Source organism: Triticum dicoccoides, chromosome 3A, assembly GCF_002162155.2.
Source record: "Triticum dicoccoides isolate Atlit2015 ecotype Zavitan chromosome 3A, WEW_v2.0, whole genome shotgun sequence".
Taxonomy (NCBI): domain Eukaryota; kingdom Viridiplantae; phylum Streptophyta; class Magnoliopsida; order Poales; family Poaceae; genus Triticum; species Triticum dicoccoides.
In genome coordinates, this window is record NC_041384.1 from 679,646,249 (window position 1) to 679,700,177 (window position 53,929).

The 53,929-nt window shown below is 45.3% G+C and overlaps 3 protein-coding genes, 1 long non-coding RNA gene and 1 pseudogene across 5 annotated transcripts; 3 read left to right on the plus strand and 2 right to left on the minus strand.

Moving 5' to 3' along the window:
* Positions 1 to 9,126: 9,126 nt before the first annotated feature.
* Positions 9,127 to 10,239, minus strand: LOC119272795. Its single transcript, XM_037554182.1, has 2 exons — positions 9,969 to 10,239; positions 9,127 to 9,468 (listed from the first exon to the last, which is right to left on the minus strand). Exons 1-2 carry the CDS (start codon positions 10,172 to 10,174, stop codon positions 9,276 to 9,278), a joined length of 399 nt encoding a protein of 132 aa, XP_037410079.1. The 5' UTR covers positions 10,175 to 10,239; the 3' UTR covers positions 9,127 to 9,275.
* A 5,767-nt stretch (positions 10,240 to 16,006) lies between these two features.
* LOC119270141 lies at positions 16,007 to 41,080 on the minus strand. Of its 2 annotated transcripts, XR_005133950.1 has the most exons (7): positions 40,524 to 41,080; positions 39,054 to 39,162; positions 38,865 to 38,963; positions 38,548 to 38,612; positions 37,952 to 38,013; positions 24,045 to 24,119; positions 16,007 to 16,205 (listed from the first exon to the last, which is right to left on the minus strand). It is a non-coding gene; the product is annotated as an uncharacterized LOC119270141 (long non-coding RNA). The 2 variants fall into 2 exon arrangements; XR_005133951.1 differs by lacking the exons at positions 16,007 to 16,205; positions 24,045 to 24,119 and adding an exon at positions 24,714 to 24,794.
* A 201-nt stretch (positions 41,081 to 41,281) lies between these two features.
* Positions 41,282 to 43,455, plus strand: LOC119270140 (50S ribosomal protein L27, chloroplastic-like). The gene is made up of 3 exons (XM_037552110.1): positions 41,282 to 41,618; positions 42,974 to 43,075; positions 43,157 to 43,455. Exons 1-3 carry the CDS (start codon positions 41,340 to 41,342, stop codon positions 43,331 to 43,333), a joined length of 558 nt encoding a protein of 185 aa, XP_037408007.1. The 5' UTR covers positions 41,282 to 41,339; the 3' UTR covers positions 43,334 to 43,455.
* A 4,024-nt stretch (positions 43,456 to 47,479) lies between these two features.
* LOC119270142 lies at positions 47,480 to 48,462 on the plus strand. Its single transcript, XM_037552111.1, has one exon. It carries the CDS (start codon positions 47,565 to 47,567, stop codon positions 48,135 to 48,137), a length of 573 nt encoding a protein of 190 aa, XP_037408008.1. The 5' UTR covers positions 47,480 to 47,564; the 3' UTR covers positions 48,138 to 48,462.
* A 1,138-nt stretch (positions 48,463 to 49,600) lies between these two features.
* Positions 49,601 to 51,139, plus strand: LOC119272845 (annotated as a pseudogene).
* The last annotated feature ends 2,790 nt before the right edge of the window (positions 51,140 to 53,929 follow it).

Genomic DNA, 53,929 nt, shown 5'->3' on the forward strand with positions numbered 1-53,929 from the left:
GGCGCAACCTCGTCCGGCGGCGCGTAGGGGTCCTCCTCATCACTGCTCTTCGACTGAGCATCCTCGGGGGGCGGCGCCTCCTCATCGGCGCATGGGCATTTCAGCGGCGCCATGGCCAAGATTTGAGAGAGAGAGAGAGATGGCGAGCGAGGGGAGGATGTAGATGAGAATGCAGGCGGGACGACGTGAGCAAGGTAGTATTTATTGGTGGTTGGAATCTAGATCGATGGGAACAGTACACACGCCGGTCGCCGGAACTTATGAATACTTTAGTTTGAATTCCACATGATTCCCCCAGCAAAAGCCGTGTGTGACCTTAATAGCTGACGGTTTCCAATACAAAATTGTGTCTGATTAATAACCCGCGCTACTCACCCTTCCAAACCTCAAGGCACGAAATAGAGTGCCAACCGTGTGGGGCCCGGTTGTCTTGCCAGATCTTTACATTTTTCTTTTTTGAACACCATATATTTACATCATCTAATGATATTTTAATTTTTTGGAATTTAAATGCCATGACACTCCATGCATGTGTCCAAACCATGACACCAATATGTTTGAAAATTTGTTTCAGTTTACTGCACACGGAATTAACGCGCACACAAGTACACAAATAATTTTTTCAAACCGTTATGGTTAGCCACTGCATGTAGATGTAGTTCAAATTTGGATTCGGTCATTAAATGGCTAGAAAATCACTTAAATGTGTTTAAAAGGTCAAATGACCCCTGAAATTTTCCAAATTTTGACATGATAGTTGTATTAGTGCATGTTAACTGTATAATTTTTTTAAGCCCATAAGAAGAAGCCATCGCTCGTTCGTCATCAAACATGCATTGTTCCCTCTCGAAACCACGAGTCTTCTAGTGAGTTACTCCGGTTTATGAGGGGTGTATGTCCAAACTTTTGTCAAACAGGTCAATTTTTTTACCACATCATCTTGGTGGCATGACATTACGTCAAGCAAGATTTCATGTGTTTCTGGTCATTTTTCAATTTTTTGGAACTTAAATGGCATGGCGCCCCATGCATGTGTCCAGGCCATGACACCAATATATTTGAAAATTCCTTCCAATTTACTGCACATGGAATTAACTCGCACACAAGTACACAAAAATATGGTTTTTCAAACCGTTATGGTTAGCTGTTGCATGTAGATGTAGTTCAAATTTGAATTACGGTCATTAAATGGCTACAAAATCACTTAAATGTCTTTAAAATGTCAAGTGACCCCTAGAATTTTCCAAATTTCCCATGACAGTTGTATTAGTGCATGTTAAATGTGGAAAAAAAATTGAAGGCCATAAAAGGAAGCTATCTCATGTTCGTCATCAAACATGCATTGTTCCCTTTCGGAACCACGAGCCTTCTAGTGAGTTGCTCCGGTTCGTGAGGGGTGTGTGTCAAAACTTTCGTCAAACAGACCAACTCTTTAACCACATCATCTTCGTGGCATGACATTACATCAAGCAAGGTTTCATGTTTTCTGAGCATTTTTTAATATTTTGGAATTTAAATGCCATGGCACTCCATGCATGTGTCCAGGCCGTGACACAAATATGTTTGAAAATTCCTTCTAACTTACTACACATGGAATTAACTCGCACACAAGTACACAAATATGATTTTTAACCGTTATGGTTAGTTGTTGCATGTAAATGTAGTTCAAATTTGAATTATGGTCATTAAATGGCTAGAAAATCACTTAAATGTCTTTAAAAGGTCAAATGACCCCTAGAATTTTCCAAATTTAAAATTGCGGTTGTATTAGTGCATGTTAAATGTAGAAAAATTTGAAGGCCGTAAGAGGAAGTTATCTTTCGTTCGTCATCAAACATGCATTGTTCCCTCTCGGAACCACAAGCCTTCTAGTGAGGTGCTTCAGTTTGTGAGGGGTGTGTGTCCAAACTTCCATCAAACATGCCAAAAAATTTACCACATAATCTTGGTGGCATGACATTAGAGCATCTCCAGCCGCGCCCCCAACACGCCCTCCCCAGGCGATTTTTTTCGCGCCGACGCACAAAAATCGGCCCAGCCGCGCCCCCAGAAACCCAATTTTCGTTGGCTCGGGCCAAATTTGGCGCCGACGGACCCAAGCCGAACCCGGTGCGCTGGGGGGTGCTCGGGAGCGCCGGGCAAAGCGGTTTTGGCGCGTAAGAGCTGTGGGCCCGCCGAGTCAGCGACACTTGCCTCATCGTCCTCAGAATGCCTCGGTTTCCTAACGGGAATCAATGCCAAGGCTGTCGTCGGTCAACCTTCCATTGATTCCTCACCATGGGGCATCTCTTCATGGGCGGCGCGGCGTACACATGTCTCCCCGGCAGCTATAAAAAGCGTGCCCCCGGCCGCTGGCCACAGATGTCGTGCTCTCTTCCTCTCTCTCTCCGCCGCCGCCGACGAACCTCTCCTCTCTCCCCACCCCATCCCAGTCGCGACGATGTGCGAGCGGTTCCCCGGCCACGGAGCGGCGGCCAACGGTCATTGTGAACCGATCATTGTGAGGCTTATGTTTCTATCACTTGTGTTGCTAATCCTTTGTGCTACAAAAAAAGATGAAAAACAACAAAAACACAAAAATACGTTGTTTTCTTTTTAGTTCATTTTCAACAGGTTCTGTCAAAGGGCAGCCGCTAGACCACGACCAGGAGATCAGTTGAAGCAAGGTCTATGCCTATTAAAAGATAGGTCTTATGCGCGTCAATGGTAAAAGTTTCTAACCCTTGCTTAGAAGTAAGCTTGGGTAGGTAACCACTTCTCGCACTGTCTTTTAGTAACTGCACTTCCTCTTTACTTTTGTAATTTTCCCTAGTTTAGTTCTAAGCGTGGGGAGGTTACTTTTACATGTGTAATGTCTTGTGCAATGTTCTTCATCATAAGGTTTTCATGCATTTGTGTGTCTCTCTGTTTTGACATGCTTGCTTTCCATTTGTTTTACTAAGCATGTGAGAATCTTGTTATCTTCTGGAAAAAATGCCATGTTCTTTTATCAAAAACCCAATAAAGGAGTCCTTTGAACTGGTGCCTTTCTTTCACCTAATAACTTAAGTTAGGGACTCTAGTGGTGGATTGATTAGCGATTGAATGATTGTAGAGGCTTTTTGCTGATGAACCCAACATCTTTGGTTGATCCAGGACGCGCAACGGGGTGTATCTCCGCTAAACTATCTCCTCAGGGTACTTACCTTTTGAGTCTTATGCAACATGACACTGTGATACTCTTGTGTGGTATTTGAGTTCTTATTGACTAAAGCAAGTTCGAATCCATTACACTTCTGTTCATCTTTTATTTTCTAGCCTCTATGGTACCGTGCATTACCCACTCTCACATTGAGACTTGGCGCACACTTCACAGGTACATCCAAACCCATGGAAGGACTTTCTCTCGTTATCCTAGACATAAAAACACCCCGTCCCCACAAAATAGACACCATACCTACGTACATGGAATTTTCATAGCCATTCCGAGCATATCACCATGCCATATTACATTACATGATTAGAGACATGTTTTCATTTGCCTTCCATGATTATAGTATGGCTAGCTCAATATTTTCATGGCTTGTCTGATTTTTGATATCTATGCTACACCAGATCATTGCACATACTAGTACACTGCCGGTGCCATTCATCAGAGAGTTCCTCTCATGTTTCAATTTTGACTTATGATTACATTCAGTTGAAGTGAGTCATTGTAAAGTCTAGTGTTCATAAATTTGAGGTGTTGCTCCTCCCATAAATAGAGAGACAAAAGATGCACCGCAGAGGTGCCACAAAAAGAGAAAAATAAAAAAGAGAAAAATAAAAAGGAGAGGGAGAGAGAAGGATCAACACCATTATCCTTTTAGTATAGACTTGTGCTGCGAAGTAGCACCACTTCATGCATGGTCAAGTAGAAGTTTCATGAGCTTCATGTTTCATACTAGTGGGGAACCTACATTATAGAACTTTGCTTCTATATTCCAATGACGAGTATCTTCAAAAGCTCAAGATCTTCATGAGAAAACAAGTTCGATGCACCCCCACTTAGTCCTTTGGAGAGCTTTCACATATTCATAGATAAATATGCATCCTAGTTGCATGGCGATCCCTACTCCTTGCTTGACATCGATCATAAGGCCTTCTCCATAGCCTGGTGGACAGCTGCGTTGATGCAAGACTTTCTTTGTTTTTGACTTCTCAAAACCCGAACCATTTTTTGTTTTTCCATTAGGTGTGAGGCATAGGCTTGCACTCAGTGTTGCATAGGTAGTTGAGCGGTTGAATAACACAGGCAGTCGATCTTGCTATTATACCTGGTAAGCCTCGGGTTGGTGTTTTTGAAGCGATCACTAATGCTTGATTTCTTTTGTTTATGATAGTTACTGCTGTGTTCCTAACATAATATTGACCATCTCTCTAGACCTTTGATAATGGGAATTTGGGCTCCACAAAAATATTTTCCTCTATCTTGACCTCCATGGCAATGTAACTAAGAGGATAACTTGTGTTACTCCCTTGCTGGTTAACTTTTGCATGCTTGCATGATGAACATGGATATCACTTTTGGGGTTTGGTTCAATGTATGCTTTAGGGTTGGTAGCAATGAGCTTTTGGTAGTCAACCTTCTTACTCGAGAACGATCAAGTTATAACTGTGGGGAGGTGATGGCTCTATATTTTACGCATTTCTAGAGCTCATTTGTTGCATGTTCTCTTCATATATTATGTCGCATTGAACCAAATAGTTGTCCATTATACATGATTACCGGTATTTACACTTTCCCTTGTGAGCATTGCACATTTAGTATTTTATTTGTTTTTTATTAGGTTTCTTTCTTTTCTTGTGTCTAGAGGTGTTTTGGAGCAACCTACGACCAAGCACGGTGAAAGGACCAAGGATGGGTTCAATACGGAGTCACCCAGGGGGCATACTTAGCCATTCCGGAGGTCGGAAAAAGTGTTTATTTTAACTCCTCCAAATCAATATCTAAGACCACGAATGAATCGGTGTCGTTCATACGAATCCAACGAGCCCAAGAACATCAAATTTCGAGTTCGTACGAAGAAATGGCGGCCATTTTACCATAGAAGGTCAGAATAAAAGACGGTGTTCCATGCCAGCGTGGCCGCTCGTTTGGCTGGTCGTATGACGTGCACACAAGTCGGAAATTGCCTCTCTAGATGGGATTCTTCACCGACTTCGTCCCCATTCAATCCCACGAGATCCTTGGCTCGTAAAGAAGAAATTGCAAGAGGATAAGGCTCATCCAAAGCCCTTGGATGCATCCCATCAAGGGAGGAGGCTAAGGAGGCACCTTATATATCATCTACGACCCTAGCCGTCGTCTGCACCAGCCATTCACTAAGAACACAACCATCTCCATCTCCATTGCTGCTCCATCACCACTATAGAGGAAGGGACAAGATCAAGGGAAGAAGAGAGGGCTCCACCATCGCGAGCACCGGCCTTCAGGACGGTGCCATTTCCACCGCGTCGGCACCTCCATCGGCGCCACCCCCATCATCATCACCGTGGACACCGCCGCCATCATCATCACCGGCGCCGCCATGCCTTCTCTCTTCACCGACTCTAGGCTAGCTTGTAACTTGACTCTCTCCTTTATGTTTGAGTAGATGTATTTCTTCTCAAGGATATAGATGAACTACTTTATGATTAGAATCATTATGATTCCTAAGTGATCCAATATGCTCTTGTTCATGTTCAAGTTAGTATTCTCGCGAGTGTTGAGAGAAGGCCTCACTCACACTTTTGCCGTGATTGGCCGTGGAGGAACTACTATCGCTGTATGGGTTAGGATGTTGAGGGAATTCGAGGTGATAGCAAAACCTCACTTAATTGACTGTTTGTGATAACCAACGTGCGGACGCAACGGTTGGTGGCGTATGTGGCATGAAGTCTACGTTAGAGTACAACATGTCCTGTACCGGGGACCGCCCACTTATGCATCTGAAGGGTTGATAGAGGATACGAAAGAGAGCGTTTGCTCCGCACTAGTTGCATGGGTCATATTTATGGTGATGACTCCGGAGTCCTAGAGAACACTTTGCTACTCAAGCACCTTCATCACGAACGTAGTATATTTTTATTACCGTTTACCTTCTTGTTCGTAGTTTAGTTAAACACCATTTTTATCTAGTTTCCCTAGCAAGTTATAGAGTACTATTTCCAAACTCCGGTTTGGGTGTGTACGTACCTGCGTGAAGTGACAACGTAGTTATAGAGTATACTATTTCCAAACTCTGGTTTGGGTGCGTATGTAGCCGCGTGAAGTGACAACGTAGTTGTGGGATCTTTGATGCCTTCCTATCAGCTCCTTATGGGTTCGGCACTTACTTATCACGAAAGTGCTACAACAGCCCTCTGCACTTGCAGGTCATCAGATGTTTACTTTTTCATACATGTTCTATATTTTTTATACAACTAAAAAAATTGTTTATAAATATTTCACATTTTTTAAATACATATATAACATTTTCTACAAATCACTTTTTTTAATACACCCTGGGAAATTTTCTAAATAATAAAACATTTTTTCTGAACTATGCACTTTTTACATTGTACAAACGTTTTTTTTAATGTCACGCACATTTTTAAACAAGTTAAACATTTTTTAAATGTAACAAACATTTTCAATGTATGAATCATTTTTTTAATTACACATACATTCTTTTACATTGTATAACATTTTTAAATGTCACGTGCATTTTTCTAAAATATTTTTCATGCACATGATTAAGATTTTTCATACAGAAGATTAAAATTTCATGTAAAGTATTCTATGTAATATATATATATATATATATATATATATATATATATATATATATATATATAATATAGAATATTTAGAAATACATACAAAAGTAAAAAATAAATAAATAAGGAGAAACTAAAATGTGAATAAAAAAGGAAGAAACAAATTACACGACGTAAACATGATGATAAGCCATGGTAGGACTCGCCAATCCCTATTCGGTGCTGCAAGCGCCGGTTTAGGGCATTTCGTACGGGGTGCACACCCCCATGTTCATAGTAGGCTGGGCCAGGGTCTTTTTCCTTTGCTTTTTTCATCCTTTTTGATTCTCTTTCTCTTTAGGTTTCCATTATTTAAGTTTTCCTTTATTTTTTATGAACAATTTTCAAATTCATAGATTTTTCCCCAAATTTATGAACTTAAAAATCCGTGAACGTTTTAGTGCGTGAACTTTTTGAAAAAAAATCGTGAAACATGAAGTTTTAGGTTAGGATTGTTTTTCAAATTCATGTCTTTTTCACTTTTTATAATATATTTAGAAAATTATGACTTCTTTAAATTTCACGAGCTTTTTAATTCATGATATATTTTTTCAAACCTATGAACTTTGTCATCATTAACTTTTCTAAAAAACAATGAACGTTTTCCATTTCCGTGAATAGTTTGTATAACCCTATTCAAATTCATGAAATTTTTTCAAGTTCACAAGTTTTCTTTTACAATTTTGATTATTCCTTTTAAAATTTTATTTTTCTTTTTTAATGATTCATTAGTGACCTAATAATAATAACAATAAAAAAGAACTAAAAGAAAAATTCTTGGTAAATCTGCACGTTCTACATGCATTGACCACCACAAACCGGAAGGAAACGTAAACGAAAAATAAAGCATTTTTTCAGATTCATGACATCAAATTGAGAGTTGGGAATAGAAAATACTAATAAATCTGACAATTACACAAAAGAACAGAAATTTTATTGGCTAATGGGATAGACCTAATTAATTACTCCGTCCGTAAACTTTTATAGGACATTTTAGATCACTGTTTTACATAGGTAGTAATTAATTGGCATGCATCCATGCATCTGAACAGCAAAACATCTCAGATACTATAGTGGTATACATTGGCGGCAAGTGGGGCAAGTCGGCAAGATCAGCCCCTCTAGGAAGCTTCTAAATGATACTACTACTAATCAACAAGACATGCATCTGCCGAAGCTGCTATTCTGCTCTTGAGCACACGTTATCTGCCTCGTCCACACACACCGAGATCCTAAAACCAACACGTATAGGCCCAGGTATAGTTGACGTATTATTAATTTCTGCATGACCCATTGCCCACATCTGGCTACAAGTAACATGAAGCCATGGCTCGGAAGTCAGTCATGAAATGGACCGTGAACGGAGAGATTTTTGACTAACAGAACATTAACAACCCATTTATTTATTGTCATATTCCTCAAAATATATATTATTGTTATACTGCTCATTTTATTTATTTATTGTCATTCCCTCAAAAAATTTATTTATTGTCACCTCTCTCAAAAAAATATTATTTATTGTCATTGTTGCAGTTACTATCTTCTAGTGCATGCCTCGCCTCTTGGGAAAGTATCTGGTGCACCGGTGCTTGTGGTGCTACCGGTGCACCGGATGCCCGTAGCTTGTTCACAAATGTTCAAAAAAAAATTGGAAGAAAATATAGCACATTCACACAACATCCGTCTATGTCGTCGCAAAAATTCAACTCAAAATTGAAAATATTTCTCAAGGTACAAAAATCACAAAATCTACATTGAATAGTATACAACAGAAGTTGGGCTTTAAATTTGGCCCATTATCAGATTGATGCTAAAATTGAGTGCGGCGTTTTTTGCTCCCGGACTCAGCTGCACCCCCCGCTGACAAAAAAATCAAAACAAATACTAAAAAAATTCAAAAAAATTCAAATTTTTTGGGTGATAGATAATTTGATGCGTGAGGTTCGCTGCAAATTTCAACTCATTTGGACAATTGAGTAGCTCTCTGCAAAAAATACAAAAAAGTTTACTGTTCACACACTGTTTTGACCCGGTTTGTCTTTTTTGACGAGAGCTGCTTAGGTATTCAAATGAGTTGCGCATCAAATTATCTACCACACAAAAAAATTAGATTTTTTTGAATTTTCGTAGTATTTGTTTCAAATTTTTTTCTGACCAGGAGCAGATGAGCCTGGACACCGATTTGGATTTTCGGCTAAAATTGTCATTTTGTATCTTGTCAAGTATTTTGAATTTTGATTTGAAATTTTGCGACAACATAGACCAATGTTGTGTCAATGTGCTCCATTTTTTTCCAGATTTTTTGAAACATTGTTTAATACGCTACGACGTCCGGTGCACCGGCAGCACCACAAGCAGCGGTGCACCATATACTTTTCCCTCGCCTTCCGGCTAAATCCAACTCCGGCCAGATCGGTCACTCATCTGCAGTCCATTAAGAGAAACCAGATCGACGGTGCTCTTCCACTACCCGATGTCTACCTCTTCCTCATCTGCCGTTGCCGGTGATTCCCTGCCAAGATTGCAGCGAGCAGATCAAAGCTTGTACCCAATTTTGAAACTATCAAATTGTCTCCAGGATTTTCGGCAAAACCGCAAATCGCCTTCTCGAGTGCATTAGCTCGATTAGGACACAACATCCTGCCTGATGCGGCAGCACCAATCCCCACTCTGCAAAATAATCCATGTAAACAACGAGTGTCAGGTGTAATATATCACATAAACACCACAAGTCATTTTAGAACAAAAAAATTGAACACTCTGGTGCGCCGCACAACAGTTTACTCAGGATGCATTGCTACAGCCATGCAGTTCAGATCACGCAACAGATTTTAACAAATGTACGAGCTAACTTATTAATTTGTCCATTCTTTTCATACTTAAGGCTTAGAATCAAATACCAGACAACAATCAGGATCAACAAGAGCACAAAACTGTTATACTAAATCTGACACTTTCTTTACTCAGGGGTAGACTATGTCCATAGTTCACAGCAAACAAGACTGATTCCTCCAATTTTGGTGGGTCGAACACAGCACGTTCCTGGTTGCTACAATTTTCCACTTACATATGAAATCATTCAAAAAAATCACCACTCATATACTGTCTCGCTTTTACATATGAATAGCCCAATGTGTCCCTACAAATTGCACATCTGCATAATGCCATACCTTCTCGTCCACCCCAGGAGCTTTCGGGTCGTCCTGCTTAATCGGCTGCTCAGATCCTTGCAGCGAATGCATTCGTCGCCGCCTCTGCCACACAGATCTCCCCGTCCGCACTCACTTTCCTCATGGGCACCAGCTGTTCCATAACCAGTGCAATGACTGGGTAGTGCAGAGGCTCCATCGGAGCTGTCAGTCACCTCTTTCAGCATGTACTGCGTAACAAAATCGGCAAAATGTAAGATCCATATCAGGGTACACTATCGAAATCACTCGGAACACATAGAAATTGGTCACCCGCAAAAAAAATTCACTCAGAACACATAGAAATTGGTCATATTCGAGCAATCTAATTGGCTGCATCAAAAACTCCATCTTCAGCACCTACCTTCCGAGGCCACCGCTCTCCCTGGAAGGATCCACGTGCATGAGGTAGGAGATAATTGTATCCTGCACCCCATCCATGCATTAACTCGTGAAGAGTTGTGTGGAAATTTCTGGATTCCTTCTCCCATGGCTAGCTACAGAGTAGGGTACATATATGTACACTAGTGGGCCTTTGGGCCACACACACACACATACACACACAGCCCAACACTCCCCCTCAAGATGGATGATAGATATCTATCATTCCCATCTTGTTACATGCTAAATTACATTCTTTGACACCTAAACCCTTAGTTAGACTATCTGCTACTTGGTTCCCTGAGCTTACATAATTTAATTCTATTATACCCTCATCTAACTTCTCTTTAATAAAGAAGTGATCAATCTCCACATGTTTTGTTCTATCATGCTGGACTTGGTTGTTGGCTATGTTGATAGCTGATTTATTATCGCACCACACCTTCACAGGGCCCCTTCTCATCACTTTCAGTTCTGTTAGAAGATTTCTTACCCACAACATTTCACTAAGGCCTAATGACATAGCCCTGTATTCCGCTTCAGCCGTCGATCTTGATACAACTGATTGCTTCTTGCTTCTCCATGACACAAGGTTCCCTCCAACAAACACACAATATCCGGAAGTAGATCTTCTATCATCAAGACAACTCGCCCAATCAGCATCACTATAACCATCTACATTTAAATGGCCATTCTTCTTAAACCATAGCCCCTTCCCTGGACTACCTTTTAGATATCGCAAGATATGGTGTACTGCATCTAGATGGCCACTCCTAGGATCATGCATGTATCTGCTTACCACACTCACAGCGTAGGAAATGTCAGGTCTTGTGTGGCATAAGTATAAGAGTCGCCCAACAAGCCTTTGATAATTCTCCCTATCCACTGGTTCTCCTGACTGCGCAGAAAGCTTGTGGTTTTGATCAATAGGTGTTGATGCAGCCCGACATCCAAGCATACCTGTGCCACTAAGTAAGTCCAGAACATACTTTCTTTGAGAGAGAACTATCCCTTTTGGAGACCTTGCAATTTCAATGCCTAGGAAGTATCTAAGGTGGCCAAGATCTTTCACCTCAAATTCCTTGCTTAGGTTCTTCTTCAATCGCAATATCTCTATGTCATCATCTCCTGTGATTATGATATCATCCACATATACTGCAAGGATTGTAATCCTACGCTCTGCGTGTCGATAGAACACCGTGTGATCACCATTGCATTGCTTATACCCCATATGACATACCGCATGCCTAAACCTGTCAAACCACGCTCGTGGTGACTGCTTGAGCCCATATAGTGACTTTCTCAATCTGCACACCTTTCCGGCGGTCCTAGGAGTGGAGAAACTAGGCGGAATCTCCATGTACACCTCTTCATGTAGGTCGCCATGCAAGAAAGCATTTTTAACATCTAACTGATGTAAAGGCCACCCAAAATTAGTCGCGTAAGAGATCAGGATCCTCACTGTGCTCATCTTTGCCACCGGTGCAAAAGTCTCATCATAGTCAATCCCATATGTTTGACTATATCCTCTAGCAACTAGTCTTGCCTTGTACCTTTCGATTTTCCCTTCTGGATTCTGCTTCACTGTGTATATCCATTTACAACTAACAGCCTTCTTTCCCTCAGGAAGATGTACAAGTTCCCAAGTTCTATTTTTTTCAAGGGCATTCAATTCCTCAATCATAGCATCATGCCACTTTGGATCTTGCTTTGCGGTTTTCCAGTCTTTTGGAATTTCCACTGATTGTAGTGATGAAACAAAAACTCTATATGCAGGGGACAAAGATTCATAAGATACATAATTGCTTATGTCATGCTCAAAGCCATACCTTGATGGAGGCTTTCCGGCCTTGATGCGAGTTAGCTTCCGCAAAGCAATTGGCAACTCAAGAGAGCTATCTTTCCCAGATGGAGTGGGTGTGTTGCATGGTGTATCAGTTGTTGATGGAGTGGAATTGACAATATCACCTATTTCAGGTCCTTCTTGTTCTACCGATTGTACCTGCTGCTCCAAGTGTTGCAACTCAACATGCTCTACAGGTTGTTGCTGTTCTGCGAGAACCTTCCTTTGGTTTCTCCTCGTATACACCTGTAGGTTTTTTTCTTCATTTACTCGTCTCCATGCTTGCTCACTTGTTGGTTCATTCACCGGACATGGAATGGAACCAATTACTACCTTTGACCTCCTTGCTTCTTCACCCTCCTCGCTACTTGATTCATGTCCCCCCTCTCGACCATCACCATCAACATTAGGGGGTTCAAGATCAAACAATGAGCTAAGGTCAGTCCTCTCACCATAATATGGCTCAGATTCTCTGAACGTCACATCCATGCTCACAAATGTGCGTCGCTCACTCGGGCTCCAACACTTGTAGCCTTTCTGTCCCGATGGGTATAAAGATGCACTTCACTGCACGTGGATCTAGCTTCCCCACTGAGGGTCTATGATCCCTAACGAAACAAGTGCATCCAAATACCTTGGGTGGAACCACAAATTTGTTCTCACGTAGCAGCATTTCGCATGGAGACTTCATTCCAATCACTCTTGATGGCATGCGATTAATGAGATATGTAGCTGTCATCACAGCCTCACTCCATAAGAATTTTGGCACGTTCATCGTGTACATCAATGACCGAGCCACCTCTAAGATGTGGCGATTTTTCCTTTCTGCCACTCCATTCTGAGGAGGTGTATCTGGACAAGAGGTTTGATGCAATATACCTTGTGCTGACAGAAAAGCACCAAATTCCTTATTCACATACTCTGTCCCATTATCTGTCCGGATCATTTGAACTTGTGTGTTGAACTGATTCTTCACATAGGCATAAAAATCCAGAAAACATTTGAACACCTCATCCTTGTGCCTCATAAGGTATACCCATGTCATGCGAGAGTAACAATCAATAAATGTAACAAAGTACTTCATTCCACTAACAGAGATAACAGCACATGTCCACACATCTGAATGAACAAGCACAAAGGGAGATATACTCCTAATCCCCCTATTTACATAAGACTTCCTTGTGTGTTTGCCAAACTCACAAGCGTCACACAAAAGCTTACTCTTATCCACCCCACACATTACATCAGGATATACTTTGCTCATTTTATCAAAAGACATATGTCCCATTCTACAATGTAGAAGTATCACAGTAGCTTCTTTCTCTCCCATCATCACTGCTAACACGGTAGACGTTGCGGTGTTTGTATCCTCACGATCCATGTACCATAGCCCATTATGTCTGGTTGCGGTCCCAAGCTTCCTCCCTGTTCGCCTCTCCTGAACTATACATATTTTCCGGTCAACTATTATTCGACAATCCAAATCGTCTATCAAAGCACTCATTGACACAAGATTGACCGGAAAAGCAGGAACATGCAAAATCGATGAAAGTTTAATAAGTGGTGTGCATTGTATTGTGCCAACGCCTTTAACGGGCTGTGAGGTGCCATCGGCTGTTTGGATAGTTTCCTTACGTGTGGGTGGATGTTGAGTATATGACTCAAACTCATTCGATGTGCCCGCAACATGTTTAGATGCACCTGAATCAAGGATCCAATCTGGTTGTGATACTAGTGAGGAAGTAGATGTGTGGGCACAATTACCTTCATTGGCATAAGCAAAGTGAGCAAAATCACCAAATGTGATGTCTCCTTGGCCTTTATTCCCCGCATTCTCCATCTTCCTTTTCAACTTCCTCAACTCTTCTAACTCTTTTACAGAGAACTCAACTTTGTCAGAGGATTCATCTTCATGGACCGCCACATTTGCTTTGTGACCAATCCTATATCCTCGACCTCTACCTCCTCTTGTTCCACCTCGGCCATTTCCTCTCCCTCTTCCGCGGGTAGCCCCGCACGGGGCATGACAATCACGACTCAAGTGCCCTATCTCACCACAGTTGAAACACTCCCTGGTCTCACTATTCCTTACTATGAAGGCAGGACGAGATGGAGTTGTTATATTGTTCTTCATCACCTTCAGTCTGACCTCCTCTTGTGCAATTGCTGCTATAGCTTCCTCCAAAGTGGGGAGAGTGGGTTGGTGGAACATAGTAGCGCGTCTTCCCTCAAATTCTGAGTTCAAACCCTTGAGGAATTGGATCACTCGCCTACGTTCAATCCACTTCTTAACAGTAGATATGCAATCTGCATGTGGCAACTCGAGAGGGTCGAAGTGATCTAGATCAGCCCATAATCGCTGCAGCTCAGCAACATACTCCATTACAGTGTGCTCCCCCTGTCTCAGATCACTAACTCTCTCTTGTGTCTCCACCATCAACATCACATTCCCTTTCCCAGAGTATAGCTTCGACAGAGTTTTCCATACCTCAGCGGCATTTGAGATTGTCTCAACAGTTGCAGCAATGCTCGGAGACAGGGAATTTAACATCCATGCCACCACCAATGAATTGGTGGTATTCCAATTCCTCCATTCTGCACTCGCCTTGCCCACTGGCTCAGTCGATTCTCCTTCAACAAAGCTCTCTAACCCCTTTGTCTTTAGGATCAGCAAAGCCCTTCGTGACCAACTTAAGTAATTTCTTACCCCCTCTAACTTAATATCATTCGGCATCAATTCAATCTTCTGCACAGTTTCAGCATGAGGTATCATCTCTCTACCAGAGGGCGATCCGCCTCCGGTCTTCTCTGTGAGAAGTTGTGCCAACTTCTCAAGCACTTGCTGGAGTCCTTGATTTTCCCCCATTGCTGCAGCAGCACTCAAATACACAGGCAAACCGCAGTACAAGCCTCAATACAAGACTCACCTTGTAGTACTGGAGCAACAAGCACAGCAAGGTACCAGACAAGGCCTCCCAGTCTTGCAGTACACCTCTCTTCTGTACACAGCAAGCAGTCTCTGCTTTTTCACTGTCACAGGCGACCAAATCTACCCCAAGCAGCTCCCTCCGGATTCCCCTTCTCTGCCTTCTTCCACGAGCTGCCTTCTTCTGTCTCAACCAGCAGCTTGCCTCTCCCGCTCCACTACAGGCCACCAGAAGCAGGGGCGACACTCTCCTCCAGCAGCTGCTCCTCTCCTGCTCCGCTCCAGACCACCACCAGTACGGGGGGCTACTCTCCTCCAGCAGTTGCTCCTCTCAGATCCCAGACCACCCCAGGACGCTGCTCTTCTCTCCCCTCCTGACCTCCACCGTCCCTCTCGCCGCCGGCAGCGACGAGGGCTACAGCAGCCGCACCCGCTCTGACACCATGAAGAGTTGTGTGGAAATTTCTGGATTCCTTCTCCCATGGCTAGCTACAGAGTAGGGTACATATATGTACACTAGTGGGCCTTGGGCCACACACACACACACATACACACACAGCCCAACAACTCGGTTGCTGTCGCAATTCACGGAAAGCAAGTTTCCCGATCCACGGACCGGCATGGACATTGACACCCCGAGCCATGGCTCTGTTTCACTGGTTTCAGCCTTCGAGCCATATTTTAGTACCCTTGGTTCGTTTGGGCTTTCAGTTCATTAATCTCTTTAAACTTGCATTCTTTCACAGAATGGCCTGATGTTCCATTGTCTTCTCTTTCCTTGCAAACTTAAATATCAGATTTTTTTAAGATAAGATGTTACATAAAAAAACACAATAGCACGAGAAGGGGAATACAGTCAATACACCATCACATAATTTCTCTAGATACTATTCAAAAATAACCTACAATATATTAATCCAAAAGGCAAAAACATGCTAAGGGAGGAAAGAGAGTCTTGAACATTTGGAGGTGCGGCACCTTTTCTTTTTCTTGCAAACATTACTTGCCTCCCTTGATTTGGGTGATACAGATGAACTTGCAACCTGTTTCGTTTCCAAGAAGTCATCATCTGCAAGATTTTGAACATATACTATGAAGTACTTCCGAGGAGTATTGATCTGTATATTTACTATGAAGGCCACCATTAGAGTAGCCGAGATGTAATTACCAGGTAATGCCTGTTTTAAAAAGACAAAAATCATATGTTGAAAAAAAGTCAAAACATGCTAGAGCAGGAAGTAGTTTCGTGACGAATTCATTATGGAAGGCGCAAGGCAGCAGGGGCAGGTTAGGCTGTGGCTAGACAAGGGCAGTTCGATGTCGTAGAAGGATGCATATGTTTTGGTAGTCTCCAGATTCTAGTAAGGTAGTATTTGAGTCAGATTCCTATTAGAGTCCAAAGTATGTCAAAGTAGTACTAGTCCATGTCCTATATAAAGGACCTACCAGTGTAAGCTTAGAGCATCTCCAATAGAAGATGCAAATTTGAAGATGTAAAAATTTACATCTCCAAAAAAGGGCCAACTGCAATAGATGATGCAAAACGGAGATGTAAAAGAGCAACTCCAATAGAAGATGCAAATGGAGATGTAAAATTGTATTTTAACTAGTACTCAGGCGGCAGCGGTGGGCGAGGCGGCGGTGCGGGGCTGCGGATGGCGAGGTGAGGCTGCGAGTGGGGCGGCGGGCGGCGGTGCGGGGCTGCGGCCGGATCGAGCGGCAACGGGAGTGCGGGGCGGCGGCGGTGGTGGAATCGAGCGGTGGCGGTGCGGGGATGCGGCTGGTAATGCGGGCACTACGACGGTGCGGGGATGCGGCCGGTGATGCGGGCGGGGCGGGGATGCCGCCGATGATGCGGGCAGGGCGGCGGCGGTGCGGTGATGCGGCCGGGGCGGCGGCGACGATGGAATCGAGTGGTGGCAGTGGAATTGAGCGGCTGCGGAAAAACACCCGATTCGCGGCGTGCGGCGACGGCCGGCGGTCGAAACCAGCGGCGGGGTGCCAGAAGGGTCGGGCGGGCGGCAACGGCAGCGAATTTGGACGAATTCGGCCGGCAGCGGAGTTGGGCGGGCGGCGGCTGTTCGCGCGGAAGTGAAATGAATGACAGTTGGGCAGTTGGCGGGCGGTTACGTTTTTACCTCTCCATATGGCGGAGATGCAAATTTGCACCGCGAGTTGTTGTAATTTACATCTCCGGAAGGCGAAGATGTATTTTTTTGCATCTACATCATCTGTTGGAGAAGGGTTTTTAGGCCTCGGAGATGCAAAAGTTAGTTATTTTGCATCTACATCTTCAATTGGATATGCTCTTAGAGGCAAGCAATAATCAACAAAGTCTAGTTTCCCTGATCCTTGTTCTCTATCTCTAATCCCTGCTACCTTCTACTATTGCAGTGTCGGCCCCCAAGCACCTCCAGGCCACGAAATAGCCCTTAGATCCAGAGGTTGTTCCAATGTGGTATCAGATTCCATGTCTGGCCCTGGGGACAACACCGAGCATGAGATCGCGCTTCCTGGCGCCAAAACATGGGTGCTGCATCAAGAGCAACTCGCGGCCCTCCAGGAACAACTATGTGATATGTCAACTCGGATCCTGGGTCCTCTGCCTACCTCTGTTATTGAATCAATCACATCCTCTGGTGTAGCATCAGCTGTCTCCGCCAGCGCCTCACTTTCAGCCACTGCCGCCGTCAATCCGCCATCGCTAGTGCCTACCATGTCCCCTTTAAAAACACCCTACCAGCCCTACTCGCCATACTACTTTCCACCCCACCAGTACCCCTGTCCTACCCAATCCAGCACAACAAACCAATTATCTCTATCCCTCCAGACCCAGCAAAACAACAGCTTCCAAACTACCCGCCTCCATCATATAGCTTTGCCCACTTCGACCCATCATCATTCGTCCCAAACCAACACTTAATTGACATGCTTCACCCAGGTGTTTCGCCCCATGTACCAAAGTATGCCAAGCTGGAGTTTCTACTATTTGATGGCAAGGAAGACCCTTCGGCGAGCAATTTTTTGAAGGTTAGTGCACTCCAGATGCAAGTCAGGTTTGGCTGGCATCATTCCATCTCACTGGCGATGCTCACCTATGGTATCACAAGTATGCCAAAGCAAAGGGCCGCCCATCTTGGGATCTCTTTAAGCAGTTGTGTGCCAAGAAATTTGGACCACCTGCACACAGCAATAAGCTTGGGGCTGTAGCACGTTGTCCGTCCAATGGCAACGTCACTGACTACCAGGAACGGTTCACTCATCTGCTACACCTCGCGCCCCCTCAGTCAGTCGAGACTGAAGTGGAATTATTCACCATGGGCCTGCCCGAGCCCTTGCGCACAGATGTGGAACTAGCTCATCCCGAGGACCTTGATGATGCCATCAGCCTTGCACTTGCATATGAAAGTCGTGCATATCCGACTCGATCCTCCATAGCAACCACTCCTCGCTCGTCTCGTTCCTTCACACGACCATCTCTGCCGATTCCTGCCACCAAATAACAGCTTGGAGGACCAACTGTACCCGGGGTAACCATTGCAGCAGCCACCATGCAGGCCGGCCGCACCTTTCGTCGTCCCTCTCCCACAGAGATTGCAGAATGCCGAAAGCAAGGCCTCTGCTTTAATTGTGACGAACAGTTTGTGCGCGGTCACCGTTGCGCCAGTCTGTTTTCGATTGAGGTTGATACATCTTTCAATGATGATTTTGAGACACTGCCCGAGGAAGAGAACTGTGTGAAGGTGTCTATCCAAGCTATGACCGGTCTGTGAAGCATCCAGGTGACCGACACCTTGCAGCTAGAGGTTCTGATTGGTAATTCACTCTTCACAGCGCTTCTGGATACAGGTTCGACCCGCAATTTCATCGATGAGAGCGCTCTGGCCCGCGCTGGTTTGACCCCACGTCCTTGTCCTTGCCTACGTGTGATGGTTGCTAATGGCAACCAAGTGGCCAGTGGTGGAGCTTGTCGTGGCCTTCCATTGCATATTGGGGAGCAACAACTTCGCAACAGACTGTTTTGCCATACCCCTTGGCAGCTTTGATATTGTTCTTGGTATTAGCTGGTTGCGTAATTTGGGTCGTATCCTCTGGGACTTCGACAACATGACCGTGTCATTCCACTGGGAGGGCCAACCTGTGACATGGACATATCGTGTCTTGCCATGATCAGCTGTTGTCCGTGCTTTGGTTGCTCCCGAGCCTGAGGATTTGATGACTGAACTGCTCGCAGAATTTGACGACATCTTCACCAAGCCTTCCACCTTGCCACCTGCCCGTGCACATGATCACCGAATTCAACTGCAGACTGATGGGTCTCCGGTCGCTGTACGGCCCTACCGCTATCCACAACTGCAGAAGGACGAGATTGAGCGCCAGTGCACCGAAATGTTGCAGCAGGGCATTATTCGCATCAACGATTCAACTTTTTCCTCACCAGTTCTTGTTAGGAAGCAAGATGGCTCGTGGTCCTTTTGTGTTGACTATTGTGCTCTCAATGAGCAGACGATTAAGGGCAAGTTTCCAATTCCGGTGGTGGATACACTTCTTGACGAGCTTCATGGCGCGCGCTTCTTCACGAAGCTCGATTTGCGTTCTGGTTATCACTAAGTGCGCATGTACCCAGATGACATCGCGAAGATAGCCTTTCGCACGCATGATGCCCACTACGAGTTCCTAGTCATACCTTTTGGTCTGACCAATGCCCTGACAACTTTCCAGGCCATGATGAACGAGATCCTTCGGCCCTTCCTCCGCCATTTTGTCCTCGTCTTCTTTGATGATATCTTGATTTGTAGCTCATCATGGTCAGAGCACCTCCGCCATCTTCATCTTGTGTTTCAAGTTAGGCAGCAGCATAATCTCTTTCTCAAATGGTCTAAGTGCACATTTGGGATTGCATCTGTGGCATACCTCGGCCATGTGATTTCTGCAGATGGTGTGGCCATGGATGTCAACAAGGTCCGTGCTGTGGCAGATTGGCCAAACCCACGGTCGGTGCGTGCGCTACAAGGTTTTCTTGGCCTTGCAGGTTATTACCGCGAGTTCATCAAGGACTTTGGTACCATCGCAGCCCCGCTCACCAAACTACTGAAGGAGGGATTTCGCTGGTGTGCAGAAGCTCAGGCCGCATTTGGTGCGCTCAAGGCTGCCCTCATTACAATCCCAGTCCTTCAGATGCCTCGCTTCATCAAGTGTGATGCTTCCAGCTTCGGCTTTGGCGCGGTTCTTCACTAGGGTGATGGTCCGTCAGCTTTCTACAGTCAGCCCATGGCACCGCATCATGCTAAGTTGGCAAACTATGAGAGGGAAGCTAATCGGACTAGTCCAAGTTGCGGCATTGGCGGCCATACTTGTGGGGACGTGCATTCACTGTCCACACTGACCACTACAGTCTCAAGTTCATCTTAGACCAACGGCTTTCGACAATTCCACAACATCAATGGGTTGAGCAAGTTATTTGGCTACGACTTCACAATGGAGTACCGTGGGCGCCTTAACACCATCGCCGATGCACTGTCTCGACATGACTCTGATGATAGCCTTGTCACAGTTTGTGCCATCTCATCACGCAATTTGCTCTTTTTGATGACTTGCGCAATGAGATTGTGACATCTACCGAGCTATCTGCTTTGCGTGACTGTATTATGTCTGGTGAGCTCGGTGACCCTTGGTCGTGTTGTGATGATCTGATCTTGCATTGCCGACATGTTTATGTGCTTCCATCATCGCCATTGGTAGCTTCTTTTACTAGAACAGGCCCATGCAGCTCATGAGGGCATTCAGAAGACACTTTATCGCTTGCAAGAGACCTTCCACATACCAGGTGACCGTGCATTGGTGCAAAGAATTGGTACGTTCCTGCCAGATTTGTCAACGGAACAAGACTGAGACTCTTCATCCTCCTAGTCTCCTTCAGCCTCTGATAGTACCCGCGTCGATCTGGTCGGATATCTCAATGGATTTTATTGAGGCCCTTCCCTGCGTCCATGGCAAGACAGTGATCCTTTCTATTGTTGATTGCTTCTCCAAATATGCACACTTCATACCATTGGCACATCTGTACACTGCTATCCCGGTGGCATGCGCTTTCTTTGACGGTATTGTTCGGCTCCATGGGCTTCCACAGTCCATCGTAAGTGACCGTGACCCTGTCTTTACCAACAATTTCTGGCGTGACATCTTCCGCCTTTCCGGAGTTTGCTTGCATATGAGTTCAGTGTTTCACCCTCAGTCCGAAGTTTGCTTGCATATGAGTTTAGCGTTTCACCCTCAGTCCGATGGCCAGATCGAGGTGGTGAACAAGGTGATTTCTATGTACCTTCGGTGCATGACAGGAGATCGACCTAGGCAGTGGCTGGACTGGCTTCCTTGGGCAGAATACTGCTACAACACATCATATCATTCTCCGCTTCGTGATACTCCTTTCAAGGTGGTCTATGGCCGTGACCCTCCTGCTCTACCAACTTATAACAGGGGCGAAGCCAAAGTTGAGTTAGTAGGGACAGCTTTGCAAGAACGTGATCAGTTTCTACAGGAGGTTCGGAGCGTCTACTTCCAAGCCCAACAACGCGGCAAGAAGTATGATGATGACCATCATAAGGATCTGTCATTTGATGTTGGTGAGTGGGCATGGTTGCGCCTTCACCACAAGCAAGCTACTTCATTGACAGGCCATACACGTGGCAAGTTAGCTCAATGCTTTTATGGACCTTACAAGATTCTGGAGCCCGTTGGTTCTATTGCCTACAAGCTGGATCTTCCAGAAGGCTCTCGAGTACATGATGTCTTCCATGTGAGTCTTTTGAAGAAATTCCATGGCGTCGCTCCTGATGTGACACCACCATTGCCATTAATTCAGGATGGCCGCGTCATTCCGGAGCCTGCCAAAGTATTAAGCTCATGCATGCGCAGAGGAGTGAAGCATGTGCTTGTTCAATGGGTCGGTTCTTCAGAAATGGATGCCACTTGGGAGCCCCTTGCTGACTTCATCAAGCAGTATCCAGATTATCAGCTCGAGGAGGAGCTGCTTGTCGAGGGAGAGATGTTACGTGGGGAATTCATTATGGAAGGCGCAAGGCAGCAGGGGCAGGTTAGGCTGTGGCTAGACAAGGGCAGTTCGATGTCCTAAAAGGATGCATCTATTTTGGTAGTCTCCAGATTCTATTAAGGTAGTATTTGAGTCAGATTCCTATTAGAGTCCGAAGTATGTCAAAGTAGTAGTCCATGTCCTTTATAAAGGACCTACCCGTGTAAGCATAGACGCAAGCAATAATCAACAAAGTCTAGTTTCCCTAACCTTTGTTCTCTATCTCTAATCCCTGCTATCTTCTACTACTGCTGCGGCAACGGCGCCGCACCATCGACAACCCGTCGACCCCCAAGCACCTCCAGGCCACGGAATAGCCCTTAGATCCAGAGGCTGTTCCAGTTTCACTTGTACCAATCCTAAATAAGCCTCTTGTGGTTTTGTCGCACAACTTCGACTTACAATTATTTACAGTCCACCTACTACCTAGGGCTAGTTACACTTCATGATCTTGCTTTCCATCCCGACCTGCATCACTGGACTTTTAGATTGGATTTTCTGGTGGTAGCACTTAATCCTCACATAATGCAAAAATTACTTAATCCTCACTCTGTATCAGTTAAGTAACTATGCTGTAGCATTCTTCAAGGTAAAACAAGCATTCAAATTCGCACTCTGATTGTATTTTCTTAACTATGTTTTAGCATTTGTTTCCAAGGTAACACAGGCATTCAAATTTGCACTCTGATTATATTTTCTTACCTATGCAGTAAGACTTGTTTTCAAGGTAACACAAGCATTGAAATTCGCACATGTTTATTCGGTATTGTCAAGAAGTGGCTGAAGTGTTCATGCTTGGAAAATGCTATCACAACCAAATTGCTTAACCCTTTCAGTATCTAAGTTCCTGATATAATCATATATTCTTGTAGCAGACCCAGTTCTTACTAAGAAGTCATGCTACCTCCATGTACAGCTTGTGTGGTAGGTATCCTTCAGACTACCATGATTAAAATTCAAGAGTCGTACAACTACATACTGCCATACCTTTGGTCCAGCCAGGGGGTTCAGGATTCATCTCACCAATCGACTACTTGGATGCCCATGGTAAACCTCCTCCCTCCGCAACCGCTGCCCCCTGCGCCTCACAGATCTACCCTTCGGCGTTCAGCTCCTGCATCGGCGACAATGTTTGCTCGGCAACTGGTTTGGTCATCGGACAATCTAACGACTCAGAAATGGGAAATCGATTGGTGAGATGAATCCTGCGCCTTAACAGCCTCCAACATGGTCAATCTTCTAGTGCAGACAAAAGAAATGGGAAATCGATAATAGCTCAGAAGCAAAACTCAAATGAGACCAGAGACAACTGCCCCACATGCTGCCCTGGAGCACCTCGACATACATGCACGCCTGTCCCTGACGGAGTCTAGCTCGGCCACTGTCATCAGCGCCTGTCGGCAGCTGAGTACCGCCCACTCCTGCAGCTACCATAACACTGCCTAAAAAATACACGTATATTTATACCATAATATTGCCTAAAGAAAAACAAAACTGAGACAAGGAGGGGAAATAATTTCAAAGCACATTACTAACATGACCCAACATGCAAAATAACCATCAATAATACTCTGTAGCCATATTTTTCAGCCATACCAACACAGCTGGATATCATAATGCATCTTTAGACAAATTCACAGGCAATGCATTTTTTTTTTGGCCACATAGATCATCAATACCGGATCAGGCACGAGACACATCAAGCAGAAGCAAAATATACATATATGTAAGCATCAGCAGTACAGAAATTCAGAGAATGAAATAGGAGAGATGATTCTTGTGATGGATTACAATGTGACATAATGATTATTAACATACCTACAGAATGATTAATGGAGTTACTCCTGTTTCAGCTTGCTCAACAAGAAGGTTGCAAATGGCATCACACATTGCCTGAAAGACATTAATCAAGCACATCTCAGATGATACCCCAAATATCGTTCTTTGTTAAAGAAGATGCATAAACAATGGGATTGCCCTTACCAAAATTCAACATAGTAAGCTTGATGCAAATTACTGTATCATGAATAGGATATTTAAGACCAGAACACAAAAGAGTTGCTGTTACATGCATATGCAAAAAACTAAGCTCTAAAATTTATAGAGATACTATTCTCTTGCTAAGCACTTAAATTTTTCTCCCGGAACAGAGATACTATTCTCTTGCTAAGCTCTTAAATTTATACACAGTTTTGATAGAAACATGTGATATGTCCCTTGCTTATTGCTGATACTGCAACTGCAGTTTATATGATTCTACTTTTGTGCTTCCATACACCTGTTATGAAGCATTCATCTTGGCAAAAAATACAAAGGATGACATATGACTCTTCTACCAATTCTAGAACTTGTTCCTTTCTAAACCAAGCATCAATCAAAAAGTCATGTCAAATTTGAACCAAAACACAACAAAACATCATACAGAGAGGGAGAGAGGTCAGAGGGGAGGGAAGGACTGGGAGCAGGTCACCTAAGGTAAATCACGAGCGCCAAAATCCTACATGAGGCAGCATGGTGCAGAACAAACTATCGGGAAATTCGTGGATGCCATATACTTAGAAATGATGCCTGAAATGGAAAGTTTGCCTCAAAAAAATTCATCTAAAGCACTTTTAAATCTAAAACAATGGAATATAGATAGCAGGGAGATGAGAACGTATTCTTAAATTCATAAACTAGGAACACTAACTGGGCTCATGATGCCTACACTTGAAAACCCGATGATTATTTTCAGCAGAAAAATCACACAATGAAATGGTATCAATGCATCATATGGGGAAATTGCAAATCATAGGGTGGAAGTGGAGAAACCAATCACATACCTTGGCATTGACAAAATCCCAAAAGTTTGTAAGCATAGAGCACCAAAACCCAATCAACAACACAAGAGTCTAGAGTCCGCAATGTGTGCACCGCCTAGAGCTCGGGCCTCACTGCTTCATCCCTCCGCCGCTAGCCTAATGACCCTCCCTACTCCACCCCCGCCGTTAAGACCCTGTCGCCCAGGGAAAGGGGGCAAGCAATGGGGAGGTAAGGAGGAAAATGAGAGGTACAAGAGGAGCCGGGATAGGAGGTGGAGATGGACGACGACGGACGAGGGGTGGAGGGACAGATGTGGTGGTTGTGATGGGAGGCTAGGGTTCAAATGGGGTTTGCATGTAGCAGCGGAGACGCCCACGACGAGCCGCACGACACGTGGCGTGCGAGGACAAGGTTGCTCACACCCACGAAGGGCTCACCCAGCCAATAAGGAGAAAGAACGAGCCCACCGGTCATAATACTGAAAACTAACCATGCGGTGAAAACTGGCAGAACAAATCTGATGGCCGTAATGAACCAGTTGACCAAAAGTAGCTCTATCAAATGGCCAACAAAGCTTCAATCTGGGGGAGCACCAGGAGGCCGAGTTGGCGAGCCTCATTATAGGTTAGAATGTTGGTGACATGATCATGAATGGTGACACCTTTGTGAAGGCACGTCTTAGTGAGCAGTTTCTGATGTCTGATCTTGGCCCTTTTCAATACTTTCTTAGGACAAAGGTCTTTTCTACCTCTGATGGATATATTTTTCTGATCGTGGTCGGACTCTCCTTTTCTATATGTTGATGACATGATCATCAATGGCGACGACCCCGAGTATATTGCCTTTGTGAAGGTACGTCTTAGTGAGCAGTTTCTTATGTCTAACCTAGGCCCTCTTCTCGACTTTCTTGTGATAGAGGTCTACCTCTGATGGTTTTCTCATTTACTATGTCTCGTGGTCCGCGTGTTGTGGATTCTTCTGATGAGCCATCTCACTTGACTACTATGTTTTCTTTTATTGGCAAGGCACTGGCTCCAACTCAGCCTACTTATGGCTTCCGAGCTCGCCCGCTTCAGCCTATTGACCGCTATGGTCACTGTGCGGCTCTTCCCGGGACGACTTATCATGAGAGTTGTTCATCCGGAATGGCTGCATGTGATGGCATTGAAGATTGATGCTCTTGCACGCATCGGCACGTGGAACTCATTTCCGTCCTCGTGCTCGTCTCATCACTTGTAAGTGGGTCTACAAGGTTAAGACTGGTGATTCTCTTGAGCATTACAAAGCTTGTCTAGTGGTGAGAACATGGTCATGACTACGATGAGACATTTGCTCCTATATGGCCCACATGATCACTCTTCGCGCACTTCTCAATGTGGCTTCTATTCGCCGTTGGTCTGTCTCTCTTGATGCCAAGAATGCCTACATGTAGCCACCACCTGGGTTCTCTTCTTGATGGCATGGTTTGTCATCTTCATCACTCTCTATATGGCTCTAAGCAAACACCTTGTGTCTGGTTTGAGAGCTTCGCCTCAGTGGTGATTGCGGCTGGGTTTTTGGCAAGTGCTCGTGATCCTGCACTTCCGGTGAACCATTCAACTTGTGGTCGAAAACTTCTACATGTCGATCATCACTGGCGACGACTCTAAGTACATTGCCTTTGTGAAGGCTCGTCATAGTGAATTTCTTATGTATGATCTTGGTCCTCTTCGCTACTTCCTTGAGAATGAGGTTTCTTCTACCTCTAATGGCTTCTTTATTTCCCGCACTTCGGTCCACCATTCAACTTGTGGCCGAACACTTCTACATGTCGATCATCACTGGCGATGATGAAGTACATTGCCTTTGTGAAGGCTCATTAAAGTGAATTTCTTATGCATGATCTTGGTCCTCTTTGCTACTTCCTTGAGATCTTGCTCGTGTTGCTCTTACTGATGAGCGCACTATTGAGACTCCTATGAAGTCAACATCCACCTTTGTGTCCACCTCCGCTCCCTGCCTGTCTGGATGGGCATCTTTTACCTTGCTGCGGGTTGCTATGGGCCCTGTCTCAATCCCACATCCCGTGTTTCCTTGTTGTGCGACACCATAACCGCATGCTCAAGCACACCCAATGGTGAGCAGGAGCTCGGACAGTCGACGCGTACCTGGATTATGCACGGGACGAGCCGAGGACAGGCGCTACCTAAAGCAGGGGCCAAGGGCGCACAGTAGGAGAACCTGGGGTGCTTAATCAAGTGCGTGTCCCACAACCCGCAAGCAAGAGAAGAACACCAATCCGGATCGGCAGGGTACAGAGAGTGCACAGGCACGTGGGATGCTGGATCAAGTTCCTCTTCTGCCACCGCCGCCAGTCTCTGCCTCTGTTGCCTTGTCTACCAATTATTTTCAGCAGTGGCATCATCGCCTTGGGTCAGTTGTGATCTCTCATCCTTAGTTTGACGTGGTCTTCTTGGATTCGTACCCGACGATGTCTCTAAACCGTCAAGGTTGTCGGCTTGGTAAACAGGTCCAATTACCTTGTACTCATAGCAAGACAGTGTCTCAGCCACCTTTCGACCCTCTTCACTCTGATGTCGGTGGTCCATCTCCCTTTGCCTCCAAAGGAAGTCATCACTTGGATATATATACTTTATTTCTTCTCGTAGTGAGGTCTTATCTATAAGCGTTTTGTTGCCATGCTTCATACTCAATTCTATACGTCTATTCATGTGTTCTGTGATGACTCTGGTGGAGAGTATATCTCCCAAGCTGTTTCCTGGAATCCTTGTTGAGCAGGGTACTCTTGCATTCGGTTCTCTTATCCATGTGCACATGCTCAGAATGGCGTGGCTGAGCACAAGCATCGTCACCTTCTTGAGACGGCTCGCCCGTTGATGGTCACTACCTCTCTTCCCGCGCACTTTTGGTCACTAAGGACTTTGTTCTGACTGAGGAGTAAGGAATTCGCCAAGGACAGGCGCTACCTAAAGCCGGGGCCAAGGGCGCACAGTAGGAGAACCTGGGGTGCTTAATCAAGTGTGTGTCCCACAACCCGCAAGCAAGAGAAGAACACCAATCCAGATCGACAGGGTACAGAGAGTGCACAGGCATGTGGGATGCTGGATCAAGTCCCTCTTCTGCCACCACCGCCAGTCTCTACCTCTGTTGCCTTGTCTACCAATTATTTTCGGCAGTGGCGTCATCGCCTTGGGTCAGTAGTGATCTCTCATCCTTAGTTTGACATGGTCTTCTTGGATTCGTACCCGACGATGTCTCTAAACCGTCAAGGTTGTTGGCTTGGTAAACGGGTCGAATTACCTTGTACTCATAGCAAGACAGTGTCTCAGCCACCTTTCGACCTTCTTCACTCTGATGTCGGTGGTCCATCTCCCTTTGCCTCCAAAGGAAGTCATCACTTGGATATATATACTTTATTTCTTCTCGTAGTGAGGTCTTATCTATAAGCGTTTTGTTGCCATGCTTCATACTCAATTCTATACGTCTATTCGTGTGTTCTGTGATGACTCTGGTGGAGAGTATATCTCCCAAGCTGTTGCCTGGAATCCTTGTTGAGCAGGGTACTCTTGCATTCGGTTCTCTCATCCATGTGCACATGCTCAGAATGGCGTGGCTGAGCACAAGCATCGTCACCTTCTTGAGACGGCTCGCCCGTTGATGGTCACTACCTCTCTTCCCGCGCACTTTTGGGCCGAGTCTGTCTCCACTTCCATCTATCTCATCAACCTTCAGCAAGTGCTCTGCAGGGTGGCACTACTTTCGAGTATCTATTCGATCGTTTCCTGATTATTCAGCGCTTCAATTGTTTGGTTGTGTTTGCTATGTCCTTGCCCCACATGAACGCACCAAACTGACTGCTCAGTCCGTTGTGTGTGTCTTCTTATGATACAACGATGAGCATAAGGGTATTGCTATTGGGAACATGTAGGTCATCTGATGCCTATTTCTCGGGATATAACTTCTGATGAGTCTCGTCCCTACCAGCCTCGTCCATCTTCCTCGATGTTTTCAGCGAAGTATTTCCATAATTTTCCCGACACTCCTATCGCTCCTGTTGGGCCCAAATCCATTCGTCGTACTGCTCCTGGTTCTCCGATTATTGCAGATCCAATGCCATCATCTCCTATGATTTCCTCACCTCGCTTATCATGGGATTCTACAACATCGTCACCGAAGGCTTCCTTGTTGTCTCCATCACCTTAGTTTATCCCGATGATTCCAGCACGTGTTCCTCCATCTTTTCCTCACTTTTATACACATCGTCCGCATGTTGTGGATGTGTCTACTGATGCGCCATCTTATCGTAAGGTTGTTTATCCCGAATGGCTGCATGTGATGGCATCGAAGATTGATGCTCTTGCCCGCATCGGCATGTGGAATCTCATTTCCATCCTTGTGCTCGTCTCATCACTTGTAAGTGGGTCTACAAGATTAAGACTGGTGATTCTCTTGAGCGTTACAAAGCTTGTCTAGTGGTGAGAACATGGTCATGACTACGATGAGACATTTGCTCCTATATGGCCCACATGACCACTCTTTGCACACTTCTCAATGTGGCTTCTGTTCATCAATGGTTTGTCTCTCTTGATGTCAAAAATGCCTACACGTAGCCACCACCTGGGTTCTCTTTCTGATGGCATGGTTTCTCATCTTCATCACTCTCTATATGGACATAAGCAAACCCCTCGTGCCTAGTTTGAGTGCTTCCCCTCAGTTGTGCTTGCGGCTGGTTTTTGGAGAGTGCTCATGATCCTGCACTTTTGGTCCACCATTCAACTTCTGGTCGAACACTTCTACATGTCGATCATCACTAGCAACGACTCAAGTACATTGCCTTTGTGAAGGCTCGTCATAGTGAATTTCTTATGTATGATCTTGGTCCTCTTCGCTACTTCCTTAGACTGAGGTTTCTTCTACCTCTAATGGCTTCTTTATTTCCCGCACTTCGGTCCACCATTCAACTTGTGGCCGAACACTTCTACATGTCGATCATCACTGGCGATGAAGTACATTGCCTTTGTGAGGGCTCATTAAAGTGAATTTCTTATGCATGATCTTGGTCCTCTTCGCTACTTCCTTGAGATCGCACTATTGAGACTCCTATGAAGTCAACATCCACCTTTGTGTCCACCTCCGCTCCCTGCCTGTCTGGATGGACATCTTTTACCTTGCTGCGGATTGCTATGGGCCCTGTCTCAATCCCACATCCCGTGTTTCCTTGTTGTGCGACACCATAACCTCATGATCGAGCACAACCAATGGTGAGAAAGAGCTCGGACAGTCGACGCGTACCTGGATTATGCACGGAACAAGCCGAGGGCAGGTGCTACCTAAAGCCGGGGCCAAGGGCGCATAGTAGGAGAACCTAGGGTGCTTAATAAACTGCGTTTCCTACAACCCGCAAGCAAGAGAAGAACACCAATCCGGATCGACAGGGTACAGAGAGTGCACAGGCACGTGGGATGCTGGATCAAGTCCCTCTTCTGCCACCGCCGCCAGTCTCTGCCTCTGTTGCCTTGTCTACCAATTATTTTCAGCAGTGGCGTCATCGCCTTGGGTCAGTTGTGATCTCTCATCCTTAGTTTGACGTGGTCTGCTTCGATTCGTACCCGACGATGTCTCTAAACCGTCAAGGTTGTCGGCTTGGTAAACAGGCCCAATTACCTTGTACTCATAGCAAGACAGTGTCTCAGCCACCTTTCGACCTTCTTCACTCTGATGTCGGTGGTCCATCTCCCTTTGCCTCCAAAGGAAGTCATCACTTGGATATATATATACTTTATTTCTTCTCGTAGTGAGGTTTATCTAAAGCGTTTTGTTGCCATGCTTCATACTCAATTCTATACGTCTATTCGTGTGTTCTGTGATGAGTCTAGTGGAGAGTATATCTCCCAAGCTGTTGCCTGGAATCCTTGTTGAGCAGGGTACTCTTGCATTCGGTTCTCTTATCCATGTGCACATGCTTAGAATGGCGTGGCTGAGCACAAGCATCGTCAACTTCTTAAGACGGCTCGTCCGTTGATGGTCACTACCTCTCTTCCCTCGCACTTTTGGGCCGAGTCTGTCTCCACTTCCATCTATCTCATCAACCTTCAGCAAGTGCTCTGCAGGGTGGCACTACTTTCGAGTATCTATTCGATCGTTTCCTGATTATTCAGCGCTTCAATTGTTTGGTTGTGTTTGCTATGTCCTTGCCCCACGTGAACGCACCAAACTGACTGCTTAGTCCATTGCATGTGTCTTCTTAGGATACAACGATGAGCATAAGGGATATCGCTATTGGGAACATGTAGGTCATCTGATGCCTATTTCTCGGGATATAACTTCTGATGAGTCTCGTCCCTACCAGCCTCGTCCATCTTCCTCGATGTTTTCAGTGAAGTATTTCCATAATTTTCCCGGCACTCCTATCACTCCTGTTGGGCCCAAATCCATTCGTCGTACTGCTCCTGCTTCTCCGATTATTGCAGATCCAATGCTATCATCTCCTATGATTTCCTCACCTCGCTTATCATGGGATTCTACAGCATCATCACCGATGGCTTCCTTGTTGTCTCCATCACCTTAGTTTATCCCGATGATTCCAGCACGTATTCCTCCATCTTTTCCTCACTTTTATACACATCGTCCACATGTTGTGGATGTGTTTACTGATGAGCCATCTTATCGTAAGGTTGTTTATCCCGGATGGCTGCATGTGATGGCATCGAAGATTGATGCTCTTGCCAGCATCGACACGTGGAATCTCATTTCCCTCCTTGTGCTCGTCTCATCACTTGAAAGTGGGTCTACAAGATTAAGACTGGTGATTCTCTTGAGCGTTACAAAGCTTGTCTAGTGGTGAGAACATGGTCATGACTACGATGAGACATTTGCTCCTATATGGCCCACATGACCACTCTTCGCACACTTCTCAATGTGGCTTCTGTTCGTCAATGGTTTGTCTCTCTTGATGTCAAAAAGGCCTACACGTAGCCACCACCTAGGTTCTCTTCCTGATGGCATGGCTTATCATCTTCATCACTCTCTATATGGACATAAGCAAACCCCTCGTGCCTAGTTTGAGTGCTTCCCCTCAGTTGTTATTGCGGCTTGTTTTTGGAGAGTGCTCATGATCCTGCACTTTCGGTCCACCATTCAACTTCTGGTCGAACACTTCTACATGTCGATCATCACTGGCAACGACTCAAGTCCATTGCCTTTGTGAAGGCTCATCATAGTGAATTTCTTATGTATGATCTTGGTCCTCTTTGCTACTTCCTTGAGATTTGAGGTTTCTTCTACCTCTAATGGCTTCTTTATTTCCTGCACTTTCGGTCCACCATTCAACTTGTGGTCGAACACTTCAACATGTCGATCATTACTGGCGATGATTGTAAGTACATTGCCTTTGTGAAGGCTCATCATAGTGAATTTCTTATTTCTTCGTCATAGTTCTTCGTCCTCTTCGCTACTTCCTTGAGATCTTCTTGCTTGTGCTGCTCATGCTGCTCTTACTGATGAGTGCACTATTAAGACTCCTATGAAGTCAACATCCACCTTTGTGTCAACCTCCGCTCCCTATCAGTCTGGATGAGCATCCTTTGCCTTGCTACGGGTTGCTATGGCTCTGTCTCAATCCCACATCCCGTGTTCCCTTGTTGTGCGACACCATAACCGCATGCTCGAGCACCACCAATGGTGAGCAGGAGCTTGGACAGTCGACGCGTACCTAGATTATGCACGGGACGAGCCGAGGACAGGCGCTACCTAAAGCCGGGGCCAAGGGTGTACAGTAGGAGAACCTGGGGTGCTTAATCAAGTGCGTGTCCCGGAACCCGAAAACAAGAGAAGAACACCAATCCGGATCAGCAGGGTGCAAAGAGTGCACAGGCACATGGGATGCTGGATCAAGTCCCTCTGCTGCCACCACCGCCAGTCACTGCCTTTGTTGCCTTGTCTACCAATTATTTCAAGCAGTGGCATCATTGCCTTGGGTCACTTGTGATCTCTCATCCTTAATTCGGCATGGTCTTCTTGGATTCGTATCCGACGATGTCTCTAAACCGTCAAGGTTGTCGGCTTGGTAATCATGTCCAATTACCTTATACTCATAGGCAGACAGTGTCTCAGCCACCTTTCGACCTTGTTCACTCTGATGTCGGTGGTCCATCTCCCTTTGCCTCCAAAGGAGGTCATCACTGGTGACCTCTCTCGACACACCTCTTCTCGTAGTGAGGTCTTATCTATAAGTGTTCTGCTGCCATGGTTCATACTCGGTTCTATACGCATATTCCTGTGTTCTGTGATCTCTCTGGTGGAGAGTATATCTCCCAAGTTGTTGTGTGGAATCCTTGTTGATCAGGGTACTCTTATTCGGTTCTCTTATCCAGGTGACATGCTCAGAATGGCATGGCTAAGCACAAGGATCGTCACCTTCTTGAGAAGACTCGTCTGTTGATGGCCACTGCCTCTCTTCCCTCACACTTTTGGGCTGAGGTTGTCTCCACTTCCATCCATCACATCAACCTTCAGCAATCACTGCTATGCAGAGTGGTGCTACTTTTGAGCATTTATATCCTTTCATGATTATTCGGCGCTTCAATTGTTTGGTTGTGTTGCTATGTCCTCCTTGCCCCACGTGAACGCAACAAACTAACTGCTCAGTCCGTTGCGTGTCTTTTTAGGATACAATGATGAGCATAAGGGATATCACTGTTGGTCTTCGGATGCCTATTTCTCGGAATATAACTTCTGATGAGTCTCGTCCCTACCAGCCTCGTCCATCTTCCTCAACATGTTCAGTGGAGTCTTTCCACAATTTTCCCAACACTACTATCACTCATGTTGAGCCCTTATCCATTCGTCGTACTGCTCCTGCTTCTCCGATTATTGCAAATCCAACGCCATCATCTCCTATGATTTCCTCACCTCGCTTATCACAGGATTCTACAGCATCATCACCGGTGACTTCCTTATCCGCATCACCTTAGTTTATCCCGATGATTCCAACTCATATTCTTACATCTTTTCCTCACTTTTATACACATTGTCCGCATGTTGTGGATGCGTCTACTGATGTGCCATCTTCCCCATCTCGGCCTACTTATGGCTTGCTTCCTCGTCTGCTTCCACCTGTTGACCGCCTTGGTCTTCCAGCGCTGGCGCTATTATTCTTGAGCCGACTTCTTATCGTGATGATGTTCATACCAAGTGGCACATTGCGATGGCAGAGGAGATTGCTGCTCTTGAGCGCATCAGCAAGTGGGATATTGTTTCTCTTCCCCGTGTTCGTCCCATCACTTGGTGGGTCTAGACTCGCTCTGATGGTTCTCTTGAGCGTTACAAAGCTGTTATGACTCGCTCTGATGGTTCTCTTGGGCGTTACAAAGCTCGTCTTGTGGCTCGTAGCTTTCAGCTAGAGCATGGTCCTGATTATGAGTCCGGATTACTATGAGGCTTTTTGCTCGTGCAAACCATATGACCACTGCTCGCACACTTCTCTTGTGGCCTTTGTTGGCCACGGGCCTATCTCGGCTTGATGTTAAGAATGCCTTTCTTAATGGTGAACTACATGAGGAGGATTACATGCAACCACCACTTGGGTATTATGCTCCTGACGACATGCTTCGTCGTCTTCATCGCTCTCTCTATGGCTTTAAGCAAGCCCCTCAAGCCTAGTTTGAGTGTTTTGCCTCTAGGGTGATTGCCGCTGGTTTTCAGCGAGTGCTCATGATCCTACGTTGTTTGTCCACCTTTCTGCTCTTGGTAGGAGTCTTCTATATGTTGATGATATGATCATCGCCGGCAAAGACCCTGAGTATATTGCCTTTGTGATGGCACATTTTAGTAAGGAGTTTCCTATGTCTGATCTTGGCCCTGCTACTTTCTTGGGTTTCAGGTCTCTTCTTGCTCAAAATTAATACTTGCCCTTGTTGCTCTTACTGATGAGCGCACTGTTGAGACTCTCATGGAGCTCAATGTTCACCTCGGTGCTACTGATGGTGACCCTTTGTCTGATCTAACGCTTTATCGTCATCTTGTTGGGAGTCTTGTCTATCTGGCTGCCACTCGCCTAGAAGAAGAAACAGACTGCAGTGCCCCCATTCTAGTGCACCTCCTCCTACAGCGTAATTGTTGCCAAGATTGTGGCAAACTCGCTAGAGTTGATGCCTCTCACATGATGTTGCGAGAGCCTTCAGCTTATCAAGTGGCATGAACGGCCTAAGGGGACATGCCGCCAAGGCTGCTAGCATTCCATGTCTTGAACCGTGAAGTGTTTGGGAGTGAGACTAGGAGAAATACGGAAAAGGAGACGGTGACTAGCGTATTAGGGGAATGAGGCCTAAACAGAAGTGTCGAGATAAGTTATAGGCCCGCTGCCAGAATGGTAGGTGTATTCTTCTCCAAAGTGGGCCACACCTTTGATGCAAGACATGACTGAGTGGGATATAGTCATATATCAAACCCAAATGATAATCTTGTCTTTCAGGCAAACTCTAACCCCTTCTTGCAAATAATAATTTGACCCAAACACTAAAAATAGCTTTGACCCAAACACCTGGATATACTTTATTTCTTCTCGTAGTGAGGTCTTATCTATAAGCGTTTTGCTGTCATGGTTCATACTCTGTTCTCTACGCCTATTCGTGTGTTCTTTGATGACTTTGGTGGAGAGTATATCTCCCAAGTTGTTGCGTATCCTTGATGAGCAAGATACTCTTGCATTTGTTCTCTTATCCAGGTGCACATGCTCAGAATGGCATGGTTGAGCGTAAGCGTCGTCACCTTCTTGAGACGGCTCGTCCGTTGATGGCCACCGCCTCTCTTCCCTTGCACTTTTGGGCCGAGGCTGTCTCCACTTCCATCTATCTCATCAACCTTCAGCAATCCACTGCTCTGAAGGGTGGCTCTACTTTCGAGCATCTATTCGATCGTTTCCTGATTATTCGGCGCTTCAATTATTTGGTTGTATTTTGCTATGTCCTTCTTGCCCCCACGTGAACGCACCAAACTGACTGCTCAGTTCGTTGCGTGTGTCTTCTTAGGATACAACGATGAGCATAAGGGATATCACTATTGGGATCATGTTGGTCTTCGCATACCTATTTCTCAGGGGATGACTTTTGATGAGTCTCGTCCCTATAACCCACGTCCATCTTCCTCGACCATTTCAATGGAGTATATCTCTTTCCACAATTTTCTCGACACTCCTACCAGTCCTATTGAGCCATTATGCATTTGATGTACTGCTCCTGCTTCCCTGATTATTGTAGAACCAACGCCATCATCTCCTATGATTTTCTCACCTCGCTTATCACATGATTCTACACCTTGTGGCTTCCTTGCCTCCATCACCTGAGTTTATTCCGATCATTCCTACTCATACTCTTTCATCTTTTTTCCTAACTTATGTCTTATATACACGACATCTGCGTGTTGTGGATGCGTCTACTGATGTGCCATGTTCCCCGTCTCCGCCTACTTATGGCTTGCATATTCTAACGCTTTGGCCTGTTAACCACCTTGGTCTTCCAAGTGTTGGCGTTGTTGTTCTTGAGCCGACTTCTTATAGTGATGTTGTTCAAACCAGATGGCATATTGCGATGGCAGAGGAGACTGCTGCTCTTGAGCGCATCGGCACGGGGGGTATTGTTTTTGCTCCTCCTCGTGTTCGTCCCATCACTTGGTGGGTCTACAAGTTTAAGACTCACTCTGATGGTTCTCTTGAGCCTTACAAAGTTCGTCTTGTGGCTCATGGCTTTCAGAAAGAGCATGGTCCTGATTACAATGAGACTTTTTCTCTCGCAAACCGTCTGACCATTGTCGCACACTTCTTATTGTGGCCTCTGTTCGCCACTAGTCTATGTCCCAGCTTGATGTTAAGAATGCCTCCATTGGTCTGTGTATCGACTTGTTATTAAGAAAGCCTTTCTTAATGGTGAGCTGCATGAGGAGGTTTACATGCAGCAACCACCTGGGTATTCTGCTCCTGACGACATGCTTTGTCATCTTCATCCCTCTCCCTATAGCTTTAAGCAATCCCCTCGCGCCTGGTTTGAGCATTTTGCCTCTATGGTGGTTGCCGCTGGTTTCAACAAGTGCTCGTGATCCTACGTTGTTTGTCCACTTTTCTGCTCTTGGTAGGACTCTTCTTCTATATGTTGATGACATGATCATCACCAGGCGAAGACCGTGAGTATATTACCTTTGTGTAGGCACGTCTTAGCTACCAATTTCTTAAGTCTTATCTTGGCCCTCCTCGCTAAATTCTTGGGATTGAGGTCCCTTCTTGCTAAAAAATAATCCATGATCTTCTTACTCGTGCTGCTCTTACTGATGAGCGCACTCTTGAGACTCCCATGGAGCTTGATGTTCACCTCCCTGCTAATGATGTTGACCCATTGTCTGATCCAATGCTTTATCGACATTTTGTTGGGAGTCTTGTCTATATGCCAGTCACTCGCCCGGAAGAAGAAACAGACTACAGTGCCCCTGTTCGAGTGCACCTCCTCCCGCAGCGTCATTGCTCCACTTTGCTACTCTACCCTCCACTATATACTCAACGGCATTGTCGTCGTGGCTAGGATGGTGGCAAACTCGCCAGTGCCGATGCCTTTCACATGAGCCTTCATCCTCTCAAGTGGCATGAACGACCGAAGGGGACAATGCCATGGTTGTTGGTATTCCCTCTGTCGGATCGTGAAGTGTTTGGGAGTGAGACTAAGAGAAATACGGAAAAGGAGACGATGACTAGCGTATTTGAGGAATGGGTAATTACATGAAGTGCTTATAATGCATGAGATGGACATGGACCATGTCACTCCGTTATCAAACCAAGCAAGAAAATAAGGAATGGAGTTGTAATAGGAGTAAATGGCCCGAGGTTAAGCCTTTAAAGCTTCTAGGAGAATGTAAACAGTATTTGTGTTAATGTTGCATACCTCCTCAACATAAAGAGGTTTGGATCATGAACTGCATCTATTTTCTCAGTTGGCTGGTACACCTGAAAAATAAGGCAATGAATGATAATGCATACATAGGTCAACCGGATTATTGTGAAGTATGTGCATCATCTTAATGAAAACTGGATTCATAAAGAGAGACGGAACTTTGAAGAAGTTTAATGAAATCACGAACCATGATAAGATAATTTGTACTTTCCTTGCAGATAGCCAAAACCACATATTTTACAGATGGATATCCATGGTTACAATTAATATTTAATTCATTTTTATTACACGGACTGCAAAATAAGTGGGGTTTGTAGCCCCATCATGGGGTAGTACCACCCAGGCAAGGACTAGTGCACTGCCTTCCTAATTCCTGCCAACATACTGCCATCAGCAGTCTCATTGCATTCGTTTATAAGGGTGTACCATATTCTAGCCACTGCAACCTACTAAACTAAAGACATGCATCATGGTACAAGTTGACTTCCGTGATAATACAATCTATTGTTTCCGAACCAAGATTTCAATAGTAAAAATCTATTCTAGAGGAACTACAACTTCCATGCCACAACAGAGATAACAAGTACCTTCCATATCTTGTTATTGTTGACCTGAAATAGCTAAGTCCAGCATCACCTTGTGATAACTCAACCTAAGAAAAGGAAAAATTGAAAAATTCAAGATCAAATTGGCAGAACATAAAAAACCCTTTCAGAAAAATAAAAAAACCCTAACAGTATTTACAGTGAATTCAACTTTGATTTTAAGTTGCCAATCAAATCAGAAAACGTACTGCCTTTTGGCAATCATATAATGTGAAACAGCGCCTGATAAACAAAGGTTATTGCAGGACATGTTTATAGACACAAAAGCGGCAGCAAGCACAAAATTTGGTGCAAACAACCTCATTGTGTGTAGCTTGGTGAAAAGCAACTCAATGTTATCGGACCTTGCAGTTCTGGCAAAGGAATGTCAGTGTCTCATAATAAAAAATGTCAGACATCTGCAAGTAAAAAGGAAGCTCAAGATGATCAATACTCCCATGCAATGTAGTAGTAAATAAATAGGAAAACATTAAAAAAAGGTGCCTGACCTGGTTGCTGTAAATGCGGGATGTGCTTTGTAAGGCGAAGTTTTGAAGGATCATCCATACCAAGATGCTGTGCAACTTTCTCAACAACATATATGTGGAACGTTTTGATCTACAAGTATGAAAGTAAAATCAGTTATCAGTACTTTTTTATGTGAGAAGTCAATGTGTTAAATGAAGGTTCAGAGATTCCTGGCACATACAGTTCTAGAGAGTTATCAAGCAATCTGAAATGCAAAACCTATAGATAGCAGCAATCATTTTCTTCTCAGTAAAAAAAACCATTATACAACAACTGTAATGAGCTTTTGAAAATAAGTAAAATAAAACAGCCTCGTGTATATATGACAATCACTATTGAAGGAACATCAAACACCAGACTAGCACACAACTACAAGTGGCACACAAATTAAGAGATCACACAGAATTAAGAATCGCCTATCTTCCCTGAATCAACTAGATTAAAAACGTAATGTTCCACTCCTCTGCTCTACTACTACGAATCTTAGTAAGGGCCCGTTCGGAAGCAGTCCACGAGCTGGCTTACGAAAATCACTCCGAGAAGCCACACCAAACGGCTCCACTTCGAGAATCTGGCTCCGCGGAGACGAGGATTCGGCAGTGCAAAAATCACGGAGACGAGAAGCTGCCCTGGTGCACTGCCGAACGGCTCATTTCGGAAGCCAGCGAGCTTTGGAACGGGGCCTAAATAGTATGATTAACATTAATAAAGGGAAAGGTTTGAAATACAATCTTGGTAAAACAAAATGCCATCCATTTTGTGACAAGAAACTTATTCTACAGTATCACCCTGCACAGAAAAGCACCGTCTTTTTTGCAATTCGGGGAGCATGTCAGTCTCAACTGGAGCTGAATTTCCAACATACAACTTCCTTGCCCCACCTGAAGCTGCTACACTAGCTTGGTAAAACAAAAAGTCTTCCATTTTGTGACTATACCTGGCCATACCTCGGGCCGGGCCGGGCCTAGCCAAGCCCGACGAAAAAAACCCAGGCCCGAGCCTGGCCCGGCCCGGCCATCGGGCCTGTTTTCTGGGCCCGAGCCCGGCCCGAACACGTAAAATCCCGTCGGGCTTCGGGCCGGCCCGACCCGACCTTCAGAGAAATGCAAAAACGACGGGCCCGAGCCCGGCCCGGCCCAGCCTTCGGGCTCAAAATCTAGGCCCGAGCCCGGCCTAGGGGCAGCGTCGGGCTTTTTCGGGCCGGGCCGGCCGGGCCGGGCTTTCCATGGCCAGGTATATTTGTGACAAGAAACTTATTCTACAGCATCACCCTGCACAAAAAAGCAGAGTCTGTTTTGCAATGTGGGGAGCATGCCGGTCTCAGTTGGAGCTGGATTTCCAACATACAACTTCCTTGGCCCACCTGAAGCTGCTACACTAGACTTGAAGAAGCGCCACCGGTTGACCAAGAAGCAGGATTTAGGTTGGATCGGGCGGTCCAGATTGCATACCTATTGGTTCAGATGCGTTCAGGCGGCGCCGGCGGCTTTGGGGCTTGCCGCTGAGCTGGCTCCGGTGAACCTTGCTCCTCGGGAAGGCGTCCAAGAGATTTGCCTTGAGTCGGCGATTCCGTTTCTATCTTGGGAGACGTCGGTGGTGTTCTCTGGCGTCGGCTGGGCTCTGTCGAAGCTGTGGCGGCGCCGACGAGTACTCCAGCTCGATTTGGAGCTCGGATTCGAGAGGTTCGGCTTGACCGGCGGTTCCGTTGCTCTCCTTGGAAACGGCAGTGGTGATCTCTGGCGTCGGCTGGGCTCGGCCGGAGCTGTGGCGGTGGCGGCGGCAGCGGCACCACAAGAAATTGGAGCTCGGATTCGAAGGGTTTCGAGGGCTGCGGACTCGGGTCGAGGTGCGGTGGAGCGCCTCCATTCATGCAGGGATCGAGAGGCGGCGCGGGGCTACACGGCGAGGCGGTGCTCGGGCCGGACTCCGCCATGGAGGTGGACACCGGCTCGGGGTCGGGGATGACATGCCGGTCCGGGCGTCAGCGGGAGAGGGGGTATGGTTCAATGACGGGTGGGATCAAGGGCTGGCGTCATTGCTGACGTGCGCGCTTGGGGACAGACTCGGTCTTGCTGGCCAGGGCCTGCTGGGTTGCAGCTGCGCGCGCAGCGCTCTTCACACCAGGCTCAAACCTAGCGTGCAGCCCAGTACATTCAGCCCACTGACGGCCCACGACCCCACCCTTATCACCTCATCTTCTTTCCCCTGCGCAGAGTGTCTGCTGCCGTTGCTGGCTTGCTGCTGCTGCGTTTCTCCGAGCGACAGAAATGGCGTTCACGCTGGTGGGAGCCTTCAAGGGCCTGTCCCTCGCGTCCTCCTCCTCCTTCCTCCGCGGCGACCGCGCCGCGCTCCCCGGCGGCACCACCGGGGGCGTGGGCGTGGCGACGCTGCCGGCGCGCGGGCTGACCATCCAGATGGCGCACAAGAAGGGGGCCGGAAGCACCAAGAACGGCAGGGACTCCAAGGGCCAGCGCCTCGGGGTCAAGATTTACGGCGACCAGCTCGCCAAGCCCGGCGCCATCATCATCCGCCAGCGCGGCACCAAGGTCTCCCTCTCTGCTCCTGTCTGTCTGTACGCCCCGTCCATTCTCCCTCCCGCTTGCTCTCGGCTCCTGTCAGTGAGTAAGGCGCTTCTGACTGGTGCACAATGGGGAATTCCGGTGAAATGCTAGTGTACATAACTAAAAACTAAATACTGTGCGGTACTAGTACTTCGGGATACGAAATTGATTTTCAGTGCTAGGGGATTTGTGGAGATTGGATTGTGGTGAGGCAAGACTGTGTATACTACAGGTCAGGGAATGACAGGGCTTAGATTAGGTGTGCTTGTCATCGTCGTTGCGGCGCTCAGCGGTTCCTGCTGGCTCTGGCATTGTCCACATTTTCAGTTTTTTCTGTCAGACAAAAGTACGAACCTACTTGTTCAGAGTATAATGTTTGGTCCCTGTTTTAGCTGTATACTACTGCAAGCATCATCCATTCATTTCAAAAGGAACTCGCACCTGTGATCTGTAGTCACTAGTCAGCTAATCATTTTGCAGGTAGCAGCTTAGAAGCTGCTATATTCATGTTATCTTGGTTGAATGCTTACTTCATACTCCCTCCGTTCCAAAATAGATGACTCAACTTTGTTAAGTTAGTACAAAGTTGAGCCATCTATTTTGGAACGGAGGGAGTACTTGTGAATGGCATGAGTGCATGACTATGTGGTGGTAAATTGGCAATGACCATGTTGTGAGTGGCATGACTATTCATTCGTTTAGATAAAACCATGGCGATGACCATGTTGTAAAGAGACTTTAATTGCTACTCCCTCCGCTCAAGCTGGGACACTTTCTTCCGATCGGAGGGAGTATGTCACTCTTTACATGGCCACATGTAGTACAAGCTTGCAAGTATGGTGGCCTCTAGTTATGCTCTTTCAGAAGCCGTGGGTACCGATATCCACCAAGTCTAAATTCTGAAAGGGCAGACAATAGTACTTTCGGAGCGCATAGTACTCCTGTAATAAATTGGCTTTATGCATCATCGATGCAGAGCCGGGGCAATAAAGCTTCCACTTTCTAGAAAAAGGAATTACTACACTCTTCAGAAGCAATGGGCACTGATATCTACCAAGTCTAAATTCTGCAAGGGCAGAAAAAAAGGGAATACTTTCTGTGTACATAGTAATTTTATCTGTTCTGAGTGATCATTCAGTGTGCAAATGCAATTTCCTTCCCAACTTTTGTGCTATTTACCTGAACCGTGAGTTTAACATGACTTTCGGTCTTTTGAGACCATGCACTATTCATAAAGTAGGTTCACATTGGTGTACGAAAAGTGCACATTTTATAAGCCGCAACCAAACGTGTCTCCATGTTTTGCGTTTTCTTATTTGCATGTATGCTGAACTTTTCAGGTTTATCCTGGAAATAATGTTGGAATGGGCAAGGATCACACCCTCTTTTCCTTGATTGATGGACTTGTCAAGTTTGAGAAATATGGACCGGACAGGAAAAAGGTCAGAGTCACTAGTTACTGGATCTAGTTGGGTTTCAGCGGAATACCAGATATATGAATATGCTGTTATTTTCTTTTACAGGTAAGCGTCTACCCATATGAGAAACAGCCTGAGAACCCAAACAGTTACAGAGCAAGGAAGAGAGAGAACTTCCGCTTGCAGCGCGAACGCTTGAAGGCCAGAGCAGAGGGAACTTATGAACCAGAATTGGTATTGGCAGCTGCAGATGCAAGTGTTGAGGTCAATGCAGACTGCTGATAGGTTTACTGTAATGTATTTCTCTTTTTACAAAATCCATGCTTGACAAATCTTTCTCAAATGTAAATCATCAACTGCAAGATGAATGCAAGTTCAGCACTCCAGCTTCATTTTAAATTTTAGCTGTGTCCTGTCTATATTGTGTTTTCGGGATATTACACTTCCGGGAACAGGTAGGCCAACTTCCCACAAACTCCACGTAATATTGTGATGGTGCCAATGAATCCAAACAATCATTACTGGGGTGTGTTATCTGGTTAAGGTCGTATTAGGAGTGACTTTCCAGAGGCTCCCTTTGCAGAAAAGTTTCTTTTGGTGTGTAGGGATCTAAACGGTTTTAGTCTAGTTGGTGCATGCAAGACAACCAGATTCCCTGCATTTATGTCTATTATGGCTACCTTGAGAAACATAAATTTCTGATAAAGTAAATTGATTTGTCAATATTTAGAGATGGTAACATTACATTTGGTGAAAACAAAAAGGCAAAAATAGTAGTAGCAGACACTAGTTCTGCTAAGTATTAGAGAGAAAACAAGGAAGTTTAGGTTTTGTTTTATGGAACCTTATGGATTAGGTGTTAATTATCTATCCAACAAAGAAATATAGTAAGGGTGCATTTCTTTAGTATTTTGGCCTCTCTTTTGTGTCTCATAGGGCAGCAAATACGCCACACACCTAATTATTAGAGATAAAACAAGGAAGTTTAGGTTTTGTTTTATGGAACCTTATGGATTAGGTGCTGATTATCTGCCCAACAAGAAATATAGAAAGGGGCATTTCTATAGTGTTTTGGCCCCTCTTTTGTGTCTCATGGTTTAGTCTATCAGCCATGCTCAAGCAAAGCATGGAGGGGCATGATAGAGCTCAGGTGGGCTTTTTGTCAAATAAAATTGGCCTACCAAAGGGTAGATGGGACCCTTTTGTTGCCTTCTCGACTCTAAGGCCACAAGTCTTCATCAAAGAAACAACACAAAGAAAAGGAAAGGGCAATGGAATCAAGAAGCATGATCCTTGTTTACTCTCTCTTCTCTGTGCCATCCTATAACCCAGGAGCTAGCAGCAATGGTGAACGATGGTGCCAAGACAAGCATTATTGAGAGCCCACCATGTTTTTCGACAAGCTTTGTGCAAGTTGGATGATGGAGAGGGACACAAAGTATGTCAATTACTGGATCTTTTTGCTCTTTCAGTGTCCCCATATGCTTCTCGCGTGTGGAATCTTGAAAAGGAATCAGTATTGGCATTGCATGGTACCAATAAGTCTAAAATCATGTGTCGTGGTCTCTTTTGACACCCAAAGATTACCATGCTGACAGGGCCTATTAACACAGTATTGGGAGCCATCTGACACATTTTAAGTCACAGTTTGTTTTCCCAGTTACATATGCCGATGATAATGATGCAACTTGCAGAATAAATACTGCTTCATTACCCTCACCCTTGGCATCAAAGTTCATTAAAGTAATGCAACAATATGATCTGTTGCCATACATTGGGTCAATAACCTTAGGAAACCAATAACTTTAGATGAGTTAAGCATGTGCAGTGTCTGAAATGGCTGTACTGCAGATTCACCGAGCCCTTGGTGCCATCTCTTTATCTCTTGTCACATTTCTAGGACCTTTCAAATGTTCTTTTCATGATGGTTGATTTCTAGAATGCATATCCATCAGTGATTTTGCGTGATCTACTTTGTTGAGTAGATTATTACTGAGATCTAAGCGTATTATCCATATATTTTTTCTCATAAATATCAGAATTGACCTGGCAAGCATGAGTTTTTCTACTATGATTCTGTAAACCAAATTCATGAAAATGGTTGTCTGTTCACGGTGTAGAAGACAGTGTTGACCTGCTCGATGCAACTTTATTGAATTAATTTCAGTCATTTCTTGCTGACAGTAATACATAGTGGGCATAAAAACTAAAACCCATACATATTTTTTGCAAGAATCCCATTTGCATAATTCCATTTGTTTGCTGTATAGAGCTGCTTAACACTGGATTTTAGTGTAAAACTACAAATAAGGAATGAGATGAAGAATTCCTTGATGTGCCCCTGTCTATTTTCTTGTAACTACCTTAGTCCCCCTAGATAATGTATATAACAAAGTGTAGATACGGGCTTGCAGCCTTGCACCAATAGCTAAAGCACTTGAAGAATCATCTGTTAGGTGCAGATCCTGCGTCTGAAGCTCGTGAGATCTCAAGGATCTTCTAATTGGGGAATGGAACTTCTCTGCATTGTTGAAAGAGCCTTGTTCATCTAAAGAGAGCGGGCAAAGCTAATAACCAAGAAAGCACTTCCAACCTTCACCCCATGAATGGACTTCAAGAGAGAACTTTGTGTTTCAGGGTAGGAGGGCACCAATGGAATCATCCAGCCATCACCCATGCAGCCATGCTTACCTCAAGTTCTTCCTTTTCACACAGACTCCACACTCCACACCACATAATAGTAAAGCTAATATGGATCCACCAACTGCTAATAATAATCTTTTGTCAAGCATTGGGCTCCTTTCATCTGCTCAATTATGAGAGTAAAGCGCATTTTGCTGGTGTGGAGACCATAATTCCAGAACCATTCCTGTCTTGCAATGCATGGCATATTGCCATGACAGGCAAATTGCAGGGACAAACAAACACCTTTGTGGTGCCTACTTGGTGGCTTGCCCAATGCCCAAGAGTCAAGACTGATCAGTCACACTGGCACACTTGCACTCAATTAACAGGCACCTCACCAGTCTTGTTAAAGAGAGAAGCTGGGTCCTTGGGGGAAGGAGATAATGGGCACTACTGCACTGCACTAGTGTTTGTTGGACTGGACTGAAGTGAGCCTAACCCCATCTTTCCTTAGCCATCAAGTCTTCGGTTATTTGACGCAAGCGGTAGTTGCAACTTGCAGACTGTTTTGGTATAAGACGCCAAGTTTGTGTTGGATGTTCCGTGTTCGAACGATGCGACGGTCATAGATAGAGGACATCCTTTCTATGAAATTAGGAGAGTATACAGTTCTTAATCCTCACCTCCTCAGTTTACCTTTGATTTGATATAGAAACACAAGATCTCAGGATCTAACTTGAACCCCCGTGTTGCATTAGTTTACTAGAGGAAAACATGGAACATGGTTACTGAAAGGCTACTATATGATTCAGATGGTCCTAGTGCAAACATATTCGGGTAGAAACTTTTTAGCGTCGTAGACTGTTGTGTATTAATCTTGGCTTCTTGCTTAACCGGTCTTTTGTTTCTTTAGGCCACCAGTTAATTGAAAGCCATTGCCCTTTTATCACATGATGATCCCTTTCGGTCAGAGTTTACTACGCAACTTGGTACTATTTATGCGACTCGGTACGATCGTCTGCTTTCATAGCAAATTCACTAAAGTTGCTAATTACCAACTTGTTGGGTTTGAGTTCCAGACTGGAAGTACAGTTGAGCACTTGGTCATGGCAACATGACCTCCTGACACAAGGACCTCTTCTAGAGAATCCAAACCAACAACTTCATGTGCACTTGCACCAACTGTACGTCTGTACCACCAGGGTCTAGTTTCTAGAATGCATACCACATGAGCAGAAAGTTTCAGCAACCCTTGCCACTACTGGTTCTGAAGGTGAATCATCCATCCTCTACCATGAGTTCATAACTGCCAGAGAGGTCATACTTGCCAACTATTGGTACATGACATAGCTGTGGCCTGTGAAGCTTATCCATGTCCATTTAAGTGATTAATTCTACATGTTTTGTGACAGCTTGTTACTGTAGATCATCTGCAGTGAGCAAGAGCTTGAATACATGGAGTTTTGGAGGCATCCAAAGTTGTATAAATCCAGGTCACCAAAAGTCCAGGGATCAGGATCATGAGAGAGCAAAGGGGGCCCAAAGCAGAGCAAGGGAGGGAAAGGAAAAGAGAGGGGCAAGAGAAGGCAGACAGCCACCATATATCTTTTCTGACAGAGAAATGCCCCCACCCACAACACACCAATTTCATTCATTTGTTTATGAAATCCCAAAGTGCAAAAGCATCATGCATCTCTACCACCAGTAGGATAGAGATCTGTGTCCCTGCATGGTTGGTTGGCCCCTCTCTTCTGCCTTTCCATGGCCAGCCCCCCTCTCAAGCCACATATAAAACCCTTCACCACCCTGCCTCCCCCTCAGGCCTCCGCACCAGCTTCTTCAGCTGCATACATTTTCCATTGCAGGAGCTTGACTGCTGTCCAAAGAAATGGACCCCATCAGCATAGAGAAGATCAGGGCCATGAGGAAGTACAGGAGGAACAGGAAGCAGCAGCGGCTGCTCCCTGCCCTGGCACCTTACCTGGTGGCCACCTGTGGCGTCCTCTGCCTGCTGCTCACCAGCGCTGCCTGGTTCCCCAGGCTGTGCTCTCTCCTCGTCTCCTTCATCCTCACCACCCTCCCGGACCTGGCCACCGCCTTCCTGCTCAGCCCCAAGTGCCTCTTCGTCGTCGGCAACCTCATCGTCGCCTTCCTCATCGCCCAGTCTAGGCTATCTCCGAAGAGCCAGCTCGCTTCCGATGTGGATGTCGACGACGTCCACGAGGAGTACGTGAAGAGGAGCGTCGCACCGATGACCGCTAAGGCGACAGCTACCACGGTGGTGTTCACCGATCATGGCACCTCGGTTGAAGGAGTTTGGGAGGGAGAGAAGGAGAAGGAGGAGGAGGAGGGGGAGGAGCAGGGAGAGGAGGAGCTGGAGAAGAGAGTGGATGACTTCATTGCTAGGGTGAAGAGGCAGAGGAAGCTCGAAGGCAAGAGCTTCTTCGACACCGATCGATAGGTGACCATGCATGATCTGATTTGCCCTGGAGCTGGAAGATGCAACGTGCAAGAGAAGATTACGTCCAAATTAAGGATATGTAATGCTTTGTGCTACCATCCTTGCTTTTTATGTCTTGTTATTAATTAGGGTCAGTGGAAGAAGAAGAGGAGGAGGAAGAAGAACCGGTTCCAGTGTCTTCTCTTCTCACGATGTAGCTGGTTAATTCTGAGGCGTAGCAAATGCCCAGGGATTAGGCGGAGAGGAGGAGAGACAAGGAATGTGTGTGTGATCTTTGAAAAAGTTGAGAGAAAAAGAAGTGATGATGCCTATTGTCTTTCAGTTATCTTGCTTTGTGTCTAGCTGGTGGTCACAAAGCTGCCGGGATGACACAGGACGCACGCAAAAGCTCAGTGGCATGTATGAAGTGATCAAGTGTAAACTAGAGGTTGACACATGCATGAATGTACTTTCAGATCAGCTGCTAAATGACCGGTCGCCCTTTCACAGTAAATAATCCGGAAAATTAGTGATGGAAATAATGGTTCTATTGTACTACCAGCAAGAATTAAAAGTAGAGTCATGGTTTCATACTTCCATTGATAATATTAGTAGTCACATTATCCTGCCAGCAAGAAGTAAAGGAGGAGACATAAATAAATGGCGCAGTTGTTGATCCAAAGCTTTTTTTTCTCTTTCTTTACTGATAAAATAAGAAGATCACACGCAATGCTGATTGTTCAGCCATCATCATAATAATAGCTATATTATCCTGCCAGCAAGAACTAAAAGAGGAGACATGAAAAGGTGACGCAGGTGTTGATCCAAAGGCTTTCTCCCTTTTCATTTCAAATGTCAACAGTAAAATAATAAGATGACACGCAATGCTGAATGTGCAGGCATCATAATAGTGGCAAAAAAGACTACCGACTGCCTGCATATCAGCATATCTTCATATGCACATGCAGCTTTTTTTCTTGGGATTTATCAATGGCGCAAGACCAAAAGATGCAGTGGGTTTTGAGTTAAATATAAATACGGAGGGTACTATTCTGAGTGGTGGTTTTATCACGAGTGATGGGACCCCAACCACTTGTAGATGCTGCCGGGGAGCGCTTTTCCGGCTGCTGATTCGGACAGGCGATAGTACTGCACAATATATCGAAAGTGATGTTCTAATCCCGAGCTCAGGTGTACAATAAAAACAGAAAAGGTTCAAAAAATGAAATCTTTTTTGTGTGAAACTTTGACAAATGTTTTCTTAGCTTGTAAAATTTAATCACCAGATGACATTCGTGTAAAATGTGAAACCTGGCAGTTCGTTCTTGCGAAGATCTGTGTCCCTGCATGGTTGGTTGGCCCCTCTCTTCTGCCTTTCCATGGCCAGCATCCCCCCTCATTGCGGCCATAGCTTCTTGAGCCTCATCAGGTCTCTTGTGTGCTGTCCATTGCAAGAGCTTGACTACTCAACTGCAGTCCAAGAAATGGACCCCATCAGCATAGAGAAGATCAGCTGCTCCCCGCAAAAAAAAACATAGAGAAGATCAGGGGCATGAGGAAATACAGGAGGAACAAGAAGCAGCATCAGCTGCTCCCTACCCTCGCACCGTACCTGATGGCCACCTGTGGCTTCCTCTGCCTGCTGCTCACCAGCCCTGCCTGGTTCCCGGACGCAGATTTTTTTGAGCACCTACACCCCGGCCCTGCTAGGCTGACCCTTCAATGTCGCTTTAAGATCTATGCCATCAACTAACTTTCTACATGAAATTATCTCCCTTTTGTTTCTCTCATATAGAACATGTCTTGAAGTTCAAACCTTTGCAGTGCGGCAAAGCTTGCGGCAAAGCTTTCTAACTATAATCTAGGATAAATCTTTCAGAATCTTTGGTCTGACATAAATACTAAAAATAATTTTTTTAATCAAACAAAACTTATTTTGTATATTTATGTTTGACCAAAAAATCTAAAAGTGTTATCCTAGATTCTAGTTAGAAAGCTTTGTCGTTCTACAAAGGTTTGACTTCAAGACATGTTCTATATGAGAGGAACAAAAAAAGAAATGTATTTACACGAATCGCCATGCGGGGAATGGATGGCTAGATAAGAAGGGCCTGAGAGCAGGTGCTCTAAAACATGTTTTTGCCTGGTTCCTAGGCTCTGCTTGCTCCTCGTCACCTTCCTCCCCAGTCCTCACCACCCTCCCTGACCTGGCCACGGCCTTCCTGCTCAGCCCCAAGTGCCTCTTCGTCGCCGACAACCTCATCGTCGCCTTCCTCATCGCCCAGTCTAGGCTAGCTCTGAAGAGCCAGCCCGCTTCCATCATGGATGTCGACAACATCCACGAGGAGTACGTGAAGAGGAGTGCCATGCCGATGACCACAAAGACGACTACTACCACGGTGGCGTTCTCTAATCAGTGTGCTTCGGTTGAAGCAGTTTGGGAGGGAGAGAAGGAGAGGGAAAAGGAGGAGGAGGAGGAGGAGGAGGAGCGTGAGGGGGGGGGGGAGGAGCTAGAGAAGAGGGTGGATGACTTCATTGCTAGGGTGAAGAGGCAGAGGAAGCTCGAAGGCAAGAGCTTCTTCGACACCGATCGATAGGCGACCATGCACGATCAACCTTGCTTAACCTCCTTGGAGCTGCAAGATGCAACATGCAAGAGAAGATTACGTCCGAATTAAGGATATGTAATGCTTTGTGCTACCATGCTTGCTTAATTATGTCTTGTTATTAATTAGGGTCAGAGGTAAGAGGAAGAAGAAGAGAAGGAAGAAGAATCGGTTCCAGTGTCTTCTCTTCTCACATTGTAGCTGGTTAATTCTGGGGTGTAAGAGTACCCAGGGATTAGGCAGAGAGGAGAGACAAGGAATGTGTGTGTGATCTTTGAAAAAGTTGAGAGAAAAAGAAGTGATGCTTGCTGTCTTTCAGTTATCTTGCTTTGTGTCTAGCTGGTGGCATGATGCCATGATTATTCTAGTGCTTAGAGAATCTGGTGGTCACGAAGCTGACGGGATGACACAGGACGCAAAAGCTCAATGGCATGTATGAAGTGATCAAGTGTAAACTAGGAGTAAATTGCACAGAAGTAGCACAATTAGGGCATTGGAAGCAGATTGGTACCAAGATTGGTAATTTTTACGTGTTAGTACCAAGTTTGAGGCGAGACGTTGCAAAAGAGGCTAAAAGTGTGTTTTATACGTATTGATAGGGAATCTGGCCGGTTGGGCCCACCCGTCAGGTGCCACGCTGGCCAGTGAGCGCGTGCCCGCGCGCTGACTCGGACGAGCCCCGGGTCGCACCGTTTAGGCGCGGCTGGTGCGTTTGAGCCAAACCCCACTCACCCACGCACCCCCCCCCCGCTCTGCTCTGCCTTCTTCTTCCTTCTCTCTGCCTCGCCGCCGCCTACGCCCGCCCCCGCCGGCGGCCACACGCCGCCGCCGCAGCCATGGTTTTGGAGGACGAGAGCAACAGTGACAACTCAAGCCTCCCGTACATGCACTCCGAAACCTCCACCGATGGGCTCAACCAGGTCAGTTACTCCATTGGAGCTAGGGTTAGGGTTAGGTTTAGAAAATTAGGGGATTTTTCTGTGTAGGTGGTCTTTATTGTGAGGATTTCATTTGCTTTGCTTTGTCCTCGTCCTCCGCACATGATGGCAACTTGGATTTTGCTTGGGCAGGTGCCTTTCTCACTTGAGGACCCGGATTACAAGGGTCTTGAGCTAGATCTGATAGTGATGTGCGAGAAGCATGGGAGGCCATCAGAGAGGCTTGTTGCATTTGAAGGAACATTGACTGGGAGAAGGTTCTTAGCATGTGCAGAGTTGGTAATTTTCTTGCCTTATTGATTATGCACAGGATGTGTTCATTGAAAGTGACAGAGTCTTGTTTGCCTAGTGTTATTCAGTTATGTCTATGGTAATTTTGTTAGTCATATATGCCCTACTGTAGTGCTCATTGTAGGAATGCTGAATATTAAGTTCAGTGGAGTGCATTTTTGCTAAGTATAGGCTCAAGCATGCTCTGTTGTGTGCACATGCTATTTATTTATACTTGTATGCAGTGTTGCTTAGTACTCACATTAGCCCCTCCATTAGCTGATGTGTTACTCCTAATAAGTAACTGTTGCTTACTGCTAACAGTAGGTACTATCAATAGCTAGTTTGTTGCTACAGGCTAATGTAGTGTATTTAGCTAGGCTAATGTAGTCTGGTTTGATAACTCTTCATTAAGTGATGTCTATGTTCCATTTGTTAGTGATATATGGCAAAGTAGTTCACTGGTAGAGTGGTAGTGCACATTGTAAGATTCCATTATATTAATGGCCAATTCTAAGTTGGTTATTATGCTAAGTTGAATGGAGTGTTACTCTGCTAAATATATACTGATCACCCATTGTAGGATTACATTAAGTTATTTTACAATGTGCTCCTGTTGCTTAGCACATGGTTGTGCAAATTCAATGTTGGTCAGTACCAACATTAGCTACTGCCATGAACTAACTGTTGCTTACTACCCATAGTAGTTGTATTGTACTAAATTTTGCCCTTGTTATTTTTCCAGGAAGGTCAGAATTGTGGGTTTGTTTAGTGGGTTGATGAGCAGTGGCCCCCAACAATGGAGAATGCATTGTTGAAGCTTTGGTCAATGGTTGAAGAGAGCAAGTCTGTAGGGTGAATGATAATCTTGAAAGTGCTTTAACTATTCATCACTTGATAGAAGAAAAGAACAAGCTGGATGCAGACTATGACAAGTTAGTGAAAGATGTGCATCAACTTGCGGATATGCAGGAGGAGAGGGTTGTGGATTTCAGTTATCTGTAGTCCAACATCACATATCAGCACCAATGCAGAGCTGAATTGGTGGCTGGTATGAAGGCAGAAATGGCAAAGAAAGATGCAATTACAGAGAAGCTTCAATAGAAGTATGAACTCCTGTGCAACCTGACAAGTGCTCAAGCAACTGTCATCCAGAACTTGAAGTTGAAGAATATGAAAGAGAAGGAATTGCTTAGTGAGGCTAGGATGAATTTGGAGTTGAAGAATACAGAGTTCACAAAGTTTGAGGAGAAGCTCACCCAAGATAAGCTAGAGATGAATTTTTAGGTTGCTGATGTGCTGAACCTCAAGGAAAACCATAATGAAGAGAAGTACAAGCAAGAGCTTAAGATTTGTAAGCTCATGAAGGCAGAGGAGAAGCTTAAGGAGAAGATCAAGGGGATCCAGGCCATCTTACAGAACTGAACAAGATGAAGTGAGATTAGTGGGCATTGCAGACCTTTCGGGAAGGATGGTTGTGCAATGACCTAGTAACTTAGAATTATGGTTGTGTAATGTATGGTTCTAGTAATTGTAAACTCTGGCTGTTTCTTTACCTAGTAGTTATGATATTCATTCTTTTGTGAGAAAATGATGGATTGCGCATTTGAACTGCACTATGTATGGTGAACAATGGTTGTGTATGCCTATAATGTGTTGAACTATAGTAAGTATTGTTTGCTTATGTTATACTGATGCTGAAAATGGTCGCTAGTTTGTTGTAGAAATATTGATGCTTAAATGCTTAAATGCATTTGCAAAAGGAATAGTTTTTATGCTTAAATGCTTCCTCATTGTTCTTTTATTATGTTGCCACCCAAAACCCTAATTGATTCTTTTAGGTGGTTTCATCGACCCCGAGCCACCCTAGACCCTAAATGATAGGTTTAGGTGTTTTTGTCGACCTCGAGCCACCAAAACCCTAATTGATAGGTTTAGGTGGTTTTTGTCGACCCCGAGCCACCCTAGAGCCTAGATGATAGGTTTAGGTGTTTTTGTC

Coding starts and splice junctions, on each gene's coding strand:
- LOC119270142 (XM_037552111.1), top strand. CDS start 47,565: ATGGACCCCATCAGCATAGAGAAGATCAGGGCCATGAGGAAGTACAGG.
- LOC119270140 (XM_037552110.1), top strand. CDS start 41,340: ATGGCGTTCACGCTGGTGGGAGCCTTCAAGGGCCTGTCCCTCGCGTCC. Junction 41,619..42,973: donor TCCGCCAGCGCGGCACCAAG/GTCTCCCTCTCT, acceptor TGAACTTTTCAG/GTTTATCCTGGAAATAATGT. Junction 43,076..43,156: donor ATGGACCGGACAGGAAAAAG/GTCAGAGTCACT, acceptor TTTCTTTTACAG/GTAAGCGTCTACCCATATGA.
- LOC119272795 (XM_037554182.1), bottom strand. CDS start 10,174: ATGCTGAAAGAGGTGACTGACAGCTCCGATGGAGCCTCTGCACTACCC. Junction 9,469..9,968: donor CTCCTGGGGTGGACGAGAAG/GTATGGCATTAT, acceptor ATTATTTTGCAG/AGTGGGGATTGGTGCTGCCG.